The following is a 69,078-nucleotide window of genomic DNA, read 5'->3' on the forward strand; positions in this document are numbered from 1 at the left end:
GCTGAGGAGCCTTTTGTGCAAAGCCAAAGCCTTCACCCTTTAAAAAATCTAGTTTCCTGTCTGCTTTACTTTAAAATGCCAATAATGCCCTCCCCTTGCACCCCTCCCACCCTTTACCATTTGTGCCCCACACAATCACTCACCAGACGGGCAGCAGAGCAATGAATGCTCCCCATTAACAGATGGAAAAACTGAGGCTTAGAAATAGGAAATCACTAGAACTGAGCCCCATCTTCTTTTGCCCAACCGTCCATTGCAACCAGGCACTTTCTTGATGTTTCCAGCGTCTTCATGGTAGCTTATCCCGGAAGGGCTACACCTTGGTTTGTTGCTTTGGTCTGAGTTGGGAAGATGTTCCTCTAGCTCCCTCCTAATTTCACCTGTAGGCTCTGTGTAGCTGCTTCCTTGCATTCAACAAATGTTCTTTGGCCCCTGCTTGGTACCAAGCTCTGAGCTAGGTGCTGGGGTCACAGATGGAACCAGCTTCCTCCTCCACCCTTGGATGCAAATTTAAACCTCACTAAGGGCAGACTTTGAGCATCCTGTGCCACCAAACTACGATATTCTTAGCCTAGCCTCTTAGACCTCTAACCAGGAGAGAGACTGGAGAGGGTGCTTCTATAGGGTGCCAACTGACTAGCATCAGGTAAATCCGGACCTAGAAAACTCGCAGTAGCCTTTAAAAAGAATAACTTTTACATGACCGATTGAGAGGGAACTGGGGAGTGGGTATGGAAGTTGTCATACACTTGAGGGGAAAAATAAGGATAACAAGAAATTAAAAGTCAATTTTTTTTTGGTCCACTGTGTTAAGGTCATTTTTAACCTGCTTGCTTTCAACACCAAGAGCTCATGTTTGTTTAATGGCTGGAATGGGAGTTTTGAGATCAAGAAACCAATAAAGATGTATCTCTACAAAAGCTGATGGAGTGGTAGAGTGGAAAGCGCATTGTCTGGGGAGTTTGGAGATCTTAGTTTGAGATCCAGAACATTACAAAGGTGATATGCGGACATGGCTGATCTGGATCTCAGTTTCTCCTGCACACGAGAGGGTTGGACTTGATTGTCCAGCTGAGGCCATTTCCTTGTCTGGGTAGAGTTAGACCATCTCTGAAAAGAATGGTGTCTTACATTATTTCTTCGTTAGGCAGAACCTTACCAGCTATGAGGTTTAACACTGAAATATTAAAGGTTTGGGATGTGGGGAAGCCTCCTGAATCATTTTCTGACTTGCCCTTTAACCTGAACCTGTTTGCAAGCTCCTGGTTCACTCACAGGCCACATGGCCCAGAACAAAATGCAACAGATTGCAAACAATAAAGAGGGGGGGGTGGGGAGAGTGACTGACGGCAAGGCTCAGCCAATACGGGCTAGGGGCTGGGTCAAACAGCATTCCAAACACAGCTTAGCCAGCCAATCACAGGCTTTGTGGCCAGGAGGGCTGAATGGTCAGGTTTTATTAATGGAGAAATAATGCGATTGTCCACACAATGGAAGCCTTCCTGACAAAGGGGCTCAAGCATCCTGATACTCAAAAGAGGCCGAGAACTGAGCTCTTCTGTTGTCAGGCTGAAATGCATTAAGGTGGCCCTCTATGTGGGGGCTGCAAAATGCGTGAAGCAGGAAGGAGGTCCCCTATTTGCACCTCTCCGTGGTTGGGTAGCCTAAGAGACCTGTGAGCCAGGGAATGACGGGGGCATTTCCAGGCGCCTCCAGGTCCCTGGTGTTTTGGCCCTTGTATTGGGACAGTCTGTTGCTGCTCAGTTCCCTGTCCCCCGCACAGGTCGCTTGGAAATGTTTGCTTGTACCTTCTGAAGTTCCAGCAGCTTTTGCCGACAGGCGAATACAAATCCAACCCTCTTCTGGTCCAGGGAAGGGGGTGGGGCAGGCGACCTATAAAATGATGGATGTCTAGAAACCCATTGAAACCAGGAGCAAAATGCTCCTCAGGGAAACCCGTTCCCTCCCCCTGTGGGTGAGGAGGGATGGGTTGTAGCCCTCCCTTCTCAGAATCTTCAGCTGAAAAGGATGGCAGAATTGAGAGGTGGAGGAATAATAGGATTTATAACTTGTGAAAAGTAACAATTCCCCAAGTGCAGACTGTGCTGGGCAGGAACAAAGGGCAGCTCTGCCCACAGACCCCTCATTTACAATTCTGATGGGGCATGAAAGAGCCCGACCGGGGAAGATCTTTATAGCTAAACTTTGTCCCAGGGCCGATAGCTCTTTCTCTCCATCCCCTCGGTGGGGGAGGGGAGCGCCTGGGCAGACTGGGGGCTGTTGGCTTGGGTCTGCCTTTTGTTCTTATCTAAGCCTTGCTGTGCAAAAGGAAATTGGAGAATATTTTCCTTCTTGCTTATTTCCCCTTCTTTCCTTCACGCTGCCCTTACCCCCTTACAAATGAACCAGTTGTCTTTCTCCTCACTTCAATCTGTTTATATCTAAATGGGGAAAATGTCAGCTCCTTTCCCAAGCCCCAGCGTCAGGTCTGTGTGTGTGTGTGTGTGTGTGTGTGTGTTTCTCATGGGGTGTGTTTCTTCTCTGGATCTCTCTTCTTGGACAGAGGGTGAAGAAATTGACGTCGTGACAGTGGAGAAGAGACAGTCCCTGGGTGTACGGAAGCCGGTCACCATCACGGTGCGGGCAGACCCTTTGGACCCCTGCATGAAACATTTCCACATCTCCATCCATCAGCAACAGCACAACTACGCTGCCCGTTTTCCTCCAGAAAGCTGTTCCCAAGGAGGGGCTCCAGAGAGAGGTCCCCAAGAAGAGGCTCTGAAGAGAGATGCCCCAGAGGAAAAGGAAGAAGAGGCAGATGAAGAGATTGTGAGTCCCCCACCTGTAGAAAGTGATGCTCCCCAGTCCTGCCACCCCAAACCTGTCAGTTCCGACACCGAGGATGTGACCAAGAGGAAGAACCACAACTTCCTGGAGCGCAAACGGCGGAATGACCTCCGTTCTAGGTTCTTGGCCCTGAGGGACCAGGTACCCACCCTGGCCAGCTGCTCCAAGGCCCCCAAAGTGGTGATCCTGAGCAAGGCCTTGGAGTACTTGCAAGCCCTCGTGGGGGCCGAGAAGAGGATGGCCACGGAGAAAAGGCAGCTCCGATGCCGGCAGCAGCAACTGCAGAAGAGAATTGCATACCTCAGCGGCTACTAAGTGACCAAAAAGCCTGACTGCTCCGTCTTACAGAGACTCGAGTTTATTTTTTCACCTTCCTTCTCCCCCTTGGTAATTTGCACATTTTGGTGACGGTGGGACCGGCGGAACAGTACATTCCAGAATGCAGTGCAGCCGGTGCCCACACTCTAAGGGCTTGCGTTCTTGGAAACCTTGAAAGCCAGCTCTCCCTCCTCCCTGACTCACAGGAGCACTGGGTTTTCTCTGCGCCTTTGGCTTCTCAGGCAGGCAGCTGACTGAGGAGACCTGGGGTCTGCCTAGCTCACTAGCTCAGAAGAAAAGCCTGACAGATGCTATGCAACAGGTGGTGGACGTTGTCGGGGGGCTGCAGCCGGCATGAAATCTCACACTCCGGATGAGCTTCGGGCTGGGAAAGGATGCTCCCACTGGTGTCTCTGGGGTGATGCTGGGACAGCTGGGCCTGGACGCTCTCCCTGAGGCTCTTCTTTCCAGGAGACACACGAGCTGTCTTGGGTGAAGACAGGCTCACAGACTTGATCAACATGGACCATTACCTCACTGTCAGACACTTTACAGTAGCTGAGGAGTTGGAAACCTTAAATATATATATATATATATATATATATATAAATAAAACAATGTTAGCACCCCTCCTCCCACTCTAAATGCTACGACCTTGAGAACATTTAAAGAGCTTGGCCTCTAGATTCTTTGTCTCAAAGCCCTCTGGGCCCTATCCTCTGAGGGAAAAACCATTCTGTCCCCACAAGGGACTTTTTTGTTTCCTTCTGCCTTTGTTCTGCAATGGGCTCTACAGCACCCCTTTCCCACAGGTCAGAACTATTTCCCCAAGACCCTGGGAAATGGGTCCTAGCCTGCGGCCTGGGAAAGGCTTGGAGTCCTGGCTGTGAACGTGTTATCTGCCCAGGTGTTTTCCATCTTGGAATCTTTACTCGAGGCAGATGTCAGGCACCTCGGGAGGGAGAACTCTACCACTTCCTCTTTCCCACTTCCCTCTCATCTCAGTCCCTGACTGGTAAGTTTGAAGTTCTACTAGAACCATGCAAACTGTCCTTCTAGTGCAACTCCAAGGAGCTAGCTTGCTGGCTCTGCAGCCACCCTTGGGCCCCTTGCCAGCCTGACATGAGTCAGATCTCTTTCCCAGCGTCTGGGCCTTACCGAAGTTCTTGCTAGGAGAGCTGCTGGGACTCATCCAGTGCTCCAGAAGGTGGACTAGTTTCCTGGTGGGTTTTAAAGGAGCTTCCAGGAACTCTGCTTAGCCGACCATGGATTTTGCCCCAGGTGAACTTGGTACCTCCAAGTGGATTCCAGGTGTAGCCTCCAGTCTGGAAAAGCATCCAACCCAACAGGTGTCCTGTGGGCAAACTCAGGAGCCCCTAAGCCTGGCCCAGAAGAAAGATCAGCCCCTCCAGAATCCTGCCCAGGGCAGCAGGTGCCTACTGGCTGTGGTTTGGAAAGTGGGGGAGGGGAGGATGGTAGAACATTCTCTGTGGCTCTGCAAAGCCAGCTGCTGCTTCCAAACTTATTATGCACAATGGTCTGTTTCTGAGGTTGCTTCATGGCCTCAGAGAACCCCAATGGAAGTTTGGGAAAAAACCTCTCTACCTTCTTGAATATGGTTTTCGGGAGCCAACTGACTTCTGGAACTGTCTTTGGAGAACAGGTGGGATGTAGGTTACTGATGTATCACCTGAATAGCTTGTGTTTTATAAGCTGCTGTTGGGTATTAAGCTGGGAGCAGTGGTTTGTTTTATTTGTTTTTTTTTTTAATACTGTATTTTTGTATGCCTTTTGCAAAGTGGTGTTAATTGTTTTTGTACAAGAAAAAAAAAAACAACTCTTGGGCAATTCTCCTGTTGCAAGAGTCAGATTTATTTTGAAAGGCAAGTTTACCTGAAATTTTGTATTTAGTTGTGATTATCGATTGCCTGATTTTAAAATGTTGCCTTCTGGGACTTCTGCTAATAAAAGATTTCTCAAACATGTCAGAGTGGGGGCACCTTATGCCAACCAAGTCCCCCTGAGCCAAGGAAAACAATTTTAGGGTAACCACCAGTGATCTAGAGGGTTGCATTTCTCCAACCATGTTGCTAACCAGGTCATTCCACTTTGGGTTCCTGAGATGCCATTTCAGACATGTCTAAACAACGTCGGTGCAGTGCTTGGTGTACTTAGTGAACGTGAAATTCTCTTGTGAATTGCAAGGAGTGCTGAATTTGTACTTTAGAAGGTTTGAAATCCCAGTTCCACTACCTAACTTGTTCTGTGCCTTTTAGCTTTACCTCTGTGACCCTTAGTCTCCTAATCTGTAAAATGGGGATAAATACTAGTGCACAGGGGGTTGGCAGGTATTAATGAAGTAGTAGACTTTAAGCCCCCTTTTTTTTTTTTTTTAAGATTTATTTATGTATGGGGGTGGGGTGGGGCAGAGGGAGAGGGAGAGAGAAACCCAAGCAGACTGCACTGAGCCCCGAGCCCGACGAGGGGCTCGATCTCAAGACCCTGAGATCAGGGCTCTGAGATCATGCATGACCTGAGCCGAAACCAAGATTCGGATGTTTAACCCACTGCACCACTCAGGCGCCCCTAAGCCACTTTCTAGAGTATAAAACCTTATATTCTTTAAGGTGGTACCGTTCTTACCTTGGTGATCCGATGACTTCGCAGGATGTCTTAAAAATTCTCTACAGTTTTGTGATGTAATGTGATTTTTTTTTTCCTTTTCCCTCAATTAATGAAAGAAAATGAAGGCTCCCCTTCCCTCTCCCATCACTCTCATAAACTTGCCATAAATGGAAGAAAGGAAAATTGAATAATCACCATTCCTTAACCGACTGAGCCACCCAGGCGCCCTGTAATAACCATTCAGCCATCAGCCATTCCTGATAGAACACTGCCTATACGAAAGCACTCTGCTCCCTCTTACGTAGGACACCACAACCAACTACTTGCCGGGGCCAGGGAGGAGGGAGACCGAGGTTCTCAGAGTGAAAATACAACTGCCCAAAGTGACCGGGCTAGTAAGTAAATGAATTGGGATGGAAACTTGCTTTGCCTATCTCCACAGCCTGAGGTCTTAATCACTGCATAATAACGACAGCGTGTTTTGTTAGCAAGGGGTGTGTGGGGGAGGTAAATATGGAATTCCATCACTTAACTGCTTGATGGAATTGTCTCTCCTTGGGGCCATTGTGCCTGCCACTTATTGGGATGAGCTAGAGCAAATGTTCCATGACTAGTCACTGTGCCGCATTTGTGGGCTGGGTGGCTTAGTTTTGCCCCAGAGAGCCCCCCACCCCCACTCCAGGTCTGGGAAAGGCCAACAGTTGCTGTTGGGAAAGGCCATGAGCATCATGGTGGAGGGAAGCCAATTTGCCTCAGTTAATCCTTCCTTACAGCTCTCTCCTGGCTGGTATTGCCTACCTGCTCTCCCTCTCTTATATAGCCTGAGTAGAGTCAAAAAGCTCTTATAAATTCCTCACATTTGCAAAGTGCCCCTCATCACAATGTGTAAGTATGCAACCTCTGCCACAGAGTACCGGAGCCCAGAGCAGATTCTGGCTCAAGGTCACAACAAAATCAGAATCCCAAACCCAGTCTCCTGTCAGGTAAACTTTCTACCCCATCCCCACTGCCTCCAAGTCACCAAACCTAGTTTGTAAGTAGTTGTTTGATAAAAATAGGCTTGCATTGTTGGGACTCTCTTCTTAGAACTGCAGTTCCCTCTTTCAGTTCTAGTCACTCTGCTCCCAGTATACTCATCCTGCTTCTTTGATGCCATTTATCAAGAGACTAATTTGTAGGACTTCTCTCCCTTTCCTGGCCTTGAAAGAATTCATGGGTCCTTGGTAAAATAGTAGAGACTCCTACTTACGGGGACTGGTGTTAGTTGTTTTACATATCTTAATTCTTACAATAACCTAGAGAACAGGGTGGCATCAGCCCCATTTCACAGATGAGCAACCTGAAGCTCAGACACATTGAAATCATTTGTCCAAGCCCACACAGCTAGGACCAGCCGTCTGTCTCCAAGCCTCAGCTCCTCTGAGTCCAACTCTGCTGAGAAAGGAGTGGGAATAAAGCCATCTCCTGGGGGGAAGGGAGGGTGTTTCTGGAATGTGAAGTATTTTAAGCTCCTTCCTAGCTCATTTCTACAAACTCCTACCTCTATCTTTGTCTGAAAATAGCCAGGAGTTTATTCCTGGATTTCAGAGAACAATTTCTACAAATTAGGTTTGACTGAGTAGTACACCTAAGGGACTGTGCACCCAACTTGAGGACACACATGTGGACAATAAGGGGCAGCTGAGAAGCCACACTTAGTGTAGAAAAGAAAGGTCACCCTCCCTGTTAGACAATAAAAGGCTAACACGTGTGCTAATTCCCGCCCTTGTGGGAAGCTATTTTGGGGGGGACTGAGACAGGTTGAACTATCTTAGATATGCTGAATTGGTCTAAAGTGCTCCGGGGTTAGGATATTCCAGAATATTCACTTTAGAAGGAGGAGGGGAGGATGGGGATGGCTTGTTGCTTTGGAAGGTGATAGGAGGGAGTGAGAAGGAGTTTCCTTTCTGAGGATAAGGATAGCCAGTTGGAAGATAATTGATGAGTGGGTGACTGGGGAGGGGTGGAGGGGAGGTGTCTAAATGTGTCAGCTGAAGCTCCGCTGGGGTGTGAGCATTTCTACTTTAAGCCCGGTGGGCAGCTCTTGTTAATGTCTTTATTTGGAACTGCTGCCAAAGGGATCAACTGTATTAATGTTACCATTCTTTGGGCCAGGAAATGTAAATATGTTCTTAAAGTCTCTAATCAGGTGAGTTATTAAATAATTAGACTCAGTGCCAGGGGCCCAGTAGGTGCCCAGGAAGTGTTGAATCGCCTTTAAACTTGTAGGAAGCAGTACGGCTGAGTGGTCTCCCACACCCAACAGATCTGAGTTCCAAATCTGCCTCTGCATTTTCCAGCTGTACCTTTGCCACCACCTTGGGTAAATTATTAGCTTCTCCCTGAAACAGGTCTAAATAATAGCACCCACTTCACGGGGTTGTTGTGAGCAATAGTAAGTGCTCAGTAAATGATGAGTGTTTTTCAAACCATTTAGCAAGCCACACCTAGAATATAGATTAGTCATATTTGAAAGCGATGGAAGAGATTGGTAAAATAAGGGATCTTCCCAGAAGGAGTACTTAAAGTAATCTGGAGTGCACAGACTGATGCCTCAAGAGGAAATAGGTCATTAGGGAAAGAGTAGCCAGGGTTTGGGAGCTTGAGCTAGGCACAGGGGAAAGTGAGGCACAAGACCTGAGCTTCTGGCTGGTCCACAGCATCCCACGACCCACGGCAGGCAAGAGCTGTGAGTCTGGGATGCTGTGGCACCTATGGGCCCTCCCTGTGTCCTTACTGGGCACTGCAGTATCTTTGGACTGAGCTGGAGTCAATTGACCCCATTTCACCAGTTAACCCCTCGAATGCCTGTTTTGTTCAGGTAGTGACTCTCAAACTCGAGCGTGTGTTAAGAACCTACTCCCTGCCCCGACCTGATGCACTAGGTCAGAGCTAGGAATCTACGCTGCTGACAAGCAAACGGGAAGGTGGAATCCTGAGGTCACACTTAGAAGAACGTTGGAATGAGGAATGTGGAGATTTAAAAAAAAAAAAAAAAGTAGCCACAGAAGGTGGTGTAGATGGCATAGTATGATGGTTAAGAACGGGGATTTGGAGTTACTACCTGTGTGATGTTGGGCAAATCCCTTAATCTCCCTGAGTCCTAGAAATTTCCTTCTTCACTGAAATGGATATAATATTAATACCTACCTCACAGGACTGTTGTAAAGATTCAACAGGTAATTATATGTAAAAGACTTCGAACAGTGCCCGCCACAGAGTGAGAGCAGTGATCTATGAAGCTAGGCTCCTTGTGGAAGTTCATGAGCGTGTGAACATGATCACAAGATAAGGCAATATCCATCTCAGACGAGGGCTACAAGCGTCAGAAGGGGAAGAGAGCACTCTGTTTGGAGTCATCAAGAAAGTTCTTGGTGGAGATACTGTGACTATAACTGGAACTGGAAGTCCCTGCAGCATGTAACCGAGTGAAGAGGATGGTGTTCTAGGTGGAGGGAATAGTTTGGGGGGAAGAGGGGATTGGGAAGGTTGTATGGAGTCTGGGGAATGGGGAAAAATCTGGTTTGATGTGCTGGCTGGGTGGTCACATTTTTACAAAACCAGAGTTGTGCTGGATTTCTAAAAGGACCCTTTTGATAGCCAACATCCTCAGTGATTCTTTGAAATAGGGAAGTCAGGGTAAGAAACTGATTGTGGTTTGGGACACCATGAGGTTTGAGGTGATGGGGTCATATGAAATAGAGCACCCAACAGGAAGTCGAGGATGTGATACTAAAGCTTTAGGAAGGGGTTTGCAAGGAAGGTACAGATTTGAGACTCATCAGGATATAAAGATGATGAAGGCCCGACCTTCCAAGCCATGAGAAAGAGAACGGGCCAGAGATACAGAGGAGAGGGCTTGAAAGAGTCATGAGCTCAGGACTGGAAAGGAGCATCTTTTTCCCTTTTGCACTTTTCCCACTCTGATCTTCCAGCCCTCGGGGCTTCACTGTGGGTGTGCAGGCCCTCTTAGACAGCTGCAGAAGACTGGAAGTGAGCTCCCTCTGAGAACATTCTGGTGAGCTCTGGAGAAAACCCTATTAACTTAACTTTAGGTATAACATAACCCCTATAACATGGTGAGCTCCACTCTCTTGTGAGGGGAACCTCACTTGTTTTGAGCAATTCCGAGCTCCCAAATTTGAATCGACAATTCGCCAATGGAAACAGCAACCAATGAAAACTACTGTGATTACTCACAGGCACTCTACTGGGTTGTATTTTGTCCCCCACCAATCTCATGTCTATCCAGAACTCATGAATGTGACCTTGTTTGGAAATAGGGTGTCTACAGATGTAATCAAGTTAAGATGATGTCATAGTGGATTAAGGTGGTCTCTAATTCAAGGATTGGTGTCCTAGGGAGGGAGAAATGTAGACAGAGACACACGCAGAGAAGAAGGCCATATGAAGACAGACGCAGGATTGGAGTCATGCTGCCACAAACCAAGGAATGCCAGAAGCTAGAAGTTAGAAGAGGCAAAGAAGGATTCTTCCCTAGAGGGAGGCTTCGGACCATGGCCCTGCCACCCCTTGATTTTGGGCTTCTGGGGTCCAGAACTGTGAAAGAATACATTTCTGTTGTTTTGAGCCACACAGTTTGTGGTAATGTTATGGCAGCCCTAGGAGACTAATACAGGCACCAAGTTTATCATGAAATAATCCCACAAGATATATTTTTTATTTGGGATACCTAATTAGTACGGGGTCAGGCTGAAAAGGCACCTAGGGTTATAGAAAAAGCTAGTGTTTGTCTTCAACTCAACTTTCTTCTCTGGCCTTGGAAACAGAGGCTTCAGACCTCCCATGGCATGTTCCTCCTTCTGTCCTATCACAGCATCCTCTAGATTTCCATGTTGAACATTTGAGCTTTCTGGCTGCTTCCCTTTGAATGGCCTTTCCACTCTAATGGCTTCACCTTTAGCCTCTTGCCTATGCTTCTTCTTTTTTCTAAAAAAAAAAAAAAAAATGTTTAAGTAAATCATTTAAAATATACAGAGGACGGGGCACCTGGGTGGCTTAGTTGGTTAAGCGACTGCCTTCAGCTCAGGTCATGATCCCGGAGTCCTGGGATCGAGCCCCACATCGGGTTCCCGGCTCAGTGGGGAGCCTGCTTCTCCCTCTGACCCTCTCCCCTCTCACGCTGTTTCTCTCTTGCTCACTCTCTAATAAATAAATAAATAAAATCTAAAAAAATAAAAAATAAAAAAATAAAATAAAATATACAGAGGACAGGAAAGAATATAATGAACAGTAGTGGGTCATCACCCAGATATCCCCTCTACCTCTCCACACTTCCTCCTCTCTCCTTTTTTGCCATGTTCCCATGCCCATCCCACCCTGTATACAGCATTCAGGTTTCTAAAGAAAGTGAGGCAGGTGCAGAGGTTGCCCAGCCGGACTATACATCTGTCCTACAGACAGACACTGTACAACACACGCACACACTGGGGATGATGATTAGGTGGCTGGCTGTGGACTTTCAGAAGGGGAGGCAAAGAATTATTACCCTCCAAGTAATCTGAATGTCCTTAGTTCCTTATTCTTGTAGTTTAGATATGTTCTGGACTGAAGCCATCCCAGCATTTTTGCCTTTTCAACTAGAATTTCTTTACCCTCAAATAATCTGTAAGCAGTGGAGTATGGGAAGCGAGCTTCTGCAACCTCCACCTCTAGATATACAATATGCTTTAAGTGAAAGACTCCCTTTCCTCTTGAGTTATCTTTCAGAATAGATTGAGCTACTTCCCATCTGGCCTCAGAGAAGGGGGAGAGGGGTCAGGGCTAATACCTGGGCATGACTACAAATAGCTTTCTTTTCTTTTTTCTTTTTTTTTAAATTGATTTATTTATTTTAGAGAGGGGGGGAGGAGCAGAGGGAGACGGAGAGAGAGAGAATCTCTAGCAGACTCCCTGCTGAGCAAGGAGCCCGACTCAGGACTCGATCCCACAACCCTGAGATCATGGCCTGAGCAGAAATCAAAAACTGGTCACTCAACCGACTGAGCCACCCAGGAGCCCCCAAATAGCTTTCTCAGCAATCTTTTGTCACCTCTTGTCTCCTTATTACTGTGTAAATCTTCCCATTAGAGGATTTTATATTGTCTTTAAAATAAATTCTTATTAATTCTTGGACATAGACTTCAATTTCTCAATTTTCCCTTGAACTTAAACACTCCAATGAGGGTTTCAAGTTACAGATTATCTTGAAGGAATTATTCTTAGTATAATTTGGAGTTCAGAAGATCATTAGGGAGACAAACAGGTACAAATGAAACAGCCTAAAGGTATTTTAAAAACATGTTCCTGTTCTCTTTTGGTAGGACTGGTAGAATTAAAACAAATGGAAATGGTATGATGTTTTTCTCACTTCTCCTGATTTGTTTTGGACCATGGGCTCTGTTCTGATTTAGGAGTCTTTCCTGCTCAGCATTTCAGTGATAATTCTCCCCATGGTCTATAGGATCCCTGTTCTCTTTGTTTCTATAGCAACAGTCCCGTGTTGCTTGGCTAGAAGCAATTTTCTGCTGCTGTGGTGAAGCCCCATTTTTTCATTCCTTTCTCCCCAGTTGCCTTGGTAACCAGCTTCTCCCTCTTTGGGTCTCTCAGTGGTAAATTCCACTCCCCTCTTTTTTTCTCTCTCTAGTAACAGTCACCTGGTCATGACTTGGACAATGCTTTCCCATCTGTGAGTGGGCATACTCTGTCATGGTCAGATTGTCATCATGAAATTAGCCTCCCTTTTGCTTTATTTGCATCATTTCTCCTGCCTGCCATCTTTCTAGTGGTTGTCATGGTAACCGTACCCTCCGAAAGTCTCCAGGCAAAGGCTCTACAGTTAACAACCATCATGTGAGAGTGTCTGCCAATATATGGCCACACATCGCGATTTTAAAACCAGCCCCAGGCGGGTACCACAAATTGGAGAGAACAGGTTTTTGATCAAAGCAGACTGGATTGAGAAAAGGAGGTACAGGGTACCCTGGGTTCTGATGTTCTCCAAACAATACAAGTGCCTACAAGGTTTAGGCTGGGTCTGCAAAGAGTGGCCATTATGCCAGCAGTGATCCAAGTGATTGAGAAATGTATTGGCAGTTATTCCAGGCAGGCCTATCGTATGCTCTAAACTTCCAGGGGTAATTCCTTGGGCCCAAGGGATCCGGGTGATATGACCTGAGAGCTAGGCAGAGCCAAGTAACCTCAGGGAGAAAGAAATTAACTCTTAAATTGTCTAACAAGGGGTTAGTAGAATATATATTTAGGTACTTTTACACAGTACTGAAAATTTCTCTGCTCTTAAGCTGCTGCTCTTAACTTTTTTTTTTTTAAGATTTTATTTATTTATTTGACAATGAGAGAGGGAACACAAGCAGGGGGAGTGGGAGAGGGAGAAGCAGGTTTCCCGCGGAGCAGGGAGCCCGATGCGGGGCTCGATATGGGGCTCGATGCGGGGCTCGATGCGGGGCTCGATGCGGGGCTCGATGCGGGGCTCGATCCCAGGACCCTGGGATCATGACATGAGCCGAAGGCAGATGCTTAACGACTGAGCCACCCAGGCGCCCCTGCTCTTAACTCTTTAGTGAGGCAGATGGGGTGTTACCATTATAATAATACAAAGCGTTAAACAAATGGTGGTTGTTTGTGCTAGGATATTGTAGCAGGTACTTTTTGGATATAACTTCAATTTATCCTTATGACAATCCTGAGAGGTATTTCATGATAAAACTGAGGCTAAGAGGTAAAGTTAATTGTGTGAGGTCAGGCAACAGCTAAGTAGCAGAGCTGGGATTTGAACCCAGGTCTCTCTGATTTCAAAGCCCTTTTTTCTTTCTTTCTTTCTTTTTTTTTTTTAGATTTTATTTTATTTATTTGAGACAGAGAGAGAGAGAGAGAGAACCTGAGTGGGGGGGAGAGGGGCAGAGGGAGAAGAAGAGTGAGAAGCAGACTCCCCACTGGGCAGGGAACCTGTTTGTGGGGTTCAATCCCAGGACCCCAGGATCATGACCTGAGTTAAAGGCAGACGCTTACCGACTGAGCCACCAAGGCACCCTAAAGCCCTTTCTTAAAGGTTGTGGGGTTTCCTGAATTTCGGTCATCTGGTCTGCACTTTAATCTGAGGGTTACTACTCCTTTATCCTTTCTGCCTTCCTTATTTTTCCTTCATATTTTGTGGGTTGTTTACTTGCTTTTCTCTGTTCTCAACCTATTTCTTGCATCCCTTCACCAAAGAGATGGAAAATTTTGTCCTGCTTTCTGATTGTGCCTGGGTTTCCGTTTTGGGATAAAAATGTTAGAGCAGTCGCCCTTGCCTGAGAACTGGGCAGATCTGATCATGGAGAACACCACACATTTAGCTCACTGTCTCCAGCACTAGATAGGCAAACCATTCTCCTCTCCATTTAACAATTATTGGGTGTCTGTTCTGTATCAGGCACTGTGCTAGGCACTGGAGACACAGCAATGACCTAGGCAGAATCTGTTCCTTGCTTTTATGGAACTAACAGCCTGGAATGGAAGTCAGGCAATACACAAGAAATCAGTATATATTTTTATATTGTAATTAGTGGTATGAAGAAAAGAACTGAGTGCCATGAAAGAAAGAATAACGGGGATAGACTTCAGATAGGACTGCCATCCCTCATTTAAGGGAGGAGATAGTTTTAAAAAATCGATCTCTTTAATAAATTGATTATCAGTTGTTAAAAAAACAAAAAGGAGAAAGGAGATCGTCGAGGCTCTGACACCAGCTAGTTGATGGCAGTCACGTCGGGAGCCTCTCAAGCTTGGAAACCATCGCTTCGCCCCTCCCCCCATCCTCCTCACGGAGCCCCAGGTATGCGCAGGCGCACCGACGGTTGCCATGGGGACAGCTGCTCCCGCGCAAGCGCAGATATCTTCAAAATGGCGGCGGCGGCGGCTGCACGAGCAGTTTTTGTGGGCTCCGGGCTCCGGGCCCTGCCACGAACACTGCCTCTTGTAGTGATTCTCGGGGCCACGGGCACTGGCAAATCCACCCTGGCGTTGCAGCTAGGCCAACGGCTCGGTGGCGAAATCGTCAGCGCTGACTCCATGCAGGTATGATAGTGCGGCTGGCCCCGGGCCTGCGAAACCCAGAGGCCGCCTGCGGGCCTCTGGCCGAGTGGATGCCCTGTCGCATGGTGGTAGTGATTGAACCCCGAGGCTTGTGGGGCGGAGTGGGTCGGTGAAGGGAACCCATAATTACTAGATGCCCACCATGTGCCAGACATAATGTCAGGCGATTGATTCCGTTTCCTCATCTCATTTACTTCTCACGACGTTGCTGTTGGTAGATACCATCTCCATTGACACTTGAGGGAATTCACCTAGGGAGACGAAACGGCTTTCTCCGTGTCACATAGCGAATAAGTGAAGGAGATGGCATTTGAACCTATAGGGTTGACAGGCGTCCAATAAATACCTGTTGAATGAAAATTATTGCAGAGCTTTTGCTATTTAGAGTCAGCGACACCGGTATAAATCGGTTACCATCTATGAGTAGCTCCCGAGGGAATGGAACAGGGTGGATATTCAGGAGACCTGCATTCTAGGTCCGAATCTGCCGTCGGCCACGTGAGCTTAATGTATCTGTAAAGTGGAAAAAATGCCACCTACCTCACAGGGCTGTAGTGCTTAATAAGTGAGAGCGTGAGTTTTAGAATGAAGAGCAGGGTCCTGGAGAAGGCCAGGGCCAGGCACCTGGTAAATGTTATGTTTAAGTTGAGATTTTTAACTCCCTACTGGCTGATGGGAGTCAGGAGGCTTTGTCCTCTTCCTTGAGTTAGAGGGAAGCCGAGGAGTGTAATACACCTGGCACCTGGGTGCATTTGGGCTCGGGTTGAGAGTGGGTGACATTTTGGGTAAATCTGTGATGGAGGAATTATAAACACTATTTATTGAAGATAATTTTCAGTTAATGAGTTTTTACAGAGTAAATGAGTTTTTACAGAGTAAATGAGGCACTGAGTCTGGCACCTACCTGATGGGTACTCAGCAAGGAAGAGCATTCCTTCTCACCGTTGCACCCCATAAATCTCTGGGCATGGTTTCTACCTTTATTAGTTCATTTGGAGTGACATGACCATCAACACACATGAAATGATTAGGATAATTCAACAAATGTTGGTTTGCAACCTCTATTTTGTGTCAGCTTCGAGAGACAGACTTTACCTCAAATCCCAGCCCTGTCTTTTCTAAGATGTGTGACTTCAGCCTGACCTCTTTGTGCCTTTGTTTCTTCTGTAAAACAGGAAGAAGAATATCAATAACACAACATAATTGTGATGATTGATGTGATAAAGTATGTAAAGCACTTAATACAATGTATGGTGCATAGTGCTAAAAATATGATGGGTGCTATTTTCTGCAAGGCCCTTTTGGAGAGAGAACATCATAATCCCTGTCCTCAGGGAGTTTTAGTCCAGCTAAACATGAAATAAAGCAGTTAGAAAGTGTTTGAACTGTAATATTAATGATGCTCTTTGCAAGGTGGATGGGGTAGGGAGGAGAGAAACTACAAGTGTTAGATTTTATACTAAACCATACAATTTCTGAAAAGGGAGAAATCAATGAAGACTGGTATAGTCATGGAAAGCTCTCTGAAAAGGGACTTGAAAGGTGAAGTTTGGATAGATAAGAAAGAAGAAAAGGTATGTCAAAGAAGGAACGTGAATCAAGGTTTAGAAGGTGAACTGAGCATAGTGTTATGTAGGACAATGAAAGGAGGATGTTCATTAGGTATTGTAGATATTGTGGATGGAATGGGGAATGAGTAACATGATGAAGGCAGTGTGTAAGAAGCATTCATTTGTGAACAGTATGCATGATGAATTGGATTTGGGGGTGGGTGTTAGGAATGCAGGGGAAAGGAAAGATGTAACTTTTTTTTTTTTAAAGATATATTTATTTGAGAGAGAGAGCGTGCTTGAGTGAGCCAGGGGAGGGATAGAGGGAGAGGGAGAGAATCTCAAGCAGATTCCTTTCTGAGTGCAGAGCTCACCATGGGGCTTGATCCCGGGACCCTGAGATAATGATCTGAGATGAAATCAAGAGTTGGACGCTTAACTGACTGAGCTTACTCAGGCGCCCCAAGATGTAACGTTTTTGAAGGTATTATCATGTTAAAGTGAGTTGGTCACTGATTGCTCAAAGAAGAAGAATGCACATAATATGACTCAGGATTCAGGTTTGTATGCCTGGGAGAGTATGGTGAGCCTGAAGTCAGGAAGATTTGGCAGGGCACAGGGGGAGTAGCAACAGGACATCCAAGGGGAAAGTCTATGGATGGGTGGAGAGTGCAGCAGGTATGACCCCACTTCAGGACTCTTGTACTTATTAGCCTCTGCCTGGTGGCACTTCTTCCTCTATTTAACCGTGTGGCTTGCTTTCTCTCTACATTCACGTCTTTACTAAGATGTCACCTTACTGAAGCCTTCTCTGATCATCCCATTTAAAATAACACACCACTGGTTCCCTGTTCCCCATCTTTCTCATATAGTAAACATTAGTCTTTGTCAGGGGAATGTTCCCAGTAAATCATCTTAATTTTACATCTGTTTGTTTGTTTGTTTGTTTTTAGATTTTATTTATTTATTTATTTGAGAGAGAGTGCACCATCATGAGTGGGGGGAGGGGCAAAGGGAGAGGGCGAAGCAGACTCCCACTGAGCAGAAGGCCTGACATGGGGCCCCATCCCAGGACCCTGGGATCATGACCTGAGCCGAAGGGAGATGCTTAATTGACTGAGACACCCAGGCGCCCCAATTTTACATCTATTTTTAAGTAAGTTAGTGGGTTCTGGCCATGAGTGTTGTATATAGCTCTGTAATAGCTATTATCCATTTCTCAGAAGTGTTTTTTTTTTTTTTAAGATTTTATTTATTTTTTTGACAGAGAGAGACATAGCGAGAGCAGGAACACAAGCAGGGGGAGCGGAAGAGGGAGAAGCAGGCTTCCCTGCCGAGCAGGGAGCCCGATGTGGGACTTGATCCCAGGACTCTGGGATCATGACCTGAGCCGAAGGCAGACGCTTAACGACTGGGCCACCCAGGCGCCCTCTCAGAAGTGTTTCTTTACTCATAGCTGTGTACCATAAGGTTGAGGTTGCCAGAGGTCTTGTTGGGTGTAAAATAGATCATGTCAGTGTGCCTCATATAGTGCTGATGATATGGTAGACCTTAGTATTTGATGAAGTATTTGTTGACTTGCCTTATTAAAACAGCACATCTTTTTTTAAAATTTTATTTTATTATGTTAGTCATCATACATTACATCATTAGTTTTTGATGTAGTGTTCCATGATCATTGTTTGTGTATAACACCCAGTGCTCCATGCAATATGTGCTCTCCTTAATACCCATCACCGGCCACCCCCCCTCCCCTCTAAAACCCTCAGTTTGTTTCTCAGAGTCCATAATCTCTCATGGTTCGTCCTCCCCTCTGATTTTCCCCCCTTCATTTTTCCCTTCCTACTATCTTTTTTTTTTTTTAACGTAAAATATATTTGTTTCAGAGGTACAGGTCTGTGATTCGTCAGTGTTAGACAATTCACAGCGCTCGCCATAGCACATACCCTCCCCAATGTCTATCACCCAGCCACCCCATCCCTCCCACACCCCACCACTCCAGCAACCCTCAGTTTGTTTCCTGAGATTAAGAGTCTCTTATGTTTGTCTCCCTCTCTGGTTTCATCTTGTTTCATTTTTTCCTCCCTTCCCGTATGCTCTTCTGTCTTGTTTCTTAAATTCCTCATATCAGTGAGATCATATGATACTTGTCTTTCTCTGATTGACTTATTTCACTTAGCATAATACCTTGTAGTTCCATCCACATCGTTGCAAATGGCAAGATTTCGTGTTTTTTGTTTGTTTTTTTTGTTTTTTGATGGCTGCATAATATTCCATTGTATATATACACCACATCTTCTTTATCCATTCATCTGTTGTTGGACATCTTGGCTCTTTCCATAGTTTGGCTACTGTGGGCATTGCTGCTATAAACATTGGGGTGCACATACCCCTTCGGATCACTACATTTGTATCTTTGGGGTAAATACCCAGTAATGCAATTGCTGGGCCATAGGGTAGCTCTATTTTCAACCTTTTGAGGAACCTCCATACTGTTTTCCAGAGTGGCTGCACCAGCTTGCACTCCCACCAACAGTGTAGGAGGGTTCCCCTTTCAGAAACCGCATCCTTGCCAACATCTGTTGTTTCCTGATTTGCTAATTTTAGCCATTCTCATTGGTGTGAGGTGGTATCTCCTTGAGGTTTTGATTTGTATTTCCCTGATGCCAAGTGATGTTGAACACTTTTTCATGTGTCTTAAAACGGCACATCTTGATCCATTCAGATTTTTCCTGTGGTTATATAAGTAACTAGGATATGAGACTTAAATTTCTTTCATCCTAGGGATGCCATGAGTGTTAATTAATGTATGAAAACACTTGAAGATTATTGAGCTTTCTGAACTGGCTGTAGGTTGTGTTTAGTTTTGATTATATCATGGATATTTGTAACATTTCCTCTTGGTCCCCATTGGAAGACTTTGACCTTTGATTTTACTTTTCAGTCCAAATAATGATATAAAGTATCTCTGCCCCATTTACGTGGCTATACACAGTTCTTCATTTCTGCCTTTGCTTACATGCCCCTGTTACCTGTTCCCCTTGTTTTCTACCCAGTGGAGGGAGATGGTACTTTTCAATGACTTGATGTTGACTCAAAATTTTTGGTAAGCATGTGAACAAAATGACATTTAAAAAAAGAATTGAAGTATAGTTGATACACATGTCACATTAGTTTCAGGTGTACAAAATGACATTCTTAAAAAAAAATGGCATTCTTAATGTTGGATTACCAGCTCCTTGAAAGAACATTTTCAATTTCAAATAAGTACACAGGCAGAATGATAGTAACTTAAATTTGTATAGCAAATTTTATAAAATACTTACAGATGCTTTTTATTCTCGCTATAACCTTGTAAGGTAGATATTGTCATTTCACAGGTCAAGGAAACAGGCTTTGCAGTAAGGTCTTAACAGTAAGTAACAAACCTGGACTTGAACATAGGTATTTACTTTCCATGCCCGCTGCCTTGTCCACACAAAGCCATACCCTTTAGATGAGGCAGGAGCAGTGGTCCTCAGTCATTAGAGAGTATTTCTTAACTTGTGCCACTCTTCTTTCTCAGGAGTGTGCTACATTTTGATCAGAATTTAAAATGTATTTTAGGGGGCACCTGGGTGGCTCAGTCAGTTAAGCGTCTGCCTTCAGCTCAGATCATGATCCCAGGGTCCTGGGATCGAGCCCCACATCGGGCTCCCTGCTCAGCGGGAAACCTGCTTCTCCCTCTCCCACTCCCCCTGCTTGTGTTCCTTCTCTCACTGTGTCTCTCTCTGTCAAATAAATAAATAAATAAAAATCTTAAAAAAAAAATGTATTTTAGGATTCATATTGTGATAGTGTGAATTCGTAGTGATGTCTGTCCAGTGGAGTGTTGAGCTTAGTGGTGGCCACATGATGTGTTGCTTAAGGGGATAAAACTTGCTGCAACTAAGAGATATAATTTAATGTCAGTAATTTAATGATACCTGGAGAGAATGTTTGCTGAAACCAAGGGGAACACTTGCCCTTGTGGATAGCCTAGATGGAGCAGTAAACTTTGTTGTACAGCCACACAGACCAAAGGGTGACCAAATGGAAAGTGTGATAATTAGAAAGTTCTTTCAAGGTTCCAAGTTGATCTTTTAAAAAACAAATATTTGCATTTTAATAATCCCTTTTGGAATGATGTCCAGAATTTTGCATTTCAGAAGTGTACTAGTAATTCAAAAAGGATTGCAAAATAACATCTTAAAACTTAAATTGTTTTGCACCTAATACTTACTTTGTCATCCCTTTGTCCTACCTTAACTGTAGGGCCATCACTTTGTGCTACCTTAACTGTAGGGTGATCCCCCTTGGGGCAGTTCCCATCCAGGGAAAGTGATTATTTTGTAAACATTGAATAAGTAAGTGCTTTAAGTATTGAGGTATTTAAGTCTTTGAGGGAAAATCACAATGGAGTGTTAAGGGTGGTATATCTAGCATGATAATATTGTCATGGAGCCTGATAATGACTTGTCTCTTTAGCCATGTAGCATCTGAAGATCCTGCCTGGCTTCTTGCTTCCCATTCTCACGTACTTAATTTGTTGAGTGGGACGTCAGAAACACTCTCTGAGGAATTACTTGCTTAGGGCCTCCTGCTGGGCTCTACTTTGGATTTCTGCGTGGCAGGTGTGACAAAAATGAGAAACAATATTTGTGCTTAATTTCCTGAGTTTTCCAAACCCCAATTTCACAAATTATAGAAACTAAATATTGTTAGCAGTAAGAGTCTACATTTAAGGAGGGACAGGTAATGCAATCCCTGTTTTCCAGGATGGAAAAACTGAGGCCCAGAATATTAAAGAGCACACTAGAGATCGCAGTGCAAGACACTGGTACACCTGGGAATTGGATCTGGGTCTTCTGACTCCTGTGTAGTGTCTGATATATTGCAGGAAGATGATACTGAAGGTCTTCCTTTCAGTCTGAGTCTTTTTCTTGGCATGTAAATTCAAGGTACAATGCACTGCCTTCAGTCACTGGATGTAACATTGTACTGAGAAACATGAAGGCACTTGCCAAAAGATGTACAATGACTGCCTGGAAATACAGACTGCCAACTATATGCCAAGAGAAAAATAAACAAAGTGTTCTATTTGGGTTTATAGAGAGGAAGTATCTCTAATGCCTTAGTTCTTCAAGTCCTGTGGAGAAGCAGTAGTCATACATAGGAGCACAGTTCCCTTTGTGTTTGTCCAAACCTACAAGAGGAGAAGCAAATGATTTTTGGCAGCCTGACTAGTGAGCAGGCTATGTGTCATGTAATAGACGCGGAGTTCTCCGTTCTTTTTGTTTGCTTCGGGACATAATTTAGGGGCAGTGTTTTTTGTTTTTGTTTTTTTTTAACCGAAGGACTGTTTGTCTGATAGTGCTCAAGAAGATGTGGGATGCATGGGGGAGGGATATGAAAGAGAGATGGGAGAGTGGATCACAGTGGCTTAGTAGGACATGAAATAAAAGTCACAAAAACCTGTTAACCAGGAGAGATGGGAGCTATCTTGGAGGCTGTTTGCCATGACTGACAGAGGTGGTCTTTAAAAAAAGAAAAAACCGAGCCTGACAAGAGGCTAAGAAGGAAATCTCAAAATTTTTGACTCATCTAAAAAATCTGAATGAGTTTCTAGATCCCTTAGATCACCTCCATTGTGACTGAGTTTAGTTTTCCTTTGCCTACAGTATTAAACCTGGGTGGGTTGTTCATATACTGTATATTCACTTTTTTGCAGCTGTGGGAAGAACTCTGGAATCAAACATCCTATGTTACGTAGGGAAAGAGAAGTTACCACTGGCCAAATGAGAAACCATAGGAGAGCACAGATGGGACTTGCAGGTTCCGATCTGTGAGGATGAAGTGCTGCCCTGATGCTTCAGTGCCTGGGGCAGGGTGTTGAAACAGCTCTTCAAAGGGAATGTATATTCAAGGGGTAAAAGTTATTTGGGGTAAATAGGAATTCACCTATATGATTTGTATGTTCTTGTATGTGGCTTAGCCAAGTTGGTTTTGATTTCTTGTATAGTTGGAATTCTTCAGATAAATTTGAGTAAGACTGGGGTCCTGTTTGCTTCCTTGCTTACCTTTGGGACCCTAGTTCTGAGCTAGAGCTTCACTGCTCCTTCCTCATTGTGTCATCCAGAGTTCAAGGTCTTACCACAATACCATGAATCATCATCATCATCATCACAACGTAGAAAACAATAATAGTGTATATGCCAGGTACTGTTCTAAAAGTTTGACATATATTATCTTATTTAATCTCCTTACCACAGCCTTGTGAGGTAGGCACCATTATTATCTCAGCCCTACAGAAAATTACTTTCTTGAACCCTCATCTCTGTGCTTTTCTATGTTTTTTCCTCCACCTCTTCTTATTTATCCATCCTGTATCCCATTCTTTTTTTTTTTAAGATTTTATCCATTTATTTGAGAGAGAGCACAAGCAGGAGGAGCAGCAGAGGGAGAGGGAGAAGCAGACTTCCCACTGAGCAGGGAGCCCGATGTGGGGCTCAGTCTCAGGACCCCGAGATCATGACCTGAGCCGAAGGCAGCCGCCTAACCGACTGAGCCACCAAGGCGCCCCCTGCATAGCATTCTTTTCCTCTGTACCACAGTATACATTTTATCAGGCAGAGGAGGAAGACTTTTCCTGACAAAAGAATAGCATGAGCAAAATAAAGGAAGAATAGAAGTGTATGGTCTGTTTTCAAGGAGTGACCAGCAATTATCTGGCATAGAGGATACTTGAGGGACAGTAGTAGGAGGTGAAACTAAAAATATGGGACCCTGTGAACAAATTGTAGAGGACCTTGAAAGGCAAATGCCAGGAGGTGTGGGGTTTTAAACATGGAAGTGATAGTAAATCTGTTTCATTGGGTAACTCTGGTGGCTAAGTGGAGAGTGGGTTAGAGAGGGATAAACAGCTTAGGATTCCGATACATTAGCCTGGATAAGAGGGGCTGGCATTGGACTGTGGCTAGGGAGAAGAGGTAACCATTTTGACATTTTGGAGACAGAATCAGTAGGATTTTGGTTATTGAACTGGAAGTATTATGAGAAAAAATGATGGAGAACAAAGCCTTTTTGTATTTAGAAAAAAGAGATACGCTTCCTGAAAAAAATCCAAATTGGGCGCCTGGGTGGCTCAGTTCGTTAAGCGACTGCCTTCAGCTCAGGTCATGATCCTGGAGTCCCTGGATCGAGTCCCGCATCGGGCTCCCTGCTCGGCAGGGAGTCTGCTTCTCCCTCTGACCCTCCTCCCTCTCATGCTCTCTGTCTCTCATTCTCTCTCTCTCAAATAAATAAATAAAATCTTAAAAAAAAAAAAAATCCAAATTAACACAGAAAAGTACAAAGGAAATATCACCATAGTCTTAGCATCCAGAGGTAACCATTTTAACGTGTTGGTGCACATCCTTTCAGATATTTGTGTATTTATGCACATGTGTTTATGTGTTCTTTCCCCCCGATTTTATTGTGGTAAAATACACATAAAATTTACCACCTTAACCTTTGTTTTTTAAAGTAAATTCTATGCCCAGTGTTAAGCTCAAATTCTGGCCCTGAGATCAGGAGTCACATGCTGCATCAACTGAGTCGGCCAGGCACCTCCATCTTAACCATTTTTAAGTGTACAGCTCAGTGGTATTAAATACATTCATAATGCTGTGTAACCATCATCATCATCTATCTCCGTAACTCTTTTCATCTTGTAAAACTGAAACTCTCTACTCATTAAACAATACCTCCCCATTCCTCCTTTCTCCCAACCCTTGGTAACCACCATTCTACTTTATATGTCTATGATTTTGACTGCTCTTAAGTACCTCACATAAGTGGAATCAAAAATATCTGTCTCTTTTGTGACTGGCTTATTTCACTTAGCATAATGTCCTCAAGGTTCATCCATGTGTATATGTTTTTACATAAATTGACTTGTACATTTCATATTCTTCTGTATCCTGCTTGCCCCTCCCCCCCAAAATGTTATGGGTATCTTTATGTGTTAATGTATGTTACTGTACATCAGTGGTCTCAATCTGGGGTCATTTTGGCCCCCCCCAGGGGACATTTGCAATTTTTGGAGACATTTTTGGTTATAACAACTGGGGAGGTGGATTCCTGACATCTAGTGGGTAGAGACCACGAGTGCTGCTAAAGATCCTACTATGCATAAAACAGCTCCTCACAACAAAGAATTATCTGGCCCAAAATATCAGTATATTGTACCAAGGTTAAGAAACTCTGTTCTACATTATTCTTGTTTGTTAAATTTTGAAGTAATTATAGATATACACAAGAGTTTCAAAGATAGTGCAGAGGGTTCTTGTATACCCTTTACCCAACTTTTCCTACAATTAGCATCTTAAATCATCTTGGTACATTTCCAAAATTAAGAAATTGACATAGTTGTAATACTGTTAACTGTAGACTTTATTTGGATTTCACCAGTTTTTCTACTAATATCTTCTGTTTTTGGGATCCCATCTAGGGTCCCACATTGCCTTTAGTCATCATGTCTCCTTCGGCTCCTCCAATCTGTAATAGTTTCTCAGGTTCTTCCAGTCTGTGACTTTGATACTTTTGAAGGGTACTACTGGTCAGCTCTTCTGTAGAATGCTTCTCAATTTGGGTTTTCTGATGGTTTCTCATGATGACACTAGCATTACAGATTTGGGGAAAGCATACCGCAGAGGTGAAGTACCCTTCTCATTACATTATATCAGGGTATGATGGCAACATGACTTATTTCTGGTGATGGTAACCTTGATCATTTAGTTTGGGATGTATCTGCCAGATTTTGCCATTGTGCAGTCCCTTATTATACTCTATTTGTTAGAAATGAGTTGCGGGGCGCCTGGGTGGCTCAGTCGTTAAGCGTCTGCCTTCGGCTCAGGTCATGATCCCAGGGTCCTGGGATCGAGTCCCACATCGGGCTCCCTGCTCGGCGGGAAGCCTGCTTTTCCCTCTCCCACTCCCCCTGCTTGTGTTCCTGCTCTCGCTGTCTCTCTCTGTCAAATAAAAAAAAAAAAAAAAAAAAAAAAAAGAAATGAGTTGCTAAGTTCAGCCCACATTGAAGGGGAGGAGATTTAAGCTAGGAAACATACATATGTACACTATTCCATGTATACACAAATATCTATGTTTTTGTCTGTATCTGCATATATATGAAAATAAACATGGGCTTATACGGATATTTCTGACTCTACTCTGGCACCACAAGGTTCATTGTAGTGTTCCTTCCCTTGCCTATTTGTGACTTCTTTCTCAGAGGGTAAGAAATTTGGTTCTCATTGTCTATAACATATTTACCGATTTGTACAACCTGTATAATAGTTTCAGTAGTTACTTATGTGAGAAACAAATTTACCAATTAGGTATGATGTTTGTGTGCAGTTCTTTTTGTTCATTTTAGCCTTATAGTATCTAGTCATAGTGATGTTTTACACAGTTATTGAGTAAACTCCTTTTTTTCCCTTCCACTGTCCTTCAGTGAGGTTATGCTATACATTTGTAATACAGGTAGATTCATTTGTTGCAGTCTGCATTCTATCCTGGGTTCCCCAGACATTCTGGTTATTTTTTTTTTTTTTAAAGATTTTATTATTTATTTGAGAGAGAGCATGAGAGGGAAGAGGGTCAGAGGGAGAAGCAGACTCCCCGCTGAGCAGGGAGCCCGATGCGGGACTCGATCCAGTGACTCCAGGATCATGACCTGAGCCGAAGGCAGTTGCTTAACCAACTGAGCCACCCAGGCGCCCACATTCTGGTTATTTTTTTAAGAATTGTATACAGTAAAGTATATTCTTTGTTGAGTACAGTTTTATTGGTTTTGACAAATACAGTCAGGTATCCACCTTTACAGTACCATCCTGAACAGTTCCATCACTCTAAAAATTGCCTTGCATGGCCTCTGTAGTCAGCTCTTCTACCTACCTCAACTTTCAACAACCACTGATTTGTTTTCTATCCCCATGGTTTTGCCTTTTCCACAGTGTAATGTACTTGGAGTCATACAATATGCAGCCTAAGTGACTTTTTCCCTTAGCAGAATACATTTTATTATTTATTTTTATTTATTATTATTTTTAAAGATTTTATTTATTTATTTGACACAGAGAGAGAGCACAAGCCGGGGGAGCCGCAGGAAGAGGAAGAGGGAGAAGCAGGCTCCCTGCTGAGCAAGGAGCCTGATGCAGGACTCATCCCAGGACCCTGGGATCATGACCTGAGCCAAAGGCAGATGCCCAACCAACTGAGCCACCCAGGCGCCCTGCAGAGTACATTTTAAATTTTCTCCCATGTTGTTGCATGAGTCCGTTACTCTTTATTGCTGAGTGTCATTCCATTGTATGAATGTACCCTAGTATGTCCATTCACCTTTGAGAGGACATCTGGGTTTCCAGTTTTTAGCACTTACTTGGTGCTATTATAGACATTCGTGTGCCAGTGGTTTAACTTTAAAAATTATAAAGTTTTTTCCAAAATGGCTATGCCATTTTGCATTCCAACCAGCAGTGAATAAGAATTTCTGTTCTTCTGTATTCTCTCCAGGATTTGTTTTTGTTTTTGTTTTTTAATTTTAGCAATTCTAATTGGTGTGTACTGGTATCTCATGGTGGTCAATTTACATTTCCCTAAAGGCTAATGATGTTGAGCATCTTTTCATATGCTTATTTGCCATCTGTGTATCTAAAGTGTCTGTCAGATCTTTTGGGGGTCTGTTTGTCTTACTGACTTTTAAGAGTTCTTTATATATCCTGGGTACAAATCCTTTATCAGATATGTTATTTGCAAATATTTTCTCCTGCTTTGTGGCTTAGTTTTTCATTTTCTTCACAATGTCTTTCACAGAAGTCTTAAATTTTTCATAAAGTCCAGTTTATCTTTTTTTAAATGGATTGTATCTTTGATTTCCTATCCTAAAATTGCCAAACCCAAAGTGATGCAGATTTTCTCACCATTTTTTTAAAGACGTTTTATTTAAAAAAGAAAAGTTTTCTAGTTTTGCATTTTACATTTAGGTCTGTGAGCTATTTTGAAAAAAATTTTGTATAAAGTGTGGGATATTATGGATGTCCAGTTGTGCCAGCACTGTTTTTGAAAGGCTATGCTTTCTCCATTAAATTGCCTTTGTATTTTTGTCAAAAGCCAGTTTATATTTGTGCAGGTCTATTTCTGGGCTGCATTCTGTTCCATTGATCTATGTGTCTATTCTTTTGCCAATATTGCATTGTCTTGATTACTGTGGCTTTATAATAAGTCTTGAAATTGGGTAGTGTAAGCTCTCCAACTTTCTACTTTGTTGTTTTTAATCTCTGTGTAGTCTATTTTATAGGTGTATCGTAATTAGCTAGGTTTCTACCGAAGGACATTTAGAGGGTTGTTTTTTGCTATAATAAATGATGCTGAGATGAACATCTTCACACATACATCTTTTTGGATTGTGTGATTCTCTCTTTAGGATAAATTCCGAGAATGGGAATACTGGATGAGAAGATGCACACATTATCTTTTTTCCCCCCTTCTTCCAATTTTCTAAGATTATTAGAGGTTATACTTACATTATTTTTCTTATTGAGGTGAAATTCACGTAACATCAGCCATTTTATTTTATTTATTTATTTTTTTAAAGATTTTATTTATTTATTTGATTGAGAGCGAGCACAAGTAGGCAGAGTGGCAGACAGAGGGAGAGGAGAAGCAGGCTCCCTGTTGAGCAGAGAGCCCCATGCGGGGCTGATCCCAGGACCCTGGGATCATGACCTGAGCCGAAGATGCTTAACTGACTGAGCCATCTAGGTGCCCCAACATCAGCCATTTTATTTATTTATTTTTTAAAAGATTTTATTTATTTATTTGACAGAGAGAGAGAGAGTGCACAAGCAGGAGGAGTGGCAGGCAGAGGCAGAGGGAGAAGCAGGCTCCCTGCAGAGCAGGGGGAGCCTGATGTGGGACTCGATCCCAGGACCCTGGGATCATGACCTGAGCTGAAGGCAGACGCTTAACCAACTGAGCCACCCAGGCACCCAACATCAGCCATTTTAAAGTGAATGATTCAGGGCACCTGGGTGGCTCAGTTGGTTAAGCGACTGCCTTCGGCTCAGGTCATGATCCTGGAGTCCCTGGATCGAGTCCCGCATCCGGCTCCCTGCTTGGCAGGGAGTCTGCTTCTCCCTCTGACCCTCCCCCCTCTCATGTGCTCTCTCTCATTCTCTCTCTCTCAAATAAATAAATAAAATCTTAGAAAAAAAAATAAAGTGAATGATTCAGGGGCATCTGGCTGATTTAATCAGAACATGTGACTCTTGATCTCAGGGTTATAAGTTAGAGCCCCATGTTGGGTGTAGAGATTACTTAAAAATAAAACGATTCAGTGTCATTTAGTATATTCATGGTGGTGTACAGCCACCACCTCTGTCTAGTTCCAAAATATTTCCACCACCCCCCAAAAAAACCCCATACCCATTAAGCATCTATTCTGCATTTCCCTAAGCAGTTACTCGCCCCACCCCCAAGCCCCTGGCAATCACATCTGCTTTCTGTCTCTAGAGATTTTACCTATTCTGGATATTTCCTATAAATGGGATCATATAATCTGTGACCTTTGTGTCTGGCTTCTCTCACTTATACTTGTAGCATGTGTTGATACTTTATTCCTTTTTATGGTTGAATAATTTTTCATTGTATGAATAGATCACATTTGTCCCATCTGTTGATGGGCATTAGTACTTTAGGCTGTTATGAATAGTGTTGCTGTGAACATGTACACACTTGTTTTCACTTATTTTGGGTATATATGTAGGAGTAGAATTTCTGGGCCATATGATAATTCTGTGTCTAACTTTTTGAGGAATGCCAAACTGGTTTACTTAATGGCTAAACTATTTTAGATTCCCACCAGCAATGTATAAGGGTACCAGTTTCTCTACCTCTTCTCCAATATGTTATTCCCCCCCCCTTTTTTTTAATATAGCTATCCCACTGGGTGTAAAAGTGGTATCACTTTGTAGTTTTGTTTTTTTTTTTAAGATTTTATTTATTTATTTGACAGAGAGAGACAGCGAGAGAGGGAACACAAGCAGGAGAAGTGGGAGAGGGAGAAGCAGGCTTCCCGCTGAGCAGGGAGCCTGATGTGGGGCTCGATCTCAGGACCCTGGGATCATGACCTGAGCCGAAGGCAGACGCTTAACGACTGAGCCACCCAGGCGCCCCAATATCAAGCACTTATATAGTGCTTACCATTTGCCTACCACTATTCTAAATATTTTACTTATATTAAATCTGATCTTCAGAATAACCCAGTGAGGAGTGTAGGTGCTATTATTATCCCCATTTTATAGATTAGGAAACCTGAGGCAAAGAAAAATTAGATACTTAAATAATCTGCAACATACGAAGTTGGGTAGTAGAGCCAGAATTTGAACCTAGGCATTCTGGCTCCATTTTACTCTACTGCCTCTCCCTAACTTAGACATAGACCTCCAAATAATACATACTCTATCATAGGGATCTTAAAATAAAATCACTGAAACCCTCAAAAGTGGGCCAATCTTGAGGCTGTAAAGGTGACACAGAGAGGAACTTTATTATTATTTTAAAAGATTTTATTTATTTGACAGAGAGAGACACAGCGAGAGAGGGAACACAAGCAGGGGGAGGATCAGAGGGAGAAGCAGGCTTCCCACGGAGCAGGGATCCCGATGAGGGACTTGATCCCAGGACCCTGGGATCATGACCTGAGCTGAAGGCAGACGCTTAACGACTGAGCCACCCAGGTGCCCCCCAGAGAGGAACTTTATTATTAATTTTATTTTTTCAAAAGTCCCCTTTTGTTTCTGTCCCAGCATTATAGTCACATGACATTGTCTTTGTGTGTATTTTTAGCTTTCTATCATATTTACTCTTCAGAACCGTGAAGGGGTTCAGTGTATGGAAGCGGTCTTCTCAGTTTCTGAAATTTAATTTCACCTTAGTAAGAATTCATTACTTCAAGCAAACAAACAGACCAAAGTCAAATGGGAATAAAAATTCTACTGGTAAGAGGCAGCAGAAACAACTTGTTATAGGCAGAGCATCCAGGCTTTAGTTGTGTCTCTGCTGCCAGTCAATTATATGTCCAGGGAAGCTCTCTGAGCCTCCATATTCTCAAGTATAAAATTTCAGGTGATCGGACTGGGTGCATGATCTCTGAATTTCCTTATGTCCATGCTTCGCCAGGGCTTGCAGGTGGACCTCAAAGCAGCCATGGTAGAGGCTCTCCATTGCAGTTTCTCATGCTTTAACTTAAAAGTACGTGCCAATTTTGCATTCTCTGCCCTTATCTGTCTGTATTTATTTGGATGTAAAAATGTTTCAAATTCTTTTTATCATTTAGTAAGATTGATGCCCTCGAAGAATGCATAGTAAACTTGTTATATATGCACCTCTCAGTTTGAGAAGCATGGCCTTCTATTAAGATTCTAGTCCTCTTTCCTTTTTTTTTTTTTTTTTAAGATTTTAAGTAATCTTCACACCGTACGTGGGGCTTGAACTTACAACCCCGAGATCAAGAGTCGCATGCTCCACCAACTGAGCCAGCCAGGCACACCCCCCTTTTCTCTTAAATAGGGATAGCCATTGGAAGAAAAGTCATGATCTGCACTACAATCTCTAAGCCGCTCCTCTCATCAGGCTGACTGAATGCATCAGGTACAGGTTCTCTTGCTTTCTGAGCATCTTAATCTGTCTGATTTAGTCAGCATGTCTGCAGTTGAACTTCTGCCAAACAAAGCTAAAAGGAGTAGTTGCCTGCCATGATGCTCCTGCAACTAACTCATTCTTTCTTAATAAAGTGTAAAATTTTTAAAAAGTCATCCTTTTATTAAGAAAGAAAAATTAGGCAAGAGATTGACCTTTTCCCTACTTTTCCACATCTCTTCAGTTGAATAATCAAATACAAATTGAAATTCCTTTAATCAAAAAGGAAAATCAGCTTTCTGCTAATTGCCAACATCCTTTAAAAAAATAATTTTTCCTTTTACCCTTCTATGCCAAGATTCTTTTTTTCTGAAGTTTGGACTATTAGAATTAAAGGTGTTAGAAATGAGGAACTTGAGGTTCCAGGAAAGAAATCTGACTTCCCAAAGTCACAGAGCTGATTTGCATAGAATGGAGATTAGGAACATGGTGGGAAAGAACAATATGAAGTCAGAAGACATGGATTCAAAGTTTGCCTCTGCCACTAACTTGCTGTGTGACTTTGGGCAGGTTACCTAACATATCTAAGTTTTCATTTCCTCATTGGTAAAATGGAGGCCAACATAACTTCATAGGGTATGAAATTTTTAACATAGGATTTAGCACTCTACCTCAGGCACAGAGTATTTATTGAGTAAACTCCATGTATCATTAGGTACTGTGTTAGGTGTTGGGGCTAGGGATAAAATACCCAATTTCTTCCCTTGGAACTTAGAGTCTAATGGAGATAGAACTTACTGTATGTGACTTTAAAATATTTCTGTGATAAAGGTAAATGCAGGGTACTGTGGGGGCACAGAGGAGAAGCACACATGGGGTAGGAATGAGGAGTGATCTCAAGGCAGGCTTTCATCAGGAGGTGATGCTAAAGAGTTTGGGGCTGGATGAGATCAGATTTTCATTTTAGAAAGCTCCCCGGCTGCAGCGTGGACATAAATTGGAGGGGTTATACTGTAAAGGTAGGAAGATCAATGAGGAAGCTGATGGAATGAACAGTCTAGTTGGGAAATCATGAAGCCTTTAGTTGGTGTAATGACAGTGAAGTGACGATGGTGAGCTTTGAGATCATTTTAGGAACTAGTATGGATAAAAGTTGAGAGATTGGAAATGTGGGGAGAGAGAGGGATACAGAGATACTAGGATCACTTCAAGGTTTTTGGTTTGATTATCTCATGGTTCACTCAAGTATAGCTGGAAAGATAAGGAGTTCAATTTTGGACATCGCAGATTACAGGTATCTGGAGTGATGATGATGCTGATAAGGATGATAGCTAACATTTATTGACTGCTTCCTATAGGGCAGGCCCTATTCCATATGCTTTGCATGTATCATTTAATTCTCACCATAACCCTTTGAGGTGGGTTTAAGATGACCCTCACTTTTATAAATAAGAAATCTGAGGCACAGAGAAGTTAAATAACTTGCCCAAGGTTACATAGCTAATAAGTAGTGGAGCCAGCACTTAAATCCAGGCAACCTGGCTCCAGAGTCTTTACTGTTCACAACTTCACTATATTAAATGCCTCTCATTGATGATGAAAATGTCCAGTAGGCAGTTAAATATACAGGTCTGGCATCAATATAGAACTAGATTGTAGATATGGATTTTGGGAGTTAGCACAAAAATGGTTATAGAAGCCATGAGTGTCAGACAGTTCATAGTATAGAAATGCCAGGTAGATACCATAGAGATGGACATTTCTCAATATTGTTGCCATGACAGATATTGCTAATACATCAGTGGTTGGCTTTAGTAGGGAAACTGAGGAAGGGCCAGTGAGATAGGAAGAAAAACTAGAGAGATTGCTGCCATTGAAACTCCAAAGGAGAATGAATTACAGAGAGAGACGAGTAGTATGAGATTATTGGTTTTTCCATTAAACATGTTTTGAAAGCTTAGTAGAAAAGTGTTAATATTTGGCAGTCAGGGTTCATTAGTGATCTCAGAGAGTGAGCTATCCATAGAGCAATGGGTAGCAGCCAGCAGAGAAGGTAGGTGATTGTATTGATTCATAAGCCGTAATTGTGGTTTTCAAAGCAGATGTAATCCATAGAGGCAAGGAAGTGATTGAAGGACTTCAGTATCTAATTTGGATTGGGAAGGAAATGAAGTCAAAAGGGGGAAGGAAAGAAAACAAACAAGTTGGGGGGGCAGATTTTCCTCATGCTTGTAGACAGCAGTGTTGGGCAATCATAGCCAACCTGCACTCAGACAGAGCTCCATGATCTGCCCAGTGCCCAGGATCTTGGTGATTAACACATTCAGTAGGACCACCCTCCAGCATGACAACCATAAAGTGATGGAGCCTTACGTGAGTGGATCCTTAGCGGTACACTTAAAGATTTGGGGGAGTTTCTCCAAGGTAGAATTTCTTTGGATTAGGGTTTCTCAACCTCAGGACTGTTGACATTTTGGGGCCAGATAATTTTTTGTTGTGTGTGTGTATGTGGTGGTGGTGGTGGGGGGGAGTTGTCCTTGCATCGTAGGATGTTTAGCAGCATCCCTGACCTCCACCCACTAGATACCAGCAGCACCTCCACCCTTGCAATTGTGACAGCCAAAAATGTTTCTAGACATTGCCAAATGTCCCCTGGTGGACAGTTCACTTCTGGTTGATAACACAGCTCTAGATTCTGCTGTTGATAACCACAGCTCTAGATTTACTGTTGTAAATTTCACTCACTTTGATTAGCGCCTCTGAGCACTTTAGCTCTGTTGGTTTGGAGAGTTCGGGTTATTTCAGTTTTGTGACCTTTTCCCAAAACCTTTTCAGTCTGGAAATAAACTCTCAATAGAGGTGAGACAGAAGCATATTTCCTTCTAGTACCCAGTTAAATACCTAGAACATTAAATGTTTAGTGCTTATGAGATTTAAAGAAGATAGTTACAGTCAAACTTTATTATCTCTCAGAAACTTTTATATCATTTATCTCTTTATAGTACAGTTATTTGTATCTGTGTCTCTTGCTAGCCTGGACTCCTAGAGGACAGGGACCCTTTATTAATCTTTGAATGCCTAACATCTTGCAGAGTACCTGGCACATAGTAGACTCTCAGTAAATGTTTGCTGAGGTAAGTCAGTCATGTTGATAATTCTAAGTAGGTTAAACCTGTAATTTTTCAGAGTATTTCAGTTGTCAGACCTCACAAAGAGGTCAGAGTTCCCTTACTATTGACAAAATCTGATTTGTGCAGAGAGAAGCATTTTATCCAGTCATTTCTGTGTACACAGATCACAGGTGTCCTCTGGGAGAATAGGAAATGGAACAGAGTGACATGCTGCCTCTAGAAGATAAAACAGATCCTTTAAGCTCTTCCTACCACCCAGGGCTGACCATTTTATAAGTGGAGTCACACTGAAACTATAATCGAAGCTGGAAAATATAAGGCAATCAGCTGCAAACCTAACTTACTCTGGTAGGATGATATTTTCTGGGCAGGTAATAAAATAAGCCCAGTTGTGGGATTTACAATATAAATACCTGTATGGACCAAATGTGACATTTACAGAATTGATTGGTTTCTAAATTTGTTTAGATATTTATCCTTAGTGCAAATGTGTAAAATGTATTGTATTTTTACTTTTTGGCTGGGTGGTATGATTTTAATTGATAAATAATGTATATCATAAAATGCGTAATTCATGGGGCTCCTTGCCTGCTTAATTCATGGAATGTACGACTCTTGTTCTTGGGGATATAGGTTCAAGCCCCATGTTGGGTGTAGAGATTACTTAAAAATAAAATCTAAAAAAATCCATAATTCATAACTGTACAGTTCAGTAAGTTATCAAAAAAGTGAAAATACCTGTGTAATCAAAACTCAGTTCAAGGAATAGAACATTACCAGTTCCTCTCAATAATTTTGAAAGTTATGATATGATCCAGCAATTCCACTTCTGGGTATATATTGAAAAGAATTGCAAAATTCAAGGGATGCCTGGGTGGCTCAGTCCATTGAGCGTCTGCCTTCTGCTCAGGTCATGATCCCAGCAACTTGGAATCGAGTCCAGCATCGGGCTCCCGGCTCAGGTGGGCAGTCTGCTTCTCCCTCTCCCTCTCCTGCTCCCCCTGCTCATGTGTTCTTTCTCCCTCTCAAATAAATAAATAAAACCTCTTAAAAAATTTAAAAAGAAAAAGAATTGAAAAATTCAACAAATTTTTGAAAATTTCATTTCATTGCTAATATTCACTGGTTTCTCATTGTATCAAAAGTCTGTGATCCAAGTCTTTTGTTATGGTAAACCATACATGGTAAAATATACATGACATAAAATTTACTATTTTACCATACATTAAGCACATTCACATTGTTCTGCAGCAGTCATTACCCTCCATCTCCAGAACTTTTTTCATCTTCCCAAACTGGAATTCTGTACGTTTTATACTAATTCCCCATTCTTCTCTGCCCCAGCCCCTGGCAACCACCATTCTACTTTCTGTCTTTGAATTTGACTACTTTAGTTATGTTAGTAGAATCATACAATATTTGTCTTTTTGTTACTGGGTTATTTCACTTAGCATGATATCTTCAAGGTTCTTCTATAGTATGTGTCAGAATTTCCTTCCTTTTTAAGGCTGAATAATATTCCATTATATGTATACAGCACATTTTGTTTATCCATTCGTTCATGATGGATATGGATTGCTTCCACCTTTTGGCTTCTGTGAATAATGCTGCTATAAACATGGGTGTATAAGTATCTGTTCAACTCCCTGCTTTCAGTTCTTTTGGGTATGTACCCAGAAGTGGAGTTGCTGGATCATATGGTAATTCTCTCTCTCTCTCTATATATATATGTATGTATATATATATAAATTATTTATTCGTGAGAGACAGAGAGAGAGGCAGAGGCAGAAGGAGAAGCAGGTTCCCCGCGGAGCAGGGAGCCTGACGCGGGACTCCATCCAAGGACCCCGGGACCACGACCCAAGCCGAAGGCAGATGCTCAACTGACTGGGCCACCCAGGCGCCCCTATTTTTTATATTTTTATGGGGCTTGAACTCACAACCTTGATATCAAGAGTCACATGCTCTACAGACTGAGCCCACCAGGCACCCCACTATTTTTTGTGTTTTGATGAATCATCATACTGTTTTCAATCCATAGCTGTGTCATTTTATATTCCCACCAACAATGCACGGGGGTTCTAATGTCTCTACATCTGCACCAACATTTATTATTTTCTGCTTTTTGACAGTAGACATCTTAGTGGGTGTGAAGTGCATCCAAATTTTCTAAAAGAAACTTTTTGTTAGGGAAATTTCCCAACATATAAAAAAATAAGAGCGAATGCCAGTTGAACTGCTGTGTGTCTCACCTCACTTCAGTAGTTAGGAACACTTGGCCAATCTTAGTTCAGTTAGTCTGACCTTCCTACCCCATTATTGGAACATGAATCCCAGTCTTCATATACTTTTTTTTCCTATTTTTTTTTTTTTAAGATTTTATTTATTTATTTGACAGAGAGAGACACAGCGAGAGAGGGAACACAAGCAGGGGGAGTGGGAGAGGGAGAAGCAGGCTCCCCGCAGAGCAGGGAGCCCGATGCAGGACTCGATCCCAGGACCCTGGGATCATGACCTGAGCTGAAGGCAGTCGCTTAACCAACTGAGCCACCCAGGTGCCCCTTTTCCCTATTGTTAAAAGCAGAAAATAAACATAAAAAAAAATTTTTTTTAAAGATTTTATTTATGTATTTGACAGAGAGAGACACAGTGAGAGAGGGAACACAAGCAGGGGGAGTGAGAGAGGGAGAAGCAGGCTTCCTGACAAGCAGGGAGCCCGATGTGGGGCTCGATCCCGGGACCCTGGGATCATGACCTGAGCTGAAGGCAGACACTTAACCAACTGAGCCATCCAGGCGCCCAGAACACACAATTACTAACTCCTTTCCCTCCTTTAGTTTTCTTAATTTGTGCAGAAGACTGCCGTGTGCAGTATATGCTACGGCACTTTATAATGTCAGAAGGACATCTTGTTCAAGATACACAAAAAAGAACACCCTATGATTTAAGATTCCATCAGTATTCAGGTGTGAGAATGCAAGTCTGTTGTCAGGTACAGATTAAATGAGTTAAAGGCAGAGCTGGTTCTTTCCCTATGGCTCTTTATATTTCTTTGTACTTATTTTACTAATTAACAATTTTCTTTTACTTGAAGATAGCTTATATGCTTGTTGGGTAAATAACCTCAGTAGTTAAGAGCACAGAAGCTTCAGAGTGATAATGACACTAAACTTATTTCCCGTTCTCCTTGCCTTGTGATACTAGTAGTGGTCGTAATATAGGTAGTTATGTAATGACCCTGTATAGCATATGCAGTGTGTTAGGCAAAAACCAAGTGCCTTGCATGTACTAACTCACTTAATCCACACAACAACCCCATGAGATAGATACTATTATCCTCATTTTACTGATTAGGGATTGAGGCAGAGAGAGGTTAGTAACTGACTACTCCATGAGTACAAATAACTGGTAAGCAGCAGAGCTAGGAATTGATCTGAGGCAGCCTGGCGCCAGTGTCCTTCCTCCCAACCATTATACTGTACTGTACTTAATCGACACTCATGTAAGTAAAGGGAAATGTGAGATAAAAAATGCTTTTAACATCTTTGTGGGCTCTATGGAACTTATTATTTGTTCATTCAGTGTTCCCTGTAGAATCAGTGATTACAGAGAGAACATTTAATCTCAAAGCATTCATCCCTGTTTTCAAACTAGTATTTTCAGATCTGTTCTCCATCTGAGACCTTGCATTTAGAAAAAGTACATTTGAACTTTTTAGTTGAATTGGCAGATCAAGAGCTTACAGACAGGATATTGCCTTTTAGTATTTAGACTGTATGTGCTGACCCCCTGAAGCAGTAATTTGGTTAGATCACAATGTTTCCATTAGAGTACAGCAGTGTTAGGGGTTCTAACTTCAAAGTGTATACGTGTGTGTTTTATATGTATCTTTGTAAATAGGCCACTTCTCTACAAATGGAACCAAGATTCTAAAAATCTTTCAGAGCCATTTAAATCCAAGAAATATCTAAGCATTTGAAGTAGAACTATGAGCAATGCAAAATGTTACCTTTCTGGAGACTTGTGATAAGTAAAACAACCTGCCCATTTTTAAATGCTTAAAGAACCTAAAGAACCTCCAGTTAATTTTGCAGAATTAGTTCTCACTTGGGCATTGATTTACATACACTTTTTATCTTGAAGTCTAAGCTAATAGCCATTATTTGATAAGAAAGCCAGTGTTCTGTTTTCTTCTACTTCCTTTGTCTTATGTTTTGGTAGGTCTGCTGTGCTCTGAACACATATGCTTAGAACACATCTACTCTAAAAAAAAAGAAGAAGAAGAAGAAGAACACATCTATTCTGGTGCTTTGGGTCAGTCACATGTTTGGCTGGAGGGCAAGTGTGCCTTTTATGGAGGCAGGTGACTTTCTCATGTTAATTTTCTTTCCCCTAGGTTTATGAAGGCCTGGACATCATCACCAACAAGGTTTCTGCCCAAGAGCAGAGAATATGCCAGCACCACATGATCAGCTTTGTGGATCCTCTCGTGACAAATTACACAGTTGTGGACTTCAGGAACAAGGCAACTGCTCTGATATCCTTAGTAAAGACAGCAACTAGGCTTGGTGGGTATAAGGCAGTCCAAGCCAAGAAAGAAGTTTTTGTTTCATTGACAATTTCTTCTAAGCAAGGGCACCCAAGACTTAACAACCAATAGGTAGCACCCCCATCAGAACTATATGGATCAAAAGATATAGTGCCCTTGCTTCTCAGAGTCTTGTCAGACTGCAGCATCAGCCATCCCTTGGGCACTTACTAGAAATGCTGAATTTGGGCCTCACTCAAGAACTAATGAATCAGAATCTACATTTCACAAGAGTCCCAGGTGATTCATATGCATATTAAAATTTGAGAAGCTGTTTTAGTGGAGAGAACACTGATTTAGGAACTAGAAAATCTGTGTTCTAGTCCCAGAACTGCCTCTTTGGACCAAGTGAATTTTATTGGGTAGAGCATTACCCAGCTCAGTTTCAGTTTCCCACCCTTTAAATGGGGATACAAAATCAATTTATAAATACGGAGTTAGAGTTAGAATTTAATAGGGATTGTTGGGTGAGGGAGGACTGCAAAAACAATTTTTTTTCTGTGATCAGCGATCTTTGATTGATTAAGTAGGCTCTACGCCCAGCATGGAGCCCAACATGGGGCTTAAACTCACAACCCTGAAATCAAGACATGAGCTGAGATCAAGTCAGATGCTTAACTGACTGAGCCACCCAGGTGCCCCTTGTTTGTTTGTTTGTTTGTTTATTTTAAAGATTTTATTTATTTATTTGAGACAGAGAGAATGAGAGACAGAGAGCATGAGAGGGTGGAGGATCAGAGGGAGAAGCAGACTCCCTGCTGAGCAGGGAGCCCGATGCGGGACTCGATCCCAGGACTCCAGGATCATGACCCAAGCCGAAGGCAGTCGCTTAACCAACTGAGCCACCCAGGCGCCCCCCCCTTGTTTATTTTTTAAAATTATAATTCTAGTATAGTTAACATATAGTGTTATATTAGTTTCAACACCAGTACATTTTGAAAAAAGAATAATGTAAGGGGGACTGTCCTTATATTTTAATTGTCCAGACTTCCAGATGGGGTGCCTGGCTGGCTCAGTGGGTAGAGCATGCAACTCTTGATCTCCGGGTTGTGAGTTCAAGCCTCATGTTGGGTATAGAGATTGCTTTAAAAAATTTGGACTACCAGATATTAAAACATAAGGAAAATTCATAATAATTATAATAGTATGGAACTTATACTAGACAAACTTATGACACAGAATGGAAAACTCAGATACAAATTAAAATGGCTGTATATATTTACCTTATGATCAAGGTGGCATTTAAAACGACAGAGAAATAATGCAGTAGTTAATATTCTTGGGACAGCTAATTTTTTTGGAAAAAAATAAAATTATGACCTCATTATGTATGACATAAATTGCAGATGGATTTCAGAGTTAAATACATGTATTTTTAAAACTTTAAAACAAATGGGATAATATATGATTGAGTAGTTATGTGATTTTAGAGTAGGGAAGGACTTTGTAGATACATAGTTTCTAAAAAAGTTATCTTAATGGATTTTTTAAACTCAAATTTTTCCTTTATTTTACTGTGTTAAATACACACAAAATTTACCACTTAACCATTTTTTAAGTGTACAGTTCAGTTGTATCAAATACATTCACATTGTGGTGCAACCATCACCACCATCCATCCCCATAACCTTCTGATTTGTTTTTGTTTTTAAAGATTTATTTATTGAGAGAGAGAGAGAGCACGAGTGGGAGGGGCAGAGGGAGAGGTAGAGAGAATCCCAAACAGACTCCATGTACTCTATGGGGCTTGATCCCAGGACCCTGAGATCATGACCTAAGCCGAAACCAAGAGTCGGATGCTCAACTGACTGTACACCTAGGCAACCCCCCCTTTTTTTTTAAGGAAAGTAGCTAGCTTTGAGTATGTACGAATTAAGAATTTGTGTCAGCAAGAAGGTATATCAACCAGAACTAGGTATCCACCCTAGAGTAAGCTTGCCATGCGTATGAGATAGGTGGTAGATCTCATTCATAGCAGCATTGCTCTTAATGGCAAAAACATAAACACCTGAATTCTTACTTACAGAAGAATGTATAAAATTTGCTTTGTTCATATAAGTACTTTTCAGCAGTGAAATGAATAAATTATAGCTACATGCAGCAATGTGGAAGAATCTCAGAAACAATGTAAAATGTGAGAAATTATAGACATTCATACCATATACATTCATACCATTTATTATAAAAGTTAAAAAGCAAGCAAAACTAATCAATGTATTTTTTAGGGGGTTACATATACCTAAGGAATTAGGTAAAGGAAAGCAAGGGAATGATAACAAGAAAAACCAAACAATTCAGGATAGCAAATCTCAGGTTTCCCCACAGAGAGGGGAAGTAGGGGGTTGGGATAGGAATGAATACACAGGAAGCTTCAAAAGAATTGATAACACTCCTTTTCTTACACTGGCTTCATGAGTATATGTTTATTATAAGGCTTCATAATTTACGTATGTTCTTTTGTATGTATTGAATATTTTATAATTTAAAAAAATTAGCCCACTATAAACAAAATTAAAAAACACACTGCAAGCCAGAGGAAAAAAATATTTGTAACATAGAAAAGGCAAATGGTTAATATCCTTAATATATAAAGAACTCATATGAATCAATATGAAAAATACTTAAAGGGCCTGAGTAGTAATTCACAAAGGAAGAAATCTAAATGATGGTAAACATGAAGACGGGTTTACCCTTGCTGTTAAGGCCATGCAAATCAAAATAATGAAATCATATTTTTTTGCCTATCAAATAGGCAGAGATTAAAATGCAGATAATTCTTACCCTACCTGCTTTACGAGACAGTTGTATCAGGTGAGATAATGTATATGAAAGCCCTTGGCAAATTAGAACATATCACCAAATGTATGTTGTTGCTTTAAGACAGTTTGGTTGTTCAGAAAAAGCTGATAGAAAATAGAGTTTTCAGAGGGCAGTAGGGATGACTTAATCACATCATTTACAGGATTAGAGATTTCTGAGTTTAGGTATGAACCCAAAATCAGAACTGAAAGTACCTTAAGAAGTATCCAGTTAACCTTCTTGATTTGACAGGCTAAGTAAGGTATTAGATAACAGAGGCCCAGAGAGAAGGGTTTTGTCCAGGATCACAGTTGTTTCATGGCTTGGGCAAACAAGTTAAACCTTTTCCCACCAAATATCTCCTATCCCATCTCCTTCCCTGTTTTCCACTCTCTCTCTTTTTGGCATCTCACCATTTTCCCCTTCCCTTTTTACTTCCCTTGCTTCCTTTCCCTTTGTCAATCATAGTATATATTTGAATTTTTATTACATTTACTGTAATTGTATGCTCCCTATACTTAATAGGGGGAATATAGTATTTCTCTTTTTTAAAAAACCAGTAGAGGGGGGTTGCCTGGGTGGCTCAGTTGATTAAAAGTGTGCCTTTGGCTTACGTCATGGTCCCAGAATCCCGGGATGGAGCCCCGCATCGGGCTTTCTGCTCAGCGAGGAGTCTGCTTCTCCCTCTGCCCCTCACCCTGCTCTCCCTCGCTCTCCCTCTCTCGATCTCTCTCTCAAATAAATAAATAAAATCTTGGGTGCCTGGGTGGCTCAGTTGGTTAAGCGACTGCCTTCGGCTCAGGTCATGATCCTGGAGTCCCTGGATCGAGTCCCGCATCAGGCTCCCTGCTCAGCAGGGAACCTGCTTCTCCCTCTGACCCTCCCCCCTCTCATGTGCTCTCTCTCTCATTCTCTCTGTCTCAAACAAATAAATAAATATATATTTTTTTAAAGATTTATTTATTTATTTATTTATTTATTTGAGAGAGAGAGAGAGAGAATGAGAGAGAGAGAACTCATGAGAGGGGATAGGGTCAGAGGACGAAGCAGACTCCCTGCCGAGCAGGGAGCCTGATGCGGGACTCGATCCAGGGACTCCAGGATCATGACCTGAGCCGAAGGCAGTCGCTTAACCAACTGAGCCACCCAGGCGCCCAATAAATAAAATCTTAAAAAAAAAAAAACAAATAGAGAAACAGTGTTTCTTCTTTAAGATCCTTGATTGGTAATAGCTTTCTTACCACCCCACCCCAACCTCTTGGGTTCGTGTGCTTCTGGTAGAAAAGAGGTCATCTATCTCTGTGCCCACAGACAGGCTAGCAAGGAGAAGAAGTGTGTAAATGAGTCTTTGTCTAGGTTGAAAGTCTCTTTTTATCAATTATCTTCAGAAGCAAAGCCCTTCATAAAGCAGATAATTATCTGTTCAACAGGGATTCTAAAGAGAAGAATTCAAAGTAGCAGGGATATAAAAACAATAGTGGCTCAAGTAAATTCAGTACTTATTCAATTGAAAGCAAATATTTCAGGCATCATGGTAGGGGATTTATATGCCTTGTCACATTTAATGCTCCTTAGAATTCAGGAGAATTTTACAGGTGAGAAAACTGAAGCTCAGGCTGAGTAACTTATCAGAGAGTTGGAGCTGGTAATTGAGATCTATTTGTCTTTGGAACCTGTGCTTCTCAGTTTATCTGGCAAAGTCTCAAATGGGGCTGAAATGTGCAGTACTACCACATAATGGTGGGGACTGACTGAGTCTAAGAACCATGGCATAGAGAAACCAGCTTGTATTTTATCTTAGAAGGCAGTCACACAATGGACATCACCTTGGTGGCTTCCTGAGCAGCTGACACTTGGTTCTCTGAGAGCCCTTGGGCTTGTGCTGGTTAAACTGATTTGGAATACCAAGCAAGCTTTGAATTTTAGCAGCAAGGCCTAGAAATTTCTAGAACTGGAAGGAATTACCATCATGCATCTGTATCTGGTTTATGCAAGTCCCTCCAGAACTAATAGGAAATGCTTCTGAGAACTCATGGGAAACAGTGAAGACTGATTATCAGTTCATCTTGGTTTCCACCCTTTCTCCTCTGTTCTCCAGTTGAGTAAATGAGTGTGGTTTCTTGCTAATACCTCCTTCCCAAGTGAGTCAGGATGCTCTTCTTGATATTAAATATTGTGATGTCTTTCTTAACATTCCACATTGAAGATATATTTGCCCGAGACAAAATTCCTATTGTCGTGGGAGGAACCAATTATTACATTGAGTCTCTGCTCTGGAAAGTTCTTGTCAATACTAAGGTATGTTTAGTTCACTTATAAGTCACTGAGGAAATGGGTTCCTCTTTCTTGCCAGCTAATTTTAGTGGGAGGAAGGTTGACTCTTGTCTGTTTCTTAAACTCAGCAACTGTAATTTTCTTATTTAATATTCTGAAGCAAATGCCACCTCCATATGTGAAGTGTGCTCCTCCAGGGTGGCCTGAGGGCAGGGGCCGTGTGTGGGAAAAATGCTCCTCTGTGAATTAATTAGCAACTCCATGTGAGTTAACAGTTCATCAGCCTGACTCAGCATTTCTTGGCTATTACAGTCTGTACATTAGTGAGATGTCCAACACTAACCTTTCTTATGGAGACGCTATTACATAGGGGGAGACTTTGCAAACTGTAATGTGTGGGCAGTCCTGGTCCACACTGGTCACTTGCTGAGAAGACTGGACTTCTGGAGATGTTAATACAGATGTGTTAGCCCTGGTTCCTGTTTGTACTTCTGACAAGGAAGCAGGTACCTGAGTCCTTCCCTGAGCAGTAAGTCCTCCTTTGTGTGCTGTGGCCTCCCAGCACTGCCACAGTGTATTGGAATTTTCTGAGGTCTCTCTCTCACTATATGGCAAGACCTTCTGATTTCTCTCTGTTCTGTATTTCTAACTCCTAGCAAAGTGCCTGGCATATACACTGTTGCAATGCTTGTTGAACTATTGAATTAAATTTACTTCTAAACCTTTTAATAGCCCCAGGAGGTGGGCACTGAGAAGGTGATTGACCGGAAAGTAGAGCTTGAAAAGGAGGATGGCCATGTACTCCACAAACGCCTAAGCCAAGTGGACCCAGAAATGGCTGCCAAGTTGCACCCCCATGACAAGCGCAAAGTGGCCAGGTAAGAAAGCCTGGGCCCACTGAGCCTGAGTCCCTCTGGAGTTGGGCAGTCAGTTCTTCAGTGTGCCTAGGTAATGAGAGGGGTTTCCTAATAGCAGTTGGTGCAGATTGGTGTATTCCCAGCACGCAGGTTGCAAGGCCCTGAGGTACTGCCTCAGTCCACCTCCCTCAATAAATAATTGCACCCAACTTTGTTGTTATTTTAAAATGTATAATACAATAGAGTTTTCCCTAGGGCCTAGGTAATTGCGCTTCATTTCCTATTTGATCTTTGCGTGTACAACAGTTTTCATATAAATTTTTTCTGGCATGCAATTGGCTTACATTGTGATTTGAGTTTCATAATTGACGGCGCAATGCTGAGTTCTGCCCCAGCAGCTTTCCCAGGGGGAGGCAGATTTTATAAACTGTCTCATAGACCAACTCACCTTCACATATGGAGGCTTTCTTGAAGGGAAGACAGAGGTGGTGAATGAACTCATAAGGTCATGTTTTCTTAGGTTGTTTTGAAATTGCAGCCTCGTGTGTTAAGTTTATTCTTCTGCAGTGTTGGGAGTGATACCATATCTAGCAGAGTAGAGGATCTAATAAAGGACGGTTGATTACACAGATTAAATATTATAGCACCATCTGGTATTGACAGGGATTATAAAGTATTCCACGCAAATGAATGTTCTAGATCAGTGTTTCTTAATCATTTTTCATTATCTCCCACCAACCCACACACACCCAGAGACTTTTTAGAAACTTTTTTCCTAATTGTGCCTCCCTCCCTCCCTGTCCTTCATGAAATTTAGTACTAAAGAATAATATTTCTTTGGGTATGGTTGCCCCTTGGAGTGTCATACACCATTGTAATGTCTAAGTTTTTTTGCCTCCTTGAGAGCAGTATCATCTCAGGTGATAATGCACATTCTAGATAAATGAAATTTATACTTTCAGTATCCAAACATTTTATTTTAAAACATTTTAATAGAGATCTTTCAAAAATTTTTCGAAAATAGGAACATTAATGATGAACATTCATTTTTATGTTGTTTTATGGTGTAATTCTAGATTTGGTCTTTATTATCCTCTCTTTATTGATGAGTTTTTTCTTATCAACCTGTCCTCATTTTGCTACTTCTAAACTAGTAATGAGTCAAGAATTGTGTCTTGGTAAGAGGAGGTGGACTGAGGCAGTACCTCAGGGCCTTGCAACCTGCGTGCTGGGAATACACCAATCTGCACCAACTGCTATTAGCAGCAAGGCCCTCTCATTACCTAGGAATGTGGAAGGAGGTCTGATTCCCCTGGATTGGCTGGGTGGAGGCTGCATCACTTAGTAAGCTTCTAAGCAAGAGTTCTAGAGTCTCTTCTTTAGAGAGGACTGGAGGACTTTGTTCATGTTTCTTTTCTTTTTTTTTTTTAAAGGTTTTTAATTATTCATTTGAGAGAAAGAGAGAGCACAAGCAGGGGACGGGGGTGGGGGGGGTGCTGAGGGAGAAGCAGACTCCCCGCAGAACAGGGAACCTGATGCAGGGCTTGATCCCAGGACCCCGGGATCATGACCTGAGCTGAAGGCAGACGCTTAACTGACTGAGCCACCCAGGCGTCCCTCATCTTTCTTTTAGTTTGAGACTGTATCCCAACCTCCAGATAATTGAGATTATGTATTACCACAATTTTTCCTCACAGGTCCTCTTTGAGTGATCAGTGGTACGGAAAGACAAGGGGTCTCTACTCTTGTGTTAGGATTTCAGGAAGTAGAATTGGGTCAGGGAGGGAAAGATCACTTTCAATCTGATAAGTTGCAGTCACCCAGAGTGGTGGAGTGTAGATTTGAGAGTTACATTACCTAGGGCTGCATAACTAATAGAGGCAGACAGAGCCGAGGGTGGCTGAAGAATAAGTATGTGAGTTCTTTCTGCAGTGATCTTTGTGCTAGTAGAGTACCAAATCAGTCAGAAGTGTTCTTCCTTAATTCTAGACCTATGTAAAAAAAAAGTTGATGAGCTGGATATACAACATACTTTTGTACTGTGGGAAAGGCGTTCCAGCGAGACTGGACTTGCTGGCTTGTAACAGTCTCCCAAATAAGCTCTTTTACTGCTTACCTGAAGGTGAGTGAGTCCCATTCTATTTGTGTGGAAGAAGCCTGCTGTTTCTGAACCTGAGTTTAGAAAAATTAATATATGTTTAGAAGAATAGTATTATTCTTACTTTACCTAAAATTTTCTTTGGGACTGTTTTCTGAGTAGCTATAGGATTGGAGTAACCCCAGACCTTCATGGCTTCAGGAGCTTATACAGTGAAAATGAGAAAGAGGTGTTCTATAATAAATAGCCTCTCTCCTTGTTTCATTTGAGAATATTTTCTAATGGTTTTTATGGGTGTGCCCCCCCCCCCGCCCCTTTAAATGACTTAGGAGCTTGCAAGTGTTTGAAGAAACGGGAATCTCTCATAGTGAATTTCTTCATCGTCAACATGCAGAGGAAGGTGGTGGTCCCCTTGGAGGCCCTCTGAAGTTCCCTAACCTTTGCATCCTCTGGCTTCATGCTGACCAGACAGGTAAAAGTCCTTTGATGCCTTAGAATACATCTGAGATAGAGCCTGCCCAGAACCATGAGTGGCTCATAATAAGCACTAAATAAGTGTTAGCTTTTAATTTTATAATTACTATTATTCATTAACTTAGTAAGGCACAGTGCCTTTCCCCTAGGTATCTGTCTGGAAGGGGAAGAAGGGTGGCCCTGGCACTAGGGTAAGATACCAAGGATGGGATAAGAGGGAGATGGGGTGGGAGGGTAAGAGACTGCCATCCAGGGAAGGTCTCAAGAGAAAGAGAAGGAAGGCTCTGTGGAAGGAGGTCTGATTCCCTGGATTGGCTGGGTGGAGGCTGCATCACTGATTATTCCAGAAGCAGCAGGCCTGAAATGGGTATGATGGTTAGTTAGCTAGCCTGATTATGTTGTGTTTTTTTTGTAAAGTATGATAATGCCCTGTGATAGTGCTAACTTCTTCATCCAGCTAACATTCAGTAAGCATTCAATGAAGTGCCAAGTATGCTGCATAGTTACTTGGATTTCAGAGATGAATGTGAGACTTTGCCTGGTTTTTAGGAGCTCCCGGTCTAGAGCAGCAAACAAATATAGATACTACATTGTGATAAATGCTGTGCTGGAAAGTAGTGCTGTGAGGCCACAGAAAAGGGATACCCATTTTTTTTTTTTTAAAGATTTTATTTATTTATTTGACAGAGAGAGACACAGCAAGAGAGGGAACACAAGCAGGGGGAGTGGGAGAGGGAGAAGCAGGCTTCCCGCCCAGCAGGGAGCCTGATGTGGGGCTTGATCTCACGACCCTGGGATCATGACCTGAGCCGAAGGCAGACACTTAACGACTGAGCCACTCAGGCGCCCCGGGATACCCATTTTTAAGGGTAACCTATGAGCTAGGTCTGTATATGAACGATTAAGAACTCGGTCTCTGAGCCAAACCATCTGGATTCATCTTCCTGCTCCACCATCTTCTAGCTATGTGAGTTTCAAGGCAAGTTAGTTAACCTTCCGGGGCGCCTGGGTGGCTCAGTTGGTTGGCGACTGCCTTCAGCTCAGGTCATGATCCTGGAGTCCCGGGATCGAGTCCCGCATCGGGCTCCCTGCTCGGCGAGGAGTCTGCTTCTCCCTCTGACCCTCTTCCCTACTCATGCTCTCTCTATCATTCTCTCTCTCTCTCAATAAATAAATAAAAATCTTAAAAAAAAAAAAAGTTAACCTTCCAGTGCCCCAATTTTCTCTTCTGTAAATTGGAATTAATGATAATAATAATAATATGTATATGTATTGAGGATTAGATGAATTACAACATACAAAGTGCTCAGAATGTGCATAACATGTGGTGAGTCCTTAATAAATACAAACTTTTTAGGAAGTTAGGATAAAAGGTTACTGTTACTGCAGGCTGAGAAGTAGCAATGGCAGATAATGTAGAGCATGGTTGAAATGGTGAAAATTTGTTGTTAAAATAAATCTCAGGTACAAGTTTATAGAGAAAGGTAATTTTTTAAATGAAATTTTTGTGACTAAAAACATATTACAATTCAGCATAAAATAATGGAATCTGATTCATAATAAAGCTGACCACCACCTTTGGTCATAATCAGGTTTGGCCATCACATCTGAATGATTATGACCCCTGACTCTTTGCTCCTTTGTCTGGCTCAATAGTTCAAGATGTACCTAGGATGGCTTTGGATTGAAGTTCCTTGTTCCTATCCAAGGTGTCATCTGAAAGTTCTTTTTTTTTTAAAGATTTTATTCATTTATTTGACAGAGACACAGTGAGAGAGGGAACACAAGCAGGGGGAGTGGGAGTGGGAGAAGCAGGCCTCCCGCCGAGCAGGGAGCCCTATGTGGGGCTCGATCCCAGGACACTGGGACCACGACCCGAGCCGAAGGCAGACAGACGCCTAACGACCGAGCCACCCAGGCGCCCCTGAAAGTACTTAAATGTAAAAGAACACTAAGAATAACAAATATAATGGAAAAAAGTAAAAAGGATAATCCAGGGGTCTCTCAGCTACCTGTAAAGTAAACAGTGAATATACATTCCATAATAAAATATTTGTCCTTCCTAATAGTCGTAATTGTAAGCTTTCTCTTTATATAATAAGACGTGCTTCATTTTGGCTGTTTTTATTGAAGTGCAGTCTTAAGTATGACAAATATAATATGAATTATTCTATAATCTTTGGACTCTGAACCCTTTCTTCCATTTGAACAACTGTTCTTCTTGTGGCAGCCTGTCCATTCATCATGTAAGTGTCTAGTGGGCACCTATGACAGGCTTGCTGGTTGATGGGCTAATGTGATTGAAGTTCTAGATGAGCGCTTGGATAAGAGGGTGGATGACATGCTTGCTGCTGGGCTCTTGGATGAACTAAGAGATTTTCACAGACGCTATAATCAGAAGAAAGTTGCAGAAAATAGGTGAGGATTTGGCCATTTCTTTGACCTACTCTCCCTTCCTTGCTTATGATCAAAAGATCATAAATGTAGTACTGGCTTTGGATCTACTTGTTTATTAGCCTTGTCCTTGTCCTTGGCATTGGCAAGGCTTGTTGGAAGGAGGTCTGGTGTACTTGTTACAGTTGCACTTTTCTAATCTCAGACATTCCCAGGAGTTAATTTTCAAGGGAACTAACCAGGGAGCTGGTGGGTGGTGGAGGAAGTTTAGAGAGGCAGTAACTGCTCTGGATCTCAGTTTCTCATCTGTGAGATGAAATGGCCCAGCTAGATCTTCTCTAAGGCCCCTGCTAGCTCTCAGATGCAATGGCTCATCTGCTGATGCTCTCCTGTTCCCAGCCAGGACTATCAACATGGTATCTTCCAATCCATTGGCTTCAAGGAATTTCACGAGTACCTGGTCACTGAGGGAAAATGCACACCAGAGACTAGTAACCAGCTCCTAAAGAAAGGTGTGAATTCCTCCATCTAACCTATACTTGCACATTCTTGGGTGGCAGAGTACCCCGCTGGTATGGTCTGAGAAAGAGTTGAGGCCAGAAGAACCCCAAATGGCCTTCAACTCAGAATTAAGATTTTTGTCTACCAAGTGTACTCCAGTGTGCTGCTATGGTTGATTTTCTCCTCTGCTGGGCTAGGGGGGCTTGCCTTTTGGCTTGGTCAGAACTTGGTTCTTAGATCTACCTTGTCTTTTAGGTATTGAGTCTCTGAAACAAGTGACTAAAAGATATGCCCGGAAACAAAACCGATGGGTTAAAAACCGTTTTTTGAGCAGTAAGTCTTATGTTTTTCCTTATCTCCTGGGTCTGTTTCCAGTAGAATATAGATGTCCTTAGCTCCCCCAGAAAAGGAACTTTAGTTTCTGGACCTGTCCTAAGCTTTGGGGACCTGATCTGGGAGAGGGTCTACTGCATAAATGACTATGCAGGGAAGCTTCTTTGTAATGTCTTAGAAAACAAATGGAATCTTTTCAGTCAGGAGTTGAACACGTGGGTGCTGGCTGCAGACAGGTAAGAGCATACTAGCAACATCTTCGCAGAGTCGGTGCTCAGGGTTCACTTTAGCTTCAGATTTTGTGCCTGAAGTGCAGTCAGATTTCTGTAGGGAGGTTTTCCTAATTAAAATGGTTCTTGGGCGTCTGGCTGGCTCAGTTGGAAGAGCATGTGACTCTTGATCTCGGGGGTTGTGAGTTTGGGCCCCATGTTGGGTGTGGAGATTAATAAAAAAAAAGAAAGAAAATGGTTCTTAGGCCAGATGAACAGTGTAAAAAGTCAAACCTACACCAGTTCTCCCAGCATTGCCTTCACATTCAGGTGCATGGTGCTTCTGAGCGCTGCAGCTTTGCCTTCAACTGAACAGCACTTTTAAGAAAAGGGAAGGAAATTCTCCTTCATTTGACCTTGTTCTGTGTCTTTGACACTAGATTTGGTGCTGTACATGTATTACTGAGCCTGCAAGGTAGGTGTTATTCTTTTATTTTTGCAGATAAGGCAATGGAGATTTCAAGAAGTTAAGTATCTTGCCAAAAATCTGACAGCTGAATAAGCAGTATTGAATGCAGGCCTGACCCCCCCTCCCCCCTTGTACTTTATAGTGCTTTTCTTGTTTCCTGTAGCTATCACTTTAGCTAGACAGCATTGATATTGGGCCTCTGGTGAGAAATTGTGTGGTTATGAGCTAAAAGGAGATTAATTTAAAGGAGATTAAGTGAAACACCAACTTTATCTTATAGGCACTTTTTAAATAGTCCTGTTTGCCTTTTGCCGTTAGACTTCTGCTTTCAGTTAAAGATAAGGACAGCTGAGGCCTCCACTCTGCTCTTCAGGGTCTCTGAACAGGAACACCTCGATCCATGTTGTTGACCACTGATTGCTGAAGTTCTCTCTCCCGTGCTCGCTCTCTGCCAGAGCTCTCTGGGGTAGTTCTGGCACCAAGGGGCTCTTTATACTTCCTTCTACTTACCCTGCTTTCTCTGCATGTCCTGTCAGAGTTCTTGGCTTCAGCTAAAATCGAAATTGAATTGCATCGACTGAAATTCACTACTACAGATTTCTAATGCAGCTTCTCTTCTCCCCAGGGCTAACAATTAGTCTGTAACAAAAGATGTTTTTTGTAATGATTCGAAACTTCCTCCTGTTGTAAAGCCACAATAACTCCCCCATCTCTGAGTCAGGAGGGATTGATGGCACACAGTGCATCATCTGCCCATTCCTCATTCATGTGTATGCCGGCTCAGTTCTGGTGCTAGAGTGAAAGGCACAGCTGCCTTGTAAACCAGGACCCGTGTGTGATTGGCCAGGGCTAGTCTGCTGGGACATGGCTCTGGCAAGAAGCCAGAGGGACTTCCCCGCCCCAACTTGGCCTTGGACCCATGCCAGAAATAGCAGCTGGGAGCCGAGAACTTGTTGAAAGGTGCTTAGACAGGGCACAGAAGCCCAACAAAGGGCTCAGAGGGGAAGGGAAAATATAGAGTGGCCTGGAAACAGGTGCAGAGCTTAGCCAAGGCCAGGTGTGCTGTGGATGCTGCCTACACCCTCCCAGTCTCACCTTTCCGTGTGGTGGCAGGTGCAGCCCAATCCATTTTATGAAGAATCTTACTTGTGGTTGGCACAATCAAAAGGCCAGCACCTGCCAGCCGTTGGCATCCTAAGGACTTTGATGTTTTTGTCCATGGGGAGATGCTCTTTGCCTTTAGGCAACTGACTTGACCTAGCTGTGGAAGGCAATTTAGTGTGTCCATAGACAGGGGAAGCTACCGGGAGAGACTAAACAGGGTTGGCTGCAATGGACAGAATGCCTGTGGCTGTACTCTAGGCTATCTCCAGTCACCTCTCCATTCAGAAGTATTTACCAAAGGGTGTTTCTTGAATACGCCTCTAGATCTGTTTCCTAAAAAAAGGGGCTCAACTAGTTCAATTTCAAGGCTTCTTTCTAGTTCTCAGATTTAGTGGCTCATTGATTGATATTCTTCTGTTCCCAGTCCCTGAATATCCGTATGGTATCAACAAGTTTCATGAATGCCATACTGCTGAAGGGATATATACAAACCTGAGACTAGTGTCTGCTCCTAAAGAAAGCTGTGAACTCTTTTGCCACAAGAGCAACATCACTGTAAGATGATAGGCAACTTAAAACAGGCATTTACTTCAAGCTGTTAATTTATTTACTCCTATGATATGCTATCTTCATATTGTAGCCCATGTGGTAGTCACTAGAGCTGTTACTCTCTTCTTTTTTTCTGACTGATCTGGAAGATCTTGTCTCTAGAAGTCTCTGGATTATACAGCTAGACTTGTTGGCTACAGATCAGTGAACCTTCTAGGTCATTCTTGGATTGTATGTAGTTGTTTGGTTCATATTTCTAGTTAGAATGAATGGCATGATCAGAATGTTTATTCCTTTGGCCCCCATATATTTCCTTTGAGGATTTTGGAGTCCTGGGAGCAGAATTGATTGGGTCTTGGAGGATGACTTCTCACAACTTCTCTTTGTCATCATTAGGACCTGGTCCCAGTGTCCCCCCAGTATATGGCTTAGAAGTATCTGATGTCTCGAAGTGGGAAGAGTCTGTTCTTGAACCTGCTCTTGAAATCGTGCAAAGTTTCATCCAGGTGATTATTAATCATAGTACTGCGTATTGTCTGGCTTTCAGAGAGCTTTCTTTAGCCGGCATCGTTGTTGGTAGGGAACCAGGCTTTCTTTTCCATGGAATAGAGCAGAAGAGCTGGCTGCTTTTAGATCCCTGGAGGCTGTGTTTCTACTTTCACATTTAGAAAGGTTGTTGCTAAAATCTGTCCGTAGTCCACCTGTTCTCTGGGATGAGAAAAAGGAATCTTGGGAAAATCCCAGTCTCCTTATTAATATCAGAGAATGAGATCCAAATCTCTTTGAGTTGATTGCTTCTCTCCCATCCTCCCCCCCCCCCCCCCGCCCCGTTCTTTCAGGGCCACAAGCCTGCAGCTGCTCCAGTAAAGATGCCATACAATGAAATGGAGAACAAGAGAAGTTACCACATGTGTGACCTCTGTGATCGAATCATCATTGGGGACCGTGAATGGACAGGTAGAATCTGGGGAAGGGCATGGAGAAATCTGTAAGGGTGGCTCACAGTGACTTCGTGAAATTTAAGGTCTTCAGTAGGTTGAATGCTGGAGTCTGCTTTTATTTTTTTTTTTTTTAAACATTTTATTTATTTTTTGACAGAGACAGTGAGAGGGGGAACACAAGCAGGGGGAGTGGGAGAGGGAGAAGCAGGCTTCCCGCTGAGCAGGGAGCCTGATGCGGGGCTCGATCCCAGGACCCTGGGATCATGACCTGAGCCGAGGGCAGACGCGTAACGACTGAGCCACCCAGGCACCCCTAAAGTAGATATTTTATACTGAGAGGTCTGCAGTTAACTTTCCGGAGCTCCTTTGATTTTCCTGATCCTACCCTCTAGCAGTTTCTTGGCCTTTCATGTTTAGAATGCAGTGCAGGTGAGGTGGGATTGTAAGGGATACCAGCCAACTCACCCAAGACACCAAAGAAGCAGAAACAGCTGGGAGGGTGGGAGGAAGTGCAGTTACTCCTCCCGAGTACATTCTTTGAAAGTGGGGTCTCTTTCATAATTTTTAAGGTAATATGTTGAAATGGTGGTGATTGCTAAAGCTGTGATGAAAAGTGTTAAAAGAAGTTGTGAAAGCAGGGGCACTGGGTGGCTCAGTAGGTTAAGCGTCCGACTCTTGGTTTCAGCTCAGGTCATGATCTCAGTGTTGTGGGAAGGAGCCCCCCATTGAACCCTGCGCTAAACACCCTCCCCGCCCCCTCCCCCATGCATGCGCACACACTCTCTCTTTCAAATAAATAAATCTTAAAAAAAACAAAAGAAGCTTGAAAGCAAGACTGTCAGACTTGTATAAAAAAGGTGGCCAAAGGGTGATGTCTTTTTTAAAGGCACTCCTGAGCAACCAGCATGGGCCCTGACCTAATTCTCTCTTTCGCTTTAGAGCCTGGATTTGCCTCTACTACAGTCATACTGAACTCCCCTGTCAGATTCTTGTAGTCCTCTAGTCAAAGCCCAAAAAGGGCCAGGGCCTCCCAAGTCTTGAGTTTACATTGGATTTGGAAACTTGTTTAAGGCTCACTCCTTTTGCGCACAGTAAGGCTTGTAGGGACCCAGTGGCTGGAATCCTGTTCAGAGTACTGCCTTGCATGGGATTTTCCTAGAAATAGCATTTTCTCCCCATACAAACCAATAGAATGATTAGTTCTGTTAACTGGTAACGCTGGCAAAATGAACTCCATTGTCAGAGACTGGGGATGGCTGTGATTTGCCCAAGCAGCAGAAGAAGCCTCGATTGTCATTGGTTTATAATGATGAAAGGGGAAGAGAAAGAGAGTGTCTGATTGTTTTTTTCTAAAAGAAACTTAGTGGTTCGATTTGTCGAATGTCCTTCAGGGATAGCCTTAAAGAAACAACATTTGTGAGCCTTTGTGAGCTTAGCTTGTGTGAACCCTTCTGTAGTGCCATCTGTCAAGTCCTTGCTCCCATCTCCTGCTGCCATGGAGAGCCAGGCCAGAAGCCCTTTTTTGCCTTAGGCTCTAGCTGGAAAATAAAGCTGACTTTTTTCCCCCAAGTAAACTTTTCTTTGACTTCTAACCTCTTCCTTACTTGTTTTTTGCTTTGAAACCCTTAAAATGATGTTTTTAATAGATATCAAAGATCATTTAATCTAGTCGTCTATCTCATTAGAGGCTTCCAAAGAAAATTTCCTTGAAAAAGAATAAGTAAAAAGAAGCTAGTATGAGTTAGAGGGTGGGAACAGTCTTTGGGGTGAGAGGTCAGAAGTTGGTATCAGGCAGGGGCGCCTGGGTGGCTCAGTCATTTGTGTCTGCCTTCAGCTCAGGTCATGATCCCAGGGTCCTGGGATTGAGCCCTGGATTGGGCTTCCTGCTCGGCGGGAAGCCTGCTTCTCCTCTCCCACTCCCCCTGCTTGTGTTCCCTCTCTCGCTGTGTCTCTCTCTGTCAAATAAATAAATAAAATCTTTAAAAAAAAAAAATTAGTATCAGGCAACAGTGGCCTTTCAGCTTTATGGCTTCTGTGGACCCTCAAAAAGGATCGACAGAGAAGAATGCTTCCTGTTATCTCCCTGGAGCATTGTGTGCTTGGAGAATGTGAACCTTGTGGGTTAGTCATTCAGATGGCTTGTCTAACCCAGGCAGAGGGATGTCAGATCAGCAGGGGCAACCTGTGTGAGCTGGGAAGAAGTGCAAGGACAGCTCTAGGTCTCATGTGGGACAGAGCATCTGTCCTGCAATACAGACAAGGATTTGGATTTATAACTTTTTAGCTGAGTGAGTTGAAAGGTAATCTATCTGTAACAAGAAGCCCCGTACTGGAAAATTGAGTCTAGAGCCTTGATTCTGGAAAATTTGGTCTCTTTTTGAACTATAGGTGAGCTGAAGAATTTACCTGCTGTGTGTCCTTGGACAAAATCGAAGTCCTCGGTGAACTTCAGTTTCCTCCTCTATAAAATGAGCTGAATAATACTGTCCTGCAAGATGGCTCTGAGGATTAGTATATAAAGCACCCAGCAGGGTACACTTAATGCATGGTAGCTTGCTGGCCATATAACTTTGCCTTCCCTTAACAATGCTAAGCAGCTATACCAGTACATGTTGATCCTGTTATTGTTAAAGAAAAGGATTGTGTAGTTAATTTTGTATGCTTCTAGGATTGATTTCTAGAAAGTTCTAATGAGTTGTTTTTGTTTTGTTTTGTCTTAGCACATATAAAATCCAAATCCCACTTGCACCAACTGAAGAAGAGAAGAAGATTGGACTTGGATGTTGTAGCTACCGTAGAAAATCAGAGTATTTCTCCAGACCGTGACAAAGAGCTTAAAGAGAAAGGATCCCCAGGGCAGAATGAGAAAGAGCTGAAATCTGGTGTTTAAAGAGACATGTCCAGTAGCCTTTGCACAGGTAGGGACCCAGTTCAGGAGGGAGGGTTATGTGTGTATCCCCCTCTGGACTGAGGAATGCTATGCAGAAAGCCCCCACCATTTTCTTTCTTTGGTGGTATAGTTTTAAAGTCTCGTGTTCTCTGTCATGGGAACAGCAGGCCTTGTTAGCTCCTTGTTTGGTTCATGTGCCTGGTAATGATGATTTGGGGAAGGGATTTTTTTTCTTTCAACCTTAAAGGTTCTATATTTGAAAGAGGCACAGATTGCACTTTTTAATACTTGAGGATCTTTTTGGTAATGAATACCTGAATTTCCTATATCCCTTAAAAAAAAGTTTTATGTCCCTGACTCTGGCTAAAAATATCTCATTTTCAGATACTTTTATAAAAGATGACTGAAGTATTGTGAGCCACAAATCAGGAGTTCTGGATTTGGGTGAATGACAGGAAAGGCCCAGCCCCAGTGAGATGATTAAGTGACCTCAACCAAATCTTGGAATTCCACTGAGAAGGAGAGAAGGAGGTGGTCATGATGTGGCACTTGAAGACGAGACTTTAACATTTGTTGAGGTCCTCCTGTGTAATAATTACTATCACTGCTATCTTTCTACTGAGTTAGGAGTCTATATTTTTATTAAAAGTTAAATAAAGAAAAAGTTTCCAAGAGTCTCTTTAGTCCTTAAAAAATGTATATTCCGTGTCTAGTTTATACACAGTAGGCTCTGTTATCAACATACATAATAGCTTTGGGGCATCTGGGTGGCTCAGTCGGTTAAGCATCCTACTCTTGATCTCAGCTCAGGTCTTGATCTCAGGGTCGTGAGTTCAGGTCCTGCGCTGGGCTCCACACTGGGCTTGGAGCCTACTTAAAAAAAACAAACAAACCATGAAACAAAACAAAAACATGTTAGCCTTTTCTCAAACTTGACATTCTTCATATGATACTGTCTAGTCATTATTTAGCAAATGTTTATTGAGCACTTACTATATTCCTGGAAGACATAGAGGGTGTTTGGAGATGTGTGATTTCCAGCAATGTTGAGTATATGTATTTAGCATAAAATTAAGCATTTTTGTGTTTACAGTTCAGCATTAATTACATTCATAGTGCTATGCAACTATCACCTCTATTTCCAAAACTTTTTCATCACCCCAAATGGGGTGTATCTATTAAGCCATAACCTTACTCAAGTAATACTTTATTTGTTCAGAATTTACTAGATGACAGGCTAGAGGGAAAAACAGAGATAAAATGAGATGTCATTCTTGTTTTCAGGGAGCTTTGTTCATACTGTACAAACAGCCAGTCTAGGGAAGAGAATATCTAAAGGCCGTAAGAGGTATGTAGAATTGTACTTTGGAGGGGAGGGAAGGGGGAGGGAAGAGGATTATGGAAGAAGGAGCATTTCTGCTGGACTTTAAAAAGCAGTTCTTGGGGCGCCTGGGTGGCTCAGTCGTTAAGCGTCTGCCTTCGGCTCAGGTCCTGATCTGGGATCGAGCCCCGCATCGGGCTCCCTGCTTCTAACATTTTTTAAAAGTTTTATTTTTTTGTTTACATAGTTCAGAATTTGTTTACATAGTTCAAAAATCAAAATGATATCAAGGACATTCATTAAGGGGTGCCTGGGTGGCTCTCTTGCTCTCTCTCTGAAATAAATAAAATCTTTATTTTTAAAAAAAATGTTATGTATTTGAGGGGCGCCTGGGTGGCTTAGTCGTTAAGTGTCTGCCTTCGGCTCAGGTCATGATCCCGGGGTCCTGGGATCGAGCCCCGCGTCGGGCTCCCTGCTCGGCGGGAAGCCTGCTTCTCCCTCCTCCACTCCACCGGCTTGTGTTCCCTCTCTCACTGTCTCTCTCTCTCTGTCAAATAAATAAATAAATAAAATCTTTTAAAAAAAAAATGTTATGTATTTGAGACAGAAAGCACAAGCAGGGGGCGGCGGGGGTGGGGGCAGAGGGAGAAGCAGACTCCCCACCCAGCAGGGAGCCTGACGTGGGGCTCCATCCCAGGACCCTGAGAGATCATGACCTGAGCGGAAGGCAGACACCCAACCAACTGAGCCGCCCGGGTGCCCCTAAATAAAATCTTTAAAAAAAAAAAAAAAAGACATTCTTTGAGAAATCTCGCTCCCATCTCTATCCACTTCTCCCCAAATAGATACTTACTAGTTTTTTCTCTCTCTCTCAAGAGTGTTTTAATGCAAAAATGAACAAATAGAAATATATATTCTTTCCCCCTCCCCCCCTTACCCAAAAGAGCATTTAGCACGTACTATCTTCATCTGTCACCTCTCCTGTTAGCAGCATCTGGGTGTGCATGGATTTCTCCTGCCACCTCTGTCAGGTCTCTTGTTTTGGGCGTTAACCATTTACTCTAGATTCCCCAGTTAACTCCAGCAGGGTTCACTTACCTTATATACTGAACTTCATTCAGATGCTAGGGTTTAGGCCAAAAACCAGTCTCTGACAAATTCTTAAGCTATGGCCAGCCCATTCATTCAGCCAGCAGATACCTCAGAACTTACCATGTGCTTGGTGCTTTGCTAGACTCAGAGGATACAGTGGTGATCGAGAAAGTCCACACTGATTAAATAATTACAGAATTATAGCTGTAATAAGGCTGCAAAGAAATCACACTTGCTATAAGAGCAAGTAATCCGAGGACCTGCCGCCACCCCCCCACCCCCCCCCCCCGAGTGTGTGAGAGTGTGCATGTGTTGGGGGAAGGCACGCAACATGGCACAGCATGATGCTAGGGCAGGAGTTTGGAGCCAGGTCTGTAGATAGGGTACCATGTTACCTGAAGGCTAAGGTTCTCAACATGACTTCAGTGGCTTCTCCTCCCTCCTTCCCCACTCTGGGGGATATCCTGGACCTCTTGAGTTTTATTGAGCTTTACCCAATTTTAACGACTTTGAATTTCAAAAATAAAGATTTTCTAAGTCAATGAAGAAATTATCTTTGTATCCGCCGCATGTTGTTCTTTACATGAAACATAATAGAGTTTTCCCAATCAGTTTTACATTAACTACTTCAGGAGCTAACAGAGCAGAAAGTCACACGTTCCCAGTGGAAGTGAGGATGAATATTTAACTGTGAGTCAAACAGGACCAAGCGCTTTATATACTTTCTCTTCTCACGTAGTCCTGGGAGGGAGATGCTGTTTCTCTTCCCCTTAACCAGTGGGCAGAGGGGCTCCGCATGGGAGGACAGCTGGTGAGCTGCAGCGCAGGCGCTGAGGCTCTATTAAGCTGGCTGTAATTTTAGGGGGAGCCTTAGTCTCTCAAATGCTCTTCACTCAAGTCACTGGATATATTTTAAAGCTTTAAAAAAAGTTTCAACGGGGAAGCAGGAAAAACTAGTTTTAATAATCCTACCTCAAAAAACCTTTAATCCTTTCATCTGAACTCCCTGGAGCAGCAACTTCTCGTTGAACTCACTACTATCTCTATGGCAATTGGAAATCAGGAGTTTCCTGAAAGAAAGAAATCCAAATGCCTAATATTTATGAAGTACCTACGAAATTTAAGGCACTGTGGTTGTGCCCACTGCCCCATTCTTAGAAACTGTAAAGTCAACAAGATGAAATTCCTTCACCATGAGCAGGGAGCCTAGGGAAGAGGAACACTCACTAGAAATCAGCTTGGTGCCCCAGTCTGAGGCCCTGCACTGAGGTAGATCTCCCCTTCTCCGCCTGCTGCCTTCTGAATGACCTCGCTGTTGAGTGTAGGGAAGGGAAGTAGTTCTTCCTAGTGATTGTGGTAAATGTAGAGATGAAAGGATCCTTAGCACCTTCTTGGGCAGATGGGGAAACTGAGGCCCCAAAACGTGGATATTCCATAGCCATAGAGCAGGTTGTGGCAAAGCCAGGACCAACCTCTGCTTCCCTCTGTTACTACTACTAAATATCTCATTCCAGATCTCATTTGAGAGCTGGAAAGGACCACGGAGACCAGCTCTGGGCTATTTGTTCAGCCTGGAGGGAGGATGAAGAGTGCCATTTTGTACCATCTGGCCTCAGCTAATCCCTAGACAAGCCGAGCCCTTTGGTCCAGGTGTTCAGAGTCTCCAGTCTACAGCAGTGCTCTCTAAATGGCTTTGGTAATTAATTCCAGCACTTAGCAAGCTATTTGGTCCATCTACCTCTGTCAGTAAAAAATTTTTTGCTCCAGTTTTATTGAGATAAAGTCGACATAGAAAGTAAAAATCCTAACTAGCTTTACAATTCTTGTAGTTCAAGCAATGCTGTTTTTAAGTGGGTAGGAAATACTTCGACTCTGAAAATCAGAGAGCAGGATTCTTAGTCTTTAAAATATTTTGCTTGATTTTTAGGGCTAAGCAGGAAAACTGTTCATCTATAGTCTAGGTACATGGTTTGATCCTTTGTAACCCTCAGTAACTGTAGCCTCAGTTCCTACAAAGAGATTTTTCTGCTTAAAACACAACATTAAAAACACCACCAACAAAAAAGCGCTAGAAGGCAAGCTTTTATGAAGGCAGTAACCTGTCTATATATCCCCAACATCTAGAAAATCAAGTGTTTGTTGAAATAATTACGTGAAAGCATAAAAGCTAAGTGGGTCTCTACATAAATGATCTGTTTTAACTATTAAATAACTTCAACCAGCATGAAGAAATCATGAGATAGTAGCCACAGGAAGGAATTTCGTATTTATCACCTGCTTGGGCAGTTAGGGCTATTTTCTAAAAAGATGGCTAACTGGTCACTTGTAAAGCTATTCAGCATACGTATAAAGGAAGCTGCATGGTTGTATTAGTTAGGATGAAAGGCTAAGCTGCTGTAACAAAGAGGCTCAACAGTACAGTGGCTTAAGGAACAAAGTAGTTTGTTTCTTTCTCACATAACAACTCTGAGGGGGAGTCAACATTTCTGAAGTGAGTGGTCCAGCTCAGTGGGGCAGCTGTGCTCTAAGCAGTTATTCAGGGACACAGACTGGTTCCTTATATCATGGTGCTTTTCCATCCTCGGGGCGGGGGGGGGGGGGGCATTGTCATTTTATCATCTGCATGAGTGAAGCTGGGTCATCACTGGGTCCAGCCAGTGGGAAGGGGAAACAGCCAGAGGAGACACCCAGACTTTCAAGGCCTGGACCCTGCAGTGGTACACATACCTTGCACTTTCCATTGGCAAGAATTTAGTCATATGGCCATCCACACCTACCTGCAAAGGAGGCTAAGACATGTAGTCGAGCCATGTGCCAAGAAAAAATGGGAGAACAGATTTTGGTGGGCAACTTGCAGTCTCCACTAAATACTTGTATCATGGAAAGAGCACTGGACTCCAGGCTGGTGTAACTAATTAGCTCTGATATCTTGCTAGGGGCAAATCTATTTCCCCATCTGTGAAATCAATGAGCTGTATGAGCTGACTGCGGAAATACTTCAAAAAGTAAAGCTGGACAAAATCTTGGCTGGTGAGATTTTTAAAGATGGGTTTAAAAAAGTATCATAAGGAATGTGAGACTGTGGGAGCCATAGGGCCAAAATGGTGGGGAGGAACCCTAGGTATTTTGGTGGCGTTGTGGAATCACTGAACTAAGGGCTGTAACTACGTACCTGCAGACTTATGTTTATGTGAAAAACAAACAAACAACCCAAACTGCTATTTGTACTTGCAGCTGAACACTTTCCTATCTAGTATACTGTCTCTGTGACCTTGGGAAAATTGCTCAGGCAGCCTGAGTTTCCTTATATATAAAATGGAGTTCTTGTGTCCATTCCAGGGGCCAGTGTAAGGATTAAATGAGGTCCTTTTGAAAACAGCATAGTTGTTGCCATTTGCTGGCAATGCAGTGCCTAATAAACGGTAGGTATAAATTGGATTTATTTGCTTCATGTGGAAAAATTGTTAATGCCATTGAAGTGTTGGTTTATGGTGTAGTGTCAGTTCCCAGAAATTATCAGGTCAAGCTCTGACTTAAAACTGATTAGTTTGGTGGTCCACAATGCTAATGGCCCAAAACAGTGCCTCATGCATTATCTACCACCTATTAGATGTTGTTATTGTTTTGTTTTGTTTTGTTTTAATTTTTTTTTTTTAAGATTTTTTTTTTTTATTCATGAGAGAGCGAGAGAGAAAGGCAGAAGGAGAAACAGGCTCCCAAGGAGCAGGGAGCCTGATGCGGGACTCGATCCCAGGACCCTGAGATCATGACCTGAGCCGAAGGCAGACGCTTAACCATCTGAGCCACCCAGGCGCCCTTAAATTTTTTTTTTTAAGTAAACTCTATACCCAGTGTGGAGCTTGAACTCAGGACCCTGAGATCAAGAGTCCAATGCTCCACTGAATGAACCAGCTAGGGCCCCTATTGTTTTTAATGCATATGATTTCTTCATGGCTTAGCTCATTTGTTTAAACTGTTTTCTTCATCTGAAATGCTTTCTCCTACTTTTTACCTAGTGAGCTCCTATATATCCTTGAAGGCCCAAATCTGATGTCCTCTCCTTAGACAGAGCTTCACTGGCACTCTAAGGAGGCTTAGTATCTCCTTCCTATGTGTTTCCGTAGCAGTTTTTTGTTTTTGTTTTTAAGTAATCTTTGGCCAATGTGGGGCTTGAACTCAACGGTCCCAAGATCAAGTCCAGCCAGGTGCCCCTCCACAGCAGTTTATAAGTAACATTAGGATGTACTTACATAGCAGTATGTGCCAGGCAGGTTTTCAGTACTTTATATATGATAACTCATTTGGTCCTCACAACAGCTCTGTGAAGTAATATCATCGTTGTTGTTAGTCCTATTTTTCAATTGAGGAAACTGAGTGGAAGAGTTAAGTGATTTTCCTGAACGTGAACTGGGGTTTGAAACTAGGCGGGTGACTCCGAAGTCTGTGTTCTTACTCACCATCTTCTTCTGCCTCATTATTCTGCTACAGCACATATCACCTATAACTATCTCTGGCTCCAGCTGGAGTGGAAATTCTGTCGAGATGTCAGTCCTATTTTGAGACAAATGGAGGACATACATTGGGCATCCAACAGATACTGAGGCTAGTTCCTGCAAGGCATGACTCTGTGTCTAAACATAAACATGGCTGCTTTTCATTGAGTGCTTGCCATGTGTCAGGCAGGCCTTGTGTGTTAAACACATGCATACCTTATAATGATTCCTTTAAACAAATGGACAAGGTAACTTACTATCCCCCCTTTATAAACAGGCATATATATTCAGAGTGCTTACTGGTGACTGGCACATAGTTGACACACAGATATTTGCTGAGTACTAGAAAGAAAGTTCTGTGAGGGCAGGGGTTTTTGTACATTGTTAATGGCTTTATCCCTGGCACCTGCTGGGGGCCTGCACCTTGCAAGGCACTCACTAGATATTTGTTGAGCTCGGATTGGAAGCCAGTTTGGGCTGACTCCAAACCCATGCTCTAACCGTTACGCTACTTCATTAAGGGCATTTCTTTAGGCTTTTTAAATATACAAATTATTTATATCCCAACTACTCGTAAGAAGGAATCAAGAAAAAGCAAAAAGGTTTCCCGAAGAACTAACCCTTTTACCAACATGTTTATTTTAGTTAAGATTCATGGTTACTAATGAAATAAGCCAAACCCTGGGACGCCTGGGTGGCTTAGTTGGTTAAGCGTCCAACTCTTTTTTTTTTTTTTTTTAAAGATTTTATTTATTTATTTGAGAGAGAGAGAATGAGAGAGAGCACATGAGAAGGGGGAGGGTCAGAGGGAGAAGCAGACTCCCTGCCGAGCAGGGAGCCCGATGCGGGACTCGATCCAGGGACTCCAGGATCATGACCTGAGCCGAAGGCAGTCGCCCAACCAACTGAGCCACCCAGGCGCCCCAAGCGTCCAACTCTTGATCTCAGCTCAGATCTTGATCTCAGGGTCGTGAGATTGAGCTCCACATTGGGGCACCCAGCTTGGAGCCTACTTTAATTTTTTTTTTTAATTTTATTTATTTATTTGAGAGAGAGAGAATGAGAGAAAGCACATGAGAGGGGGGAGGGTCAGAGGGAGAAGCAGACTCCCCGCCGAGCAGGGAGCCCGATGCAGGACTCAATCCAGGGACTCCAGGACCATGACCTGAGCCGAAGGCAGTCGCTCAACCAACTGAGCCACTCAGGCGCCCTGGAGCCTACTTTAAAAAAAAATGAAATAAGCCAAACTCTGAAGCAAAAAGGTGAATTTATGATAGGGTTACTTAGGTGTCCCAGTAGATTCAAGCACGGAAAAGCCCCAGGCACAACCAGGACTACCTAATATGATGCTGTGGAGACGCCTCTCTCTTCTCTCATTGCAAACAGGCTTTTTCTACATGGTGGGAGACAAGGCTGCCAGTAGCACCTAAGCTCTACTTCTTAGAGCTTATACATCAGAGAGATTGTGCTGATTCTTTCTCTAAAGTTCGAAAGTGCCGGGATATCTTACACCCATTAGGATGGCTCCTATCAAAACCCAGGAAATAACAGATGTGGATGAAGATGTGGAGAAATTGAAACCCTTGTGCAATGTTGGTGGGAATGCAAAATGGTACAGCTGCTATGGAAAACAGTATGGTGCTTCCTCAAGAAATCAAAAATAGAATTGCCGAATGATCCAGCAGTTAACCACTTCTGGGTGTGTACCCAAAAGAACTGAAAAGCAGGGTCCTTTTTTTTTTTTTAAAGATTTATTTATTTGACAGAGAGTGAGAGAGGGAACACAAGCAGGGGGAGTGGGAGAGGGAGAAGCAGGCTTCGCGCTGAGCACAGAGCCCAGTGCGGGGCTCGATCCCAGGACCCTGGGATCATGACCTGAGCCAAAGGCAGACGCTTAACGACTGAGCCACCCAGGCACCCCGAAAAGCAGGGTCTTGAAGAGATTTTTGTACACCCATGTTCATAGCAGCATTATTCACAGTAGCCAAAAAAATGGAAATAACCCTCAAGTGTCCATGAACAGATAAATGGATAAACAAAATATGGTATATACATACAATGGAATGTTATTCAGCCTTAAGAAGGAAGGAAATTCTGACACATGGTCCAACATGGATGAACCTTGAGGATATTATGCTAAAAAAAATAAGCCAGTCACAAAAAGGACAAATAATATACGATTCCACTTACATGAGAGATCTAAAGTAGTCAAATTCATAGAGATAGAAAGTAGAATGGTGGCTGCCAAGGCCTGGAGAGTGGAGGAAATGGGGAATTGTTTAATGGTTATAGAGTTTCAAGTTTGCAAGACAAAAAAGTTCTGGAGATAAGTTGTGCAATAGTGTGAAATGCTCAACACTACTGAACTATACACTTGAAAATGGTTTAAGATCATAGGTTTTAGGGGCACGTTGGTGGCTCAGTCGGTTAAGTGTCCAACTCTTGGTTTCAGCTCAGGTCACGATCTCTGGGTCCTGGAGTCAAGCCCTGCATGGGACTCCATGCGAAGCAGAGAGTCTATTTGAGATTCTCTCGCTCTCCCTCTGCCCCTTCCCCTACTCTTTCTCTCTCAAATAAAGTCTTTTTAAAAATCATAAATTTTATGTTATGTATATTTTACCACAATTTGAAAAAAAGAGTCCCAGGAAAGGGATTCATTAGCCTCGATTGGGTCTGGTGCTTATCAACCAGGCTAGGGATGGAGTTTTGAAAGAATAGGGCAGCTCCCATGGAAACCAAATGGATGGAGTGGAGGTGGAGTGATTCCCAGAAGTAGCGTGTGTGAGTTGGGAGGGGAGGGCAACTGGACAGAAGCAGTGGGTATCCACCGCTGAGTTCCTGCCTTCTAGTCAACAAGACACTTGTCTTTCTAGCAGCAGCTGATTTGTGCTAACTCCACCTGGGTAGCACTTGCCGTCGTATTCATCATCAGACATGTCATGGTCACTCCTTACATATTTATAGCTTAGTACAGTTTTAACAAAGTTACGTATCTCCTTCGTCCTTGCCAAAAATCTTTCAAGTAGGTTCTGCAAGTGAAACAGACTCCTACTATTTAAGTGACTTAATGTAGAGTAGGGGTCAGTTCAGTTGTAGGGGACTAAAAGCCAATGTGAATTAATTTAGGTAGAAAGAAAGATCTGCTGGCTCATGGGATCCAAGGACACGTTGAACAACCAAGCCCCACTGAGGAGCAGGTAGGATGCAGGTGGGCATCGGGAGGAGCTGCCGTCAGGGACTCCACACAACCAGCACTGTGTCCACCCCTTTCTCTTCTCTGCCTGCTGACTTCGCTTTTTTCTCCAATGCCAACAAGTTTTCCTCACATGGTCACTGGAAGCTTCCACACCTCACATCTTAGAGCTTTGCCCCCCTGCAAAGGACACCTGACTCGCAAGCTTAACAATCCCAAGGAAGGAGGAAGGACTGCTCGTAGAGCTGAATTCCGTTCTTGCCCTGGGATTAAGCAGGAGTCAGTCACCTATGAATATAGCTACTGCCCGTAGAAATATATGACTAGTGGGGCTCCTGGCTGGCTCAGTCAGTAAAACACACGACTCATGATCTCAGGGTTGTAAGTTTGAGCCCCATGTCAGGAGTAGAGATTACTTAAAAATCTTAAAAAACAAAAAACAAAACACAACAAAAAAACCTGTATGATTAGAAAGAATGGGGCTGGGGGAAACACAGTTTTTAAGAAAAGGGTGGGTGTGGGATTAATGCTGATAGACCAAACAATAGGTGTCGCCCAACCGAGACCCAGGGCAAGCAAGTGGCATATTAGGAGATGCCCAGGTCTGAATATAGTCCTGGGCACACGCTAACTACTGAGTACTTCCCACACAAAAGGAGGGCCCTATCTGTGCAAGGCCCCAGAACAATGCATTCTCAGGTGTGAGGCTGGATCAGCCTCTGAGTCACCAGACGTGGGGTGAAGTGAGACTTAAAGAAAACCGTTTAGACCTATGCCTTCTGCCTGAGCTTCCTTGTTAATATCAGGGGATTGAGGGATGAAGACCTTTATATAACTTATTTTTGTGAATTCAGAAATGCCTCTGTGTCCTCCTAGATGTGCCTAATGAGGTAGTGTTGCATGAAAACAGTGGTTTCTCGACAGCAGGCGGAAGGGCCAGCCCACACTCTCCAGCCTCCCGCAGAATCTTCACATGCTTTTAGAAACTACGTTCTTGATACTGACACTCATGGCTTTCCGTTGTTTTAAATGTCAGCATGAAAGGGTGCACAGAATTCAGCAGTCATCTGGTTCAGTTGTTTTCAAACTAGCTTTGGCTATGGATCCTTTATCCCCCCCAAGTAAAACCTTACCAAAACTCCCAACACATAATATAGATCGAAGCAGAGTGGCTTGGGGTCTTGGTGGGTCATAGAGGCCTCTGGACACTCTGATTCAAGTCTCTTCACACTTTGAAAATCACTGATCTAGATTAGCCATTTTATTTTGCGGATGGAGAAATGAAGGCCCAGAAAGGTTAAGGGGGTCACCCACAAGAGCACCAACGGTGGCAGAGCTGACTGGCGCCCTGGTCTCCTAGCTCGGGAGTCAGGCTCTTTCTACCGTATCATGCTGCTTTTAGCTATTTTGAAAGAGCACTCCAACCAAGTAGTTGTGTTTTACTTCAGGTGCACAATACTTTGTTCAGGTGCAGGAAATGGACTAACACGAAGGCAAGTAGAGGACTTTGGGCGCCTAATCTAATAAACAGATAAGAGCTTTATAATTAGGAACTTTTGTTTGTTATTTTATTCAACAGACTTAACAAGTGCTTACTATTCACCATTCCAGGTGCTAGAGATGTATCAGTGAACAAGACAATCCCTGTCCTCAGAGAGATCGAGTCTTCCATGCTGTTTCGAGGGATGTGATAAATACTGTTGTAGAGATGTTCAGGAAACATGAATGATTGTACCTGACCCAGTTCAGAGGCATCTGGGAAGGCTTTCTGAGGAAATGGCATCTAAGAAAACACCAGAAAAAGTAACGGGAGTGAGCCAGGTAGGAGAGTGTAGGAAAAAAAGCCTGGAGAATTCTGTAGGAACCAGGTCATAGAAGGGCCTGTAAACCTTCAACCGCAAGATAACAACATCACATGTATTTACTGGAGAGATGATTCTGGTGCAGTTCGGAGAATGAATTGGCTGGAGACAGCCAAGAGGCAGGGGGATGGTAAAGTAGAGCAGGTAGAACTCACAGGACTTGATGGTTGGTTAAATATGGGTGGTGAAGGAGAGGGAAGGGGTCAGGAGGAAGGCTTTCTCACCCAAGCAATTGACTGATGGTGGTTCCTTTGGTCAAGATGGAGAGCACCGGAGGAAGAACAGGATTGGGCCCAGGGCAGAGGATGAGTTCACTTTGGGACTTGAGATGGAAGTG

The 69,078-nt window shown here is 42.9% G+C and overlaps 2 protein-coding genes across 14 annotated transcripts in view; both read left to right on the forward strand.

Annotated features, from left to right (window-relative positions):
- Window positions 1-5,426, forward strand: part of MYCL (MYCL proto-oncogene, bHLH transcription factor) — a 92,054-nt gene extending 86,628 nt beyond the window's left edge. For all 9 annotated transcript variants that reach the window (XM_064589378.1, XM_064589379.1, XM_064589380.1 and 6 more), the window contains one exon: window positions 2,564-5,426. In XM_064589378.1, the coding sequence (XP_064445448.1) occupies window positions 2,564-3,162 (599 nt within the window). In that variant the 3' untranslated portion in view covers window positions 3,163-5,426. The remainder of the gene's footprint in view (window positions 1-2,563) is intronic.
- A 9,293-nt stretch (window positions 5,427-14,719) lies between these two features.
- TRIT1 (tRNA isopentenyltransferase 1) lies at window positions 14,720-59,701 on the forward strand. Of its 5 annotated transcripts, none has more exons than XM_064589387.1 (13): window positions 14,767-14,904; window positions 38,522-38,614; window positions 38,697-38,837; window positions 43,887-43,985; window positions 44,694-44,839; window positions 47,246-47,388; window positions 49,697-49,808; window positions 50,184-50,296; window positions 50,541-50,618; window positions 53,346-53,455; window positions 53,789-53,906; window positions 56,611-56,808; window positions 57,165-59,701. In XM_064589387.1, the coding sequence occupies exons 3-12, from the start codon at window positions 38,766-38,768 to the stop codon at window positions 56,778-56,780; spliced, it is 1,161 nt and encodes a 386-aa protein (XP_064445457.1). In that variant the 5' UTR covers window positions 14,767-14,904; window positions 38,522-38,614; window positions 38,697-38,765; the 3' UTR covers window positions 56,781-56,808; window positions 57,165-59,701. The 5 variants fall into 5 exon arrangements, 4 of the variants coding, with proteins under 4 accessions (XP_064445455.1, XP_064445456.1, XP_064445457.1 ...); XM_064589388.1 differs by having other exon boundaries at window positions 38,522-38,605; XM_064589385.1 differs by lacking the exon at window positions 38,522-38,614 and having other exon boundaries at window positions 14,720-14,904.
- Window positions 59,702-69,078: the final 9,377 nt, after the last annotated feature.

This window comes from Mirounga angustirostris, unplaced genomic scaffold (genome assembly GCF_029215605.1).
Source record: "Mirounga angustirostris isolate CCGP_5_RB_7025 unplaced genomic scaffold, mMirAng1.0.hap1 SCAF_4, whole genome shotgun sequence".
Taxonomy (NCBI): Eukaryota; Metazoa; Chordata; class Mammalia; order Carnivora; family Phocidae; genus Mirounga; species Mirounga angustirostris.

Coding starts and splice junctions, on each gene's coding strand:
- TRIT1 (XM_064589385.1), top strand. CDS start 14,731: ATGGCGGCGGCGGCGGCTGCACGAGCAGTTTTTGTGGGCTCCGGGCTC. Junction 47,389..49,696: donor GCTTCATGCTGACCAGACAG/GTAAAAGTCCTT, acceptor ATGTGATTGAAG/TTCTAGATGAGCGCTTGGAT. Junction 50,619..53,345: donor TAAAAACCGTTTTTTGAGCA/GTAAGTCTTATG, acceptor TGTCATCATTAG/GACCTGGTCCCAGTGTCCCC.